The sequence below is a fragment of the Oncorhynchus keta genome, chromosome 34, assembly GCF_023373465.1.
Source record: "Oncorhynchus keta strain PuntledgeMale-10-30-2019 chromosome 34, Oket_V2, whole genome shotgun sequence".
NCBI classification, from domain to species: Eukaryota; Metazoa; Chordata; class Actinopteri; order Salmoniformes; family Salmonidae; genus Oncorhynchus; species Oncorhynchus keta.
Genome location: NC_068454.1, coordinates 7,377,665 through 7,449,753, shown reverse-complemented (window position 1 = coordinate 7,449,753; position 72,089 = coordinate 7,377,665). Strand labels below are relative to the sequence as shown.

General features: G+C 43.5%; 1 protein-coding gene across 1 annotated transcript; it reads right to left on the bottom strand.

Annotated features, from left to right (window-relative positions):
* Positions 1–61,293: 61,293 nt before the first annotated feature.
* Positions 61,294–65,979, bottom strand: LOC118366692 (E3 ubiquitin-protein ligase TRIM11-like). Its single transcript, XM_052492602.1, has 7 exons — positions 65,305–65,979; positions 65,085–65,180; positions 64,237–64,470; positions 63,854–63,986; positions 63,055–63,719; positions 62,648–63,017; positions 61,294–62,538 (listed from the first exon to the last, which is right to left on the bottom strand). The coding sequence occupies exons 1-5, from the start codon at positions 65,977–65,979 to the stop codon at positions 63,607–63,609; spliced, it is 1,251 nt and encodes a 416-aa protein (XP_052348562.1). The 3' UTR covers positions 61,294–62,538; positions 62,648–63,017; positions 63,055–63,606.
* Between the last annotated feature and the right edge of the window lie 6,110 nt (positions 65,980–72,089).

The window sequence follows — 72,089 nt, the reverse complement described above, 5'->3', positions numbered from 1 at the left end:
CACACATAGTTAGTAAGTAATGTCCATCTTGTACAGCCAGGTCCAGTCCGTAGTGTGCACTTACGTGCCTCCTTAAATTGAACTACAGTAGACTCCAAACATAGCACGGATGTGCCATTATTTAAAGAGTCACCCAGCTGAGTGCTATTATCAGAAACACCAGAGGCATCCAGACAGGGCAATGGGAGCATAATGTGATTGGGAAGTTTCAGCCTGGCCTTGAAGCTCCTCCTGTGATGATTGTAGGGCTGTCAGAGGGGCTCTCTTACCTCTCTAGGATCAGCAAGTGATCGAATCACACACTTCCTCAGTCAGCACATTACACTGGATATGCTTACCCTGGACATTTCTAGTGCTTTGGTTTGAACTCAGCAAACTATATACTTTGGGATTGTTGACAACATTTACTTTGATTTTGGCAGTTTTCACAGCAGTTCATGAGAAGTTTTCTGTAACATTTTAAGAAAGGTCCACTGGTTAGATGACCGTTATGTCATCCATTATCGTAATTAAATCGATCTGCCCTCAGGACAGAGTTCGCTTTCGTTGTCGACAACATCTCTATCACTGTCACATTTCTCTCTGCCTGAAAATAACTATTCTCACTGCGTTGATAGTACATTTATGATCTATATGAATTGGATGATATCTGCTCTGTACTGCACAACAATCTGTGTCCTCACATATTATGAGGGGGCACAGATGTTTCTCTGTCGTTGGCACTGGCACCCTACCATCTGTGCCATTCGTGGCTTGATTGACAGGCCAAAGACAATGCAGAGAAGACCCCTTATATCTTCTGCTTTGTAGGAGAGAGAGAGAGAACTGTCTCCCTCAGAAAGCCATCACGTCTATTCAATACCAATCCAATGCTGCAACCAGAGTAGTCAGTGGTTCCCAATCTTTTTCGGTTACTCTACCACCAACTGAATTTTGCTCTTCCCGGAGTACCCCTGAAGTACCCCCTCATGTGCATTTTACCAGTACCCCCTATGGATAGACCCTATGGACAGGTCCTAGTACCCCTGAAGTACCCCCTCATGTGCATTTTACCAGTAGGCCTATGGATAGACCAGGTACGCCCTATGGACAGGTCCTAGTACCCCTGGTTGGGAACCACTGCTCTACTCCATCCCAGCACAACAGGGGACAGGGCACTGTAGCCTTTACATTCACTTGGGTAACAATTAGTGTTGTTACTGCCATTTTAATGGAGACGAAGTGAGTCCTGGAGCACCTCGACACTGTAGACTGGGGAACACGTGCTCCACGTTCACCTGGCTGCAACAGGGAATTCCCACTGTCTCAGTGTCACCAGCTAGCAGGCAGCAATGGGATAATGGAAATGATCAGCCAGCTGTTTATTTAAGTTTATTTATTTATTTTATTTTATTTCACCTTTATTTAACCAGGTAAGCCAGTTGAGAACAAGTTGTCATTTACAACTGCGACGTGGCCAAGATAAAGCAGAGCAGTGCGACAAAAAGCAACAACGCAGAGTTACACATGGGATAAACAAACGTAAAGTCAATAACAATAGAAAAATCTATATACAGTGTGGGCATATGAAGTAAGATTAGGGAGGTAAGGCAATAAATAGGCCAATAGTAGCGAAGTAATTACAGTTTAGCAAATTAACATTGGAGTGATAGAAGTGCAGATGATGATGTGCAAGTAGAAATACCGGTGTGCAAAAGAGCAAAAAAAAGTATAAATACAATATGGGGATGAGGTAGGTGGATTGGGCTATTTACAGATGGGCTATGTATGACTGTAAGTCGCTTTGGATAAAAGCGTCTGCTAAATGGCATATATTATTATTATTATTACAGCTGCAGCGATCGGTAAGCTGCTCAGAAGCTGATGCTTAAAGTTAGTGAGGGAAATATAAGTCTCCAGCTTCAGTGATTTTTGCAAATCGTTCCAGTCATTGGCTGCAGAGAACTGAAAGGAGAGGTGGCCAAAAGAGGTGTTGGGGGCTTTGGGTATGACCAGTGAGATATACCTGCTGGAGCGAGTGCTATGGGTGGGTGTTGTTATGGATATGTTGCAGGAATGAAATTCCTCTGTTTAATACCCAATTAAAATTAATCACTCTGTCAATTCATAAGGATTTGTATGACCCTTATTTTATAAAAATGGACAGAGCCCAGTCTTAAAGTCAAACAACAGCTTTTATTCACGAGAGTACTGCTCCTTACACATTTTACCACAGGTTATAAACTGAAAATGACGTCAGCGTTTTCTAAATGTTCCGTCTCTACTTGACACTGGTAGAAAGGCTCTATAGTTCTCAAGCCTTCCCTCCTCGCCTAGAGCCAAGGTCAGCCAGTGTAGATAAGCATTCTAGCCAGTCTGGCGATATAGTTCATTCATTTCTACCAAGGAACAGACAGTCATTGTTCTAATTCTTGATTATATTTACACACATTATATTCAGTACTAGGATTAAAAAGAAAATTCATACATTTACAGTAACATAATAGTATTCTGATTAGTACATATACAGTCACATAATAGTATTCTGATTAGTACATATACAGTAACATAATAGTATTCTGATTAGTCAGTCCTGATTGAAATGTATATATAATTAGTAATTATTGATTAAAAAAATCCTTAACAGGTGACCAGTGAGCTGAGATAAGGCGGGTCTTTACCTAGCAAAGACTTATAGATGACCTGGAGCCAGTGGGTCTGGCAATGAATATGTAGCGAGGTCCAGCCAACGAGAGCGTACAGGTCGCAGTGGTGGGTGGTATATAGCGCTTTGGTGAGAAAATGGATGGCACTGTGATAGACTGCATCCCGTTTGCTGAGTAGAGTGTTGGAGGCTATTTTGTAAATGACATCGCCGAAGTCGAGTATCGGTAGGATGGTCAGTTTTACGAGGGTATGTTTGGCAACGTGAGTGAAGGAGGCTTTGTTGCGAAGTAGGAAGCCGATTCTAGATTTAATTTTGGATTGGAGATGCTTGATATGAGTCTGGAAGGAGAGTTTACAGTCTAGCCAGACAACAGGTATTTGTAGTTGTCCACATATTCTAAGTCAAAATCGTCCAGAGTAGTGATGCTGGTCGGGCGGGCAGGTGCGGGCAGCAATTGGTAGAAGAGCATGCATTTAGTTTTACTAGCGTTTAAGAGCAGTTGGAGGACACGGAAGGAGTGTTGTATGGCATTGAAGCTCGTTTGGAGGTTTGTTAACACAGTGTCCAAAGAAGGGCCAGATGTATACAGAATGGTGTCGTCTGTGTAGAGGTGGATCAAGGAATCACCCGCAGCAAGAGCGACATCACTGATATATACAGAGAAAAGGTCGGCCCGAGAATTGAACCCCGTGGTATCCCCATAGAGACTGCCAGAGGTCCGGACAACAGGCCCTCAGATTTGACACACTGAACCCTATCTGAGAAGTAGTTGGTGAACCAGGCAAGGCAATCATTTGAGAAACCAAGGCTGTTGAGTCTGCCGATAAGATTACGGCGATTGACAGAGTCGAAAGCCTTGGCCAGAAAGATGAAGACGGCTGCACAGTACTGTCTTTTATCGATGGCAGTTATGATATCGTTTGGGACCTTGAGCGTGGCTGAGGTGCACCCATGACCAGCTCGGAAACTGGATTGCACAGCGGAGAAGGAAGAGTGGGATTCGAAATGGTCAGTGATCTGTTTGTTAACTTTGCTTTCGAAGACTTTGGAAAGGCAGGGCAGGATGGATATAGGTCTGTAACAGTTTGGGTCTAGAATTTCACCCCCTTTGAAGAGGGGGATGACATCGGCAGCTTTCCAATCTTTAGGAATCTCTGACAATACGAAAGAGAGATTGAACAGACTAGTAATAGGGGTTGCAACAATGGCGGCGGATAATTTTAGAAAGAGAGGGTCCAGATTGTCTAGCCCAGTTGATTTGTACGGGTCCAGGTTGAAGGAGAAGCTGGGGAAGCTTGGGCAAGTAGCTGCGGGGGGTGCGGAGCTGCTGGCCGTGGGTTGGGGTAGCTAGGAGGAAAGCATGGCCAGCCGAAGAGAAATGCTTATTGAAATTCTCGATTATCGTGGATTTATCTGTGGTGACATTGTAGCATCAGTGCAGTGGGCAGCTTGGAGGAGGTGCTCTTATTCTCTCTTTTTTTTTGTTGAATTTTTACCCCTTTTTCTCCCCAATTTCATGGTATCCAATTGTTTTTAGTAGCTACTATCTTGTCTCATCACTACAACTCCCGTACGGGCTCGGGAGAGACGAAGGTTGAAAGTCATGCGTCCTCCGATACACAACTCAACCAAGCCGCACTGCTTCTTAACACAGCGCGCATCCAACCCGGAAGCCAGACGCACCAATGTGTCGGAGGAAACACCGTGCACCTGGCAAATTTCTGTTTGAAAAAGCTAGCCTTTGCTTTCCTAACTGACTGTGTGTATTAGTTCCTGACTTCCTTGAAAAGTTGCATATCGCCGGGACTGTTCAATGCTAGTTCAGTACGCCACAGGATGCTATCCCTTTATAGTGCACTAATTCTGATCAGAGCCCTATATAGTGCACTAATTCTGATCAGAGCCCTATATAGTGCACTAATTCTGATCAGAGCCCTATATAGTGCACTAATTCTGATCAGAGCCCTATGGAGTCCTAACAAGATTAAGTCAGTTACATCACAAATAAAACATTTCATCATACATCACATTATTACACCACTACTCTACCACTATATCTACAATACAACACATTATTACACCACTACTCTACCACTATATATCTACAACACATTATTACACCACTACTCTACCACTATATATCTACAATACATTATTACATCACTACTCTACCACTATATATCTACAATACAACACATTATTACACCACTACTCTACCACTATATATCTACAATACATTATTACACCACTACTCTACCACTATATATCTACAATACAACACATTATTACACCACTACTCTACCACTATATATCTACAATACATTATTACACCACTACTCTACCACTATATATCTACAATACAATACATTTTTACACCACTATATATCTACAATACAACACATTATTACATTACTCTACCACTACATATCTACAATACAATACATTATTACACCACTACTCTACCACTATATATCCACAATACAACACATTATTACACCACTACTCTACCACTATATATCTACAATACAATACATTTTTACACCACTATATATCTACAATACAACACATTATTACACTACTCTACCACAACATATCTACAATACAACACATTATTACACCACTACTCTACCACTATATATCTACAATACATTACTACACCACTACTCTACCACTATATATCTACAATACAACACATTATTACACCACTACTCTACCACTATATATCTACAATACAACACATTATTACACCACTACTCTACCACTATATATCTATAATACAATACATTATTACACCACTACTCTACCACTATATATCTATAATACAATACATTACACCACTACTCTACCACTATATATCTACAATACATTATTACACCACTACTCTACCACTATATATCTACAATACAACACATTATTACACCACTACTCTACCACTATATATCTACAATACATTATTACACCACTACTCTGCCACTATATATCTACAATACAATACATTATTACACCACAACTCTACCACTATATATCTACAACACATTATTACACCACTACTCTACCACTATATATCTACAATACAACACATTATTACACCACTACTCTACCACTATATATCTACAATACAATACATTATTACACCACAACTCTACCACTATATATCTACAACACATTATTACACCACAACTCTACCACTATATATCTACAATACAACACATTATTACACCACTACTCTACCACTATATATCTACAATACAACACATTATTACACCACTATATATCTACAATACAACACATTATTACACCACTACTCTACCACTATATATCTACAATACAACACATTACACCACTACTCTACCACTATATATCTACAATACAATACATTACACCACTACTCTACCACTATATATCTACAATACATTATTACACCACTACTCTACCACTATATATCTACAATACAATACATTACACCACTACTCTACCACTATATATCTATAATACAACACATTATTACACCACTACTCTACCACTATATATCTACAATACATTATTACACCACTATATATCTACAATACAATACATTACACCACTACTCTACCACTATATATCTACAATACATTATTACACCACTACTCTACCACTATATATCTACAATACAATACATTACACCACTACTCTACCACTATATATCTACAATACATTATTACACCACTACTCTACCACTATATATCTACAATACAATACATTATTAAACCACTACTCTACCACTATATATCTACAATACAATACATTATTACACCACTACTCTACCACTATATATCTACAATACAATACATTATTACACCACTACTCTACCACTATATATCTACAATACATTATTACACCACTATATATCTACAAGACAACACATTATTAGATGTGGAATAGAAGCGGAATAGATCATAGATAATTATATATAATATATAATATAGCAATAGAATAGTATTTCCAGGCAGATTGAAGGATAATGCTTCCATCCAAAGCTTAATTGAAAACCATTTTTTTGTTTGTTTTTACAGCAGACAGTTGGAGCTGTTATAAGACACTTGTTAATGATCAGTGCCTGTTTGACCCCTCTGTTTGACCCCTCTGTTTGACCCCTCTGTTTGACCCCTCTGTTTGACCCCTCTGTTTGACCCCTCTGTTTGACCCCAATCCTCATTATCTTCTCAACCGAAATGGAAACGCTGCTGGCTTTGTTTGTTATTTTTCCTTTTTAACATAGTTTCTGTCTGTAATCCACCCCAGAACATCAAAAGCCTCATTTCTTCTCTTCTTCCTGCTTCCTTTCCTCCCTTCTTCACAGACAGCGTGCGATACAGCAGGGTATGGCAATACAGCACGGTGTGGCGATACAGCACGGTGTGGCAATACAGCACGGTGTGGCGATACAGCACGGTGTGGCAATACAGCACGGTGTGGCAATACAGCACGGTGTGGCAATACAGCACGGTGTGGCAATACAGCACGGTGTGGCAATACAGCACGGTGTGGCGATACAGCACGGTGTGGCAATACAGCACGGTGTGGCGATACAGCACGGTGTGGCGATACAGCACGGTGTGGCAATACAGCACGGTGTGGCGATACAGCACGGTATGGCTATACAGCACGGTATGGCTATACAGCACGGTATGGCTATACAGCACGGTGTGGCGATACAGCACGGTGTGGCTATACAGCACGTTGTGGCGATACAGCACGGTGTGGCGATACAGCACGGTGTGGCGATACAGCACGGTGTGGCGATACAGCACGGTATGGCTATACAGCACGGTGTGGCGATACAGCACGGTGTGGCTATACAGCACGGTGTGGCGATACAGCACGGTGTGGCTATACAGCACGGTGTGGCGATACAGCACGGTGTGGCTATACAGCACGGTGTGGCGATACAGCACGGTGTGGCGATACAGCACGGTATGGCTATACAGCACGGTGTGGCGATACAGCACGGTATGGCTATACAGCACGGTGTGGCGATACAGCACGGTGTGGCTATACAGCACGGTATGGCTATACAGCACGGTGTGGCGATACAGCACGGTGTGGCGATACAGCACGGTATGGCTATACAGCACGGTATGGCTATACAGCACGGTGTGGCGATACGCGATACAGCACGGTATGGCTATACAGCACGGTGTGGCGATACAGCACGGTATGGCTATACAGCACGGTGTGGCGATACAGCACGGTATGGCTATACAGCACGGTGTGGCGATACAGCACGGTATGGCTATACAGCACGTTGTGGCGATACAGCACAGTGTGGCGATACAGCACAGTGTGGCGATACAGCACGGTGTGGCGATACAGCACGGTATGGCTATACAGCACAGTGTGGCGATACAGCACAGTGTGGCGATACAGCACAGTGTGGCGATACAGCACGGTGTGGCGATACAGCACGGTATGGCTATACAGCACGGTGTGGCGATACAGCACGGTGTGGCGATACAGCACGGTGTGGCTATACAGCACGGTGTGGCTATACAGCACGGTGTGGCGATACAGCACGGTGTGGCGATACAGCACGGTGTGGCGATACAGCACGGTATGGCTATACAGCACGGTGTGGCGATACAGCACGGTGTGGCGATACAGCACGGTGTGGCGATACAGCACGGTGTGGCGATACAGCACGGTGTGGCGATACAGCACGGTGTGGCGATACAGCACGGTGTGGCGATACAGCACGGTGTGGCGATACAGCACGGTGTGGCGATACAGTACGGTGTGGCTGTACAGCACGGTGTGGCGATACAGCACGGTATGGCGATACAGCACGGTGTGGCGATACAACACGGTGTGGCGATACAGCACGGTGTGGCAATACAGCACGGTATGGCGATACGCGATACAGCACGGTGTGGCGATACAGCACGGTGTGGCAATACAGCACGGTGTGGCGATACAGCACGGTGTGGCGATACAGTACGGTGTGGCTGTACAGCACGGTGTGGCGATACAGCACGGTATGGCGATACAGCACGGTGTGGCGATACAGCACGGTGTGGCAATACAGCACGGTATGGCGATACGCGATACAGCACGGTGTGGCGATACAGCACGGTGTGGCGATACAGCACGGTGTGGCGATACAGCACGGTGTGGCGATACAGCACGGTGTGGCGATACAGCACGGTGTGGCGTTACGCGATACAGCACGGTGTGGCGATACAGCACGGTGTGGCGATACAGCACGGTGTGGCGATACAGCACGGTGTGGTGATACAGCACGGTATGGCTATACAGCACGTTGTGGCGATACAGCACGGTGTGGCGATACGCGATACAGCACGGTGTGGCGATACAGCACGGTGTGGCGATACAGCACGGTGTGGCGATACAGCACGGTGTGGCGATACAGCACGGTGTGGCGATACAGCACGGTGTAGCGATACAGCACGGTGTAGCGATACAGCACGGTGTGGCGATACAGCACGGTACATTAGCACGATACATTAGCAGTATGTCATTAGCAGTCATTTCTTCTATTCCACAGTCTCAGCATAAAAACCCAGCTGCAAAACAACACTAGCATTTTAGCTAATTAGCTACGTTGCTATTTAGCTACGTTGCAGCTACTCACTCCTTTTTTTTTAGCAACTTTGCTGGGGCGGGCAGCGTAGCCTAGTGGTTAGAGCGTTGGACTAGTAACCGGAAGGTTGCGAGTTCAAACCCCCGAGCTGACAAGGTACAAATCTGTCGTTCTGCCCCTGAACAGGCAGTTAACCCACTGTTCCCAGGCCGTCATTGAAAATAAGAATATGTTCTTAACTGACTTGTCTGGTTAAATAAAGGTAAAAAATTAAAAATGTTAGCTAACCCTAACCCTGACCTTAACCCTTTAACCTAACTCCTTAACCTTGACCTTAATAACTCCTAACCTTAATGCCTTTAACCTAAATCCTAACCGTAACCTTAACCCCTGACCTTAATGCCTTTAACCTAAATCCTAATCCTAACTTTAACCCCTAAACTTAACCCTATCCCCTAGCCTAGATAACGTTAGCCAGACATTTCTGTTTTATGTTTGCTAGGCTTACAATACAATTGAATTTAGCCAACCATTGTTACTCTGGTCTGAGTGGGTGCGATGTGTACAGTGCATATGAATGTTGGCAGGGCTCACGAGGTAGAAGTTCTGTTGTTGTGTGTAATGGGAGCGCGTGCTTCAGTACGCATACAAATTGGCTCCGTTTCCTGTGCTCCACGCTTTGGAGTCAGAATGTTGAATAAGACAAAAAGGATTGTTCCATGTATGCACGGTGTTGAAATTTCATGAATAATCATTAAGTCTGATTTAAGAGGAATCTACTGTACCAATGTAACAGTGGGTGTGGAAATGGTTTTTTTACAATATAGAACCAGTTTTATTGGTTGTTATTGCCAATATGGTAATTATATGGTACTGGTAGCCAAGTGCTTATATTATACGGGCTCACTTATTTGAGCACCCATTGGACAGGTTCCGTTTGGTTTCTCAAGGGGAGGCTGTATACAGTCTCGCCCTCTACCTGTGTCCGTTCAGATAGGACAGGTCAGATAGGACAGGTCAGATAGGACAGGTCAGATAGGACATATAGGACATGTCAGATAGGACAGGTCAGATAGGACAGGTCAGATAAGACAGGTCAGATAGGACAGGTCAGATAGGACAGGTCAGATAGGACATATAGGACAGGTCAGATAGAACAGGTCTGATAGGACAGGTCTGATAGGACAGGTCAGATAGGACATATAGGACAGGTCAGATAGGACAGGTCAGATAGGACAGATCAGATAGGACAGGTCAGATAAGACAGGTCAGATAGGACAGGTCAGATAGGACAGGTCAGATAGGACATATAGGACAGGTCAGATAGAACAGGTCAGATAAGACAGGTCAGATAAGACAGGTCAGATAGGACAGGTCAGATAGGACAGGTCAGATAGGACAGGTCAGGTAAGACAGGTCGGATAAGACAGGTCGGATAAGACAGGTCAGATAAGACAGGTCAGATAAGACAGGTCAGATAAGACAGGTCAGATAAGACAGGTCAGATAGAACAGGTCAGATAGGACATATAGGACAGGTCAGATAAGACAGGTCAGATAAGACAGGTCAGATAGGACAGGTCAGATAGGACAGGTCAGATAGGACAGGTCAGATAAGACAGGTCAGATAAGACAGGTCAGATAGGACAGGTCAGATAGAACAGGTCAGATAAGACAGGTCAGATAGGACAGGTCAGATAGGACAGGTCAGGTAAGACAGGTCAGATAAGACAGGTCAGATAGGACAGGTCAGATAAGACAGGTCAGATAGGACAGGTCAGATAGGACAGGTCAGATAAGACAGGTCAGATAGGACAGGTCAGATAGGACAGGTCAGATAAGACAGGTCAGATAGGACATATAGGACAGGTCAGATAGGACAGGTCAGATAAGACAGGTCAGATAAGACAGGTCAGATAGGACATATAGGACAGGTCATATAGGACAGGTCAGATAGGACATATAGGACAGGTCAGATAGGACAGGTCAGATAAGACAGGTCAGATAAGACAGGTCAGATAGGACAGATAGGACATATAGGACAGGTCAGATAGGACATATAGGACAGGTCAGATAAGACAGGTCAGATAAGACAGGTCAGATAGGACAGGTCAGATAGGACAGGTCAAGCCTGAAACAGAGGCTATTTCCAGTGGGATACTGCCCGTGTATATTTGGTAAATCTACTTGTATAATATGACGCTTTCACCGTTGCATCCCCAAGTCCTGTAAATAAATGTACACTCTGAGCACGTCAATCTGCCTTGCCTTCTGCTGATGTTGTGGTCTTAGCACTGCTACCGAGGGTCATATTTTACAGTCACATAGGCTAATCAAAATGTGTTGTAGACAAAATAATGAAAACGGCTGTGTTGGTAGCCTCAATAAACAAACAAAAAGGAATAGTGGTTGAACAAGTGCTTGCATGTATAGATTATTATTTTTATTTTTTTACTTGACCTGAGATTTAACTTGAAAAATTGTGACTCGACTCGACTTGACTTGCTGTTAGAATGCACGACTTGGGCAGTGGTTAAGGGCGCTGTACTGCAGCTCCAGCTGTGCCATCAGAGTCCCTGGGTTCGCGCCCAGGCTCTGTCGTAACCGGCCGCGACCGGGAGGTCCGTGGGGCGACGCACAATTGGCCTAGCGTTGCCCGGGTTAGGGAGGGCTTGTCTCATCGCGCACCAGCGACTCCTGTGGCGGGCTGGGCGCAGTGTGCGCTAGCCAAGGTGGCCAGGTCACGGTGTTTCCTCCGGCGCATTGGTGCGGCTGGCTTCCGGGTTGGATGCGCACTGTGTTAAGAAGCAGTGCGGCTTGGTTGGGTTGTGTATCGGAGGACACATGACTTTCAACCTTCGTCTCTCCCGAGCCCGTACGGGAGTTGTAGCGATGAGACAAGATATTAAGAGCGATGAGACAAGATACTAATACAATAATTGGATACCACGAAAAAAAGAAAAAAAAAAAGAAAAAAAAAGAATGCACGACTTGGATTTGACTTGAGTCTTGACCCGCTCTACTTGGGACTCGAACTTGAGACTCAGGACCTTGTGACTTGAGACTTGCTTTGTGACTCAGGCCCTTGAGACTTGCTTTGTGACTCAGGACATTGAGACTTGCTTTGTGACTCAGGACATTGAGACTTGCTTTGTGACTCAGGACATTGAGACTTGCTTTGTGACTCAGGACATTGAGACTTGCTTTGTGACTCAAATAATAGTGACTTGGACCACCTCTGTTCATTATAGGTGCCGACAGTCATCACTGAGTTGGTGCATGAGGAACCCATGAGAGATTCAGTCATAGTTTCACACTGTTCTCAAAGGCTTGTCCAGTGGCAACCTGTGAAGCTCTGGTGAACTCCATGCCCAAGAGGGTTAAGGCAGTGCAGGAAAATGATGGTGGCCACACAAAATATTGACACTTTGGGCCCAATTTGGACATTTTCACTTCGTGGTGTACTCACTTTTGTTGCCAGCGGTTTAGACATTAATGGCTGTGTGTTGAGTTATTTTGAGAGGACAGCAAATTTACACTGTTATACAAGCTGTACACTCACTACTTTACATTGTAGCAAAGTGTAATTTCTTCAGTGTTGTCACATGAAAAGATATACTCAAATATTTACAAAAATGTGAGGGGTGTACTCATTTTTGTGATATACTGTATGAGATTGCTTGGATACTTGCGAGAAACAACAAGTCCTTCACAGATGCAGAGATTGTCAAATAATGTTTTTATGGCCAAAATATTATATGCTGATTTCACATACAAGGAAGCTATTTTAAAGCCAATTAAGGGACCGCAACTCTCAGCCCCGACCATAACATGACGCATAGAAGACATCGGCGAGGACATCATTAGCAACTGATTACTGACATATCCGTGGTGCCGTGGTTCAGTATTGCGCTTGACGAAAGCACTGATGTAACTGACATTGCCCAATTATGTGTTTGGGTCCGCTTCCCTGAAAACGGGTCGTTCAGAGAGGAACTTTTATGTTTACTTCCTCTTCAGGGACAGACAAGAGGAGAAGATATTATGAGAACCCTGGTTACATTTTTTGCTGATAATAATATTGACTGGTCAAATCTGGAATCTGTGTGCACTGACGGCAACCCCAAACATACGAGGGAAGGAGAAAGGACTCATAGGTGGCAGGTAGCCGAGTGGTTAGAGCATTGGACTAATAACCGGAAAGGTTGTAAGATCGAATCCCCGAGCTGACAAGGTAAAAATCTGTCATTCTGCCCCTGAACAAGGCAGTTGCAACACACTGTTCCTAGGCCGTCATTGGAAATAAGAATTAGTTCTTAACTGACTTGCCTAGTTAGATAAACAACAAATTAAATAGGCCTGATGAAAGAGGATATTCCTGAATTTGTTATATTTCATTGTGTCATTCATCAGGAAGCACTTGTGGCTAAACTCAAAGCCGTTGACTTACAGAACGTGATGCAGCAAGTCTTGAACATGATGCAGCAAGTCTTGAACGTGACGCAGCAAGTCTTGAACGTGACGCAGCAAGTCTTGAACGTGACGCAGCAAGTCTTGAATGTGATGCAGCAAGTCTTGAATGTGACGCAGCAAGTCTTGAATGTGACGCAGCAAGTCTTGAATGTGATGCAGCAAGTCTTGAATGTGACGCAGCAAGTCTTGAATGTGATGCAGCAAGTCTTGAACGTGACGCAGCAAGTCTTGAATGTGACGCAGCAAGTCTTGAATGTGACGCAGCAAGTCTTGAACGTGACGCAGCAAGTCTTGAATGTGACGCAGCAAGTCTTGAACGTGATGCAGCAAGTCTTGAATGTGATGCAGCAAGTCTTGAACGTGACGCAGCAAGTCTTGAATGTGACGCAGCAAGTCTTGAATGTGATGCAGCAAGTCTTGAACGTGACGCAGCAAGTCTTGAATGTGACGCAGCAAGTCTTGAACGTGACGCAGCAAGTCTTGAACGTGACGCAGCAAGTCTTGAATGTGATGCAGCAAGTCTTGAACGTGACACAGCAAGTCTTGAATGTGACGCAGCAAGTCTTGAATGTGATGCAGCAAGTCTTGAACGTGACGCAGCAAGTCTTGAATGTGACGCAGCAAGTCTTGAATGTGACGCAGCAAGTCTTGAACGTGATGCAGCAAGTCTTGAATGTGATGCAGCAAGTCTTGAACGTGACAGCAGCAAGTCTTGAATGTGAATGTGATGCAGCAAGTCTTGAATGTGATGCAGCAAGTCTTGAATGTGATGCAGCAAGTCTTGAATGTGATGCAGCAAGTCTTGAATGTGATGCAGCAAGTCTTGAATGTGACGCAGCAAGTCTTGAATGTGATGCAGCAAGTCTTGAATGTGATGCAGCAAGTCTTGAATGTGACGCAGCAAGTCTTGAACGTGACGCAGCAAGTCTTGAATGTGACGCAGCAAGTCTTGAATGTGACGCAGCAAGTCTTGAATGTGATGCAGCAAGTCTTGAATGTGATGCAGCAAGTCTTGAATGTGATGCAGCAAGTCTTGAATGTGACGCAGCAAGTCTTGAATGTGACGCAGCAAGTCTTGAACGTGATGCAGCAAGTCTTGAATGTGATGCAGCAAGTCTTGAATGTGATGCAGCAAGTCTTGAATGTGACGCAGCAAGTCTTGAATGTGACGCAGCAAGTCTTGAATGTGATGCAGCAAGTCTTGAATGTGACGCAGCAAGTCTTGAATGTGATGCAGCAAGTCTTGAATGTGATGCAGCAAGTCTTGAACGTGACGCAGCAAGTCTTGAACGTGACGCAGCAAGTCTTGAATGTGACGCAGCAAGTCTTGAACGTGACGCAGCAAGTCTTGAACGTGACGCAGCAAGTCTTGAATGTGATGCAGCAAGTCTTGAACATGATGCAGCAAGTCTTGAATGTGATGCAGCAAGTCTTGAACATGATGCAGCAAGTCTTGAACATGATGCAGCAAGTCTTGAATATGATGCAGCAAGTCTTGAATGTGATGCAGCAAGTCTTGAACGTGACGCAGCAAGTCTTGAACGTGACGCAGCAAGTCTTGCGAGTGGTGAACATTATTATTGCGAGGGCACTGAATCACAGACAATTCTGCGAGTTGCTGGAGGAAATACCAGACAGAATACGAAGGCTTGATATTTTTCAATGAGGTGAGATGTTTGTCTCGTGGCTTTGAGTTTTGGAAAACGTTCTCTCTCTCTCCTCCCTCAAATCCGTGAACTGGTTGCAAGCCAGGGGAGAGAGGAGCCAGAACTGGATGATCCACAATGGATATTAAAGCTGGCTGTTTAACTGACATCTCCTGCCACCTGAACACGGTGAATCTCCAGCTCTAAGGGAAAGATAAAACTCTGGGCAAAATGCTGCGTGTAGTCACAGCATTTCAAAAATAAAAACACCACCCTGTTTTTACCTGACAGAGAGTTTGTTCATTTCCCAAAACTCGGAACAGTCATCACATCCAACTCAGACATACTGCAACATTTTTAGCTATGATGCATTTGTGCTTGTGAAGCTGTGTTGGCTCTTAGACAGTCAACATACAAAGGAACACGACATGCTTCTATTCTAGTTCCAGTAGACTTATTCCAGCCTACAAGACACAACCTGGCACCAACTACAGCCTTGTTGATTGGAGGGGGCGGGAGGGGGGGGACAGTACAGTTGGTGTTTTTGCCCAGAGAAGACATCACTGACCTCCAGCCCTCTTTGTTCTTCCAGGTCACACCACCAGCCGACCGAGTATGACCCCAGCGGAGGGCAGCGGGGCTGGGGTCAACGTGGGGGGTCTGAAGTCTGTCCTGGAGGACACCGTGTCCCCAGCTTTCGGCGCCACCATCATCATCATCATCACTGTCATTGTGTCCGGGAGCGCCTACCTCTGTTTCCTCAAGTACGTCTGTGCAGGCTGCTGCAAACCCACACAGGTGGCCCCGGTTACACACCTGGACCCAAACAAGACTGAAGAGCAGGTGTAGCGGAGTTTGTGTGAGTGTGTGTGCGTGTGCATGCACGGGAAACAGCTGTCTCTGTGTGTGTGTGTGTGTGTGTGTGTGTGTGTGTGCGTGCTCACATCATAAACAGACCTTCATCCAAAACAGCTTTTTCCCAGTTTATTAACACTTGATGGATTCCTGATGTTAATCTCTCGTGTTTAATTACTGTGAACCAGAGTGACTCATTGAAGAGCTGTGTGTTTAATTACCGAGACTACCAGCTGTGGGGTGGGCCAACCACGACTTCCCATGGAAGGGAATCGCAGAGAGATGGAGGGATGGATGGAATATTAAATGAAAGGCTGCAGCAGTCCAACACACAGCGGGAAATTCAGCTGCTCAACTAAGCCTGACATGGATTGGGTAAACGGTGTGTGTGTGTGTGTTTTTTATTTGTGAAGGGGAGACCTGCCCACTTGCTGTCGTGAAGAAGTGAGAACACACACCTCTCTCTGGATTCAGACCCTCTTTCTCCTCCATTTTCTTCTCATTTTTCCTCCAGAAGGGTGAGCGGAGTGATTGCCGGGGTCTCATGTTTAAAAACATCCTCTCCCCCTCCTCCTCCTCTCTTCATCCTCCTCTTGTCATCCTCTACCCCTCCTCCTCCTCCTCTACCCCTCCTCCTCTTCTCCTTCTCCTCCTCCTCCTGTTCCCCTCCTCTCTGCCTCCCAGCCTAGAGTGTCTCTTATAAGAGTTCAGTGATACTAAATAACATCTTCTCTGAGGTACAGAGGATGTTCGAAGAAGCCCTGGTTTATTTACAACTGCGGCCAACAATAGACATTTTCAATAATGCATATAGTATCAGAGCTTCATGAAGAGCAATCTATTTCCTCCCAAACACATAAAATATACTTTGTATAAAACAAATTATTCTTAAATTACAGAGGTGTTTTCATCTCTCTATAGTGTTGTGTATAAATTGAACTGTTGTATGGTTTGAAGTATTATTTCACAATGCCTGTTATCCTAAATGTGTTTTCATCTTGCGTAGCACCCCGTATCATCGGCATATTCAACCGTGTTTAAGAAATATATGACCTTCAACGGTGTCATCTTGTGATAAAGCCATCAATGTTTTGTGCTTATTGGTGTCGTAAAAATGTTAACTTACCGGGTTAGCAATTAGCATGTTTGACATTTCAGTGGAAATACTATCAATCAAATTTCAATCAAATGTATTTATAAAGCCCTTTTTTACATCAGCCGATGTCCTAGGAAGAAACCTAGAGAGGAACCAGGCTCTGAGGGGTGGCCAGTCCTCTTCTGGCTGTGCCGGGTGGAGATTATAACAGAACATGTTATACATGTTAATAAGAAATTCAAACGTTCATAGATGACCAGCAGGGTCAGATAATAATAATCACAGTGGTTATAGAGGGTGTAACAGGTCAGCACCTCAGGAGTACATTTTTTATAGCCGATCATCAAGAGTTAGAGACAGCAGGTGCGGTTGAGAGAGTCCAAAACAGCAGGTCTGGTACAGGTAGCACATCCGGTGAACAGGTCAGGGTTCCATAGCTGCAGGAAGAACAGTAGAAACTGGAGCAGCAGCATGACCTGGTGGACTGGGGACAGCAAGGAGCCATCAGGCCAGATAGTCCTGAGGCATGGTCCTAGGGCTCAGGTCCTCCGAGAGAGAGAGCGAGAGATAGAGAATTAGAGAGAGCATACTTAAATTCACACAGGACACCTGATTTGACATGAGAAATACTCCAGATATAACAGACTGACCCTAGCCCCCCGACACATAAACTATTGCAGCATAAATACTGGAGGCTGAGACAGGAGGGATCGGGAGACACTGTGGCACCGTCTGACACTACCCCTGGACAGGGCCAATCAGGCAGGATATAACGCCACCCACTTTGCCAAAGCCCAGCCCCCACACCACTAGACGGATATCTACTACTATCAGCTTTGTGGTTTAGCAACAAAAGAAAACATGTCCCGTATTATCGGGCATATGGTTCCCAGTTATTGATTACTAGTTTAGTTTATTGATTATTGAGTTATTGATGACTATTTTTGGTTGTTGATTATGTTTTTTTTTTTAAAAGAGACAGCAACCTCGCATCCGAAACTGTTTGCTAGATAGTTGACTACCGGTAGTTGGATAGCGTTTACTGTGAATGTACATTGCCTTTAAATGTCAATCACGTTGGAATGCTGAACTTCCGCCACACAGATGGAATAGAACCTTTATTGAGCTGTGTTTACACAAGCAGTCCAATTATTATTATTCTTTTTTTTTTTGACCAATCAGATTTTTTCAAAATAATTGTGTTTTTTTGACCAATCAGATCAGTTTTTTTGGGGGGGCCAGTAACTGTGCAAAAGATCAGAATTGGGCATTTTCTGCATAGTAACCATCTCCAAGTGTAAGATCTCCAAGTGATGCGGCTTCGTGTCAAGGTAAATGTCAAAGTGCTTTCTTGTTTAAAATGGGTGACAGTGACAGTATATAATCGTCTCATCACACACAATGTCCACTGACATCTCAATGTGCTGCACACTATAACTATACCTTGTCCAATTCACATTGATTTTGCTCACCCCCCCCATCGAGGCTACAGAGACCAGAGTTAAAGACACTATACAGTACATCAGAGATCAGAGCAAGCTTTCATCTACTTCAGTCGGGGCAAAATAGTTTCCTTTACAGAGCAGGCTTCTCTCTTCTATAATTATTCTGTTTCATCTGCCTACTTAATGCAGTTCATTCAGTGAACTATTATGCCATTTAGTTATTGACTCAGACAAAAGTGAATCATTGAAAAAAGTGTGTGTGTGTGTACCTGGGAGCCTGTTACTGCTTCAAACTCTGACTGCTGGGTCTCAACATTCAGGATAAGACCAGTATAAACCACCCAGTTAAGACCAGTATAAACCACCCAGTTAAGACCAGTATTTTATTTTATCTTTATTTAACTAGGCAAGTCAGTTAAGAACAAATTCTTATTTTCAATGACAGCCTAGGAACAGTGGGTTAACTGCCTTGTTCAGGGGTAGAACGACAAATTTGTACCTTGTCAGCTCAGGGATTTGAACTTGCAACCTTCCGGTTACTAGTCCAATGCTCTAACCACTAGGCTACCCTGCCGTATAAACGATCCAGTTAAGACCAGTATAAACCACCCAGTTAAGACCAGTATAAACAACCCAGTTAAGACCAGTATAAACAACCCAGTTAAGACCAGTATAAACGACCCAGTTAAGACCAGTATAAACCACCCAGTTAAGTCCAGTATAAACCACCCAGTATAAACCACCCAGTTAAGACCAGTATAAACCACCCAGTATAAACCACCCAGTTAAGACCAGAATAAATGATATAGTTAAGACCAGTATAAACGACCCAGTATAAACCACCCAGTTAAGACCAGTATAAACGACCCAGTTAAGACCAGTATAAACGACCCAGTTAAGACCAGTATAAATGACCCAGTTAAGACCAGTATAAACGACCCAGTTAAGACCGGTATAAACCCAGTTAAGACCGGTATAAACGACCAGTATAAACGACCCAGTTAAGACCAGTATAAACGACCCAGTTAAGACCAGTATAAACCACCCAGTTAAGACCGGTATAAATGACCCAGTTAAGACCAGTATAAATGACCCAGTTAAGACCAGTATAAACGACCCAGTTAAGACCAGTATAAATGACCCAGTTAAGACCAGTATAAACCACCCCTTAAGACCAGGGCAAACGACCCAGTTAAGACCAGTATAAATGACCCAGTTAAGACCAGTATAAACCACCCAGTTAAGACCAGTATAAACCACCCAGTTAAGACCAGTATAAACGACCCAGTTAAGACCAGTATAAATGACCCAGTTAAGACCAGTATAAACAACCCAGTTAAGACCAGTATAAACGACCCAGTTAAGACCAGTATAAACCACCCAGTTAAGTCCAGTATAAACCACCCAGTATAAACCACCCAGTATAAACCACCCAGTTAAGACCAGTATAAACCACCCAGTTAAGACCAGAATAAATGATATAGTTAAGACCAGTATAAACGACCCAGTATAAACCACCCAGTTAAGACCAGTATAAACGACCCAGTTAAGACCAGTATAAACGACCCAGTTAAGACCAGTATAAATGACCCAGTTAAGACCAGTATAAACGACCCAGTTAAGACCGGTATAAACGACCCAGTTAAGACCGGTATAAACGACCCAGTATAAACGACCCAGTTAAGACCAGTATAAACGACCCAGTTAAGACCAGTATAAACGACCCAGTTAAGACCGGTATAAACGACCCAGTTAAGACCGGTATAAACGACCCAGTTAAGACCAGTATAAATGACCCAGTTAAGACCAGTATAAACGACCCAGTTAAGACCAGTATAAATAACACAGTATAAGACCAGTATAAACGACCCAGTTAAGACCAGTATAAACAACCCAGTATAAAGGACCCAGTTAAGACCAGTATAAACGACCCAGTTAAGACCAGTATAAACGACCCAGTATAAATGACCCAGTTAAGACCAGTATAAACGACCCAGTATAAATGACCCAGTTAAGACCAGTATAAACGACCCAGTTAAGACCAGTATAAACGACCCAGTTAAGACCAGTATAAACGACCCAGTTAAGACCAGTATAAACGACCCAGTTAAGACCAGTATAAACGACCCAGTATAAATGACCCAGTGAAGACCAGTATAAACGACCCAGTTAAGACCAGTATAAACGACCCAGTATAAATGACCCAGTTAAGACCAGTATAAACGACCCAGTATAAACGACCCAGTTAAGACCAGTATAAACGACCCAGTTAAGACCAGTATAAACGACCCAGTTAAGACCAGTATAAACGACCCAGTTAAGACCAGTATAAACGACCCAGTATAAATGACCCAGTGAAGACCAGTATAAACGACCCAGTTAAGACCAGTATAAACGACCCAGTTAAGACCAGTATAAACGACCCAGTATAAATGACCCAGTTAAGACCAGTATAAACGACCCAGTATAAATGACCCAGTTAAGACCAGTATAAATGACCCAGTTAAGACCGGTATAAACGACCCATTTGGAATCTGCTGAAGAAAGCAGTAGTCAGTACACGTCATTCTTTTTAAAAGGTCTTGTTTATCACACAGCACCTCCAGAAAGGAGTCACACCCCTTGACGTTTTCCACATTCGTTGTGTCACAGCCTGAATTTAAAATGGATTAAATGTATATTTTTAGTAACTGGCCTATATACATACATACAGCCCATGATGTCAAAGTGTAATTATGTTTTTATAAAAATATTTACATATGTATTAAAAATGAAAAAGCTGAAATGTCTTCAGTCAATTAGTATTCTATTCCTTTGGTTATAGCAAGTCTAAATACGTTCAGGAGTAAAGTCACATAATAACACTATAGTGTTTAACAGGAGTTTTTTTTTAACGACTGCCTCATCTTTGTACCCCACAAATACAATTATCTGTAATGTATCTCAGTTGAGCAGTAACTTTTCAAAAGCAGACACAACCACAAAGGTCACCTACTGTTAGATGGAAGAAAAAAGAAGAAGCAGACATTGAATATCCCGTTGAGCTTGGTGAAGTTATTCATGGTGTATCAATACACCCAGTCACTACAAAGATACAGACGTTCTTCCTAACTCAGTTGCTGGAGAGAAAGGAAACCGCTCAGGGATTGTCACCAGGAGGCCAATGGTGACTTTAAAACAGTTACAGAGTTTAATGGCTGTGACAGGAGAAAACTGAGAATGAGTCAACAATATTGTAGTTACACCACACTACTTACATACGTTACAGAGTGAAAAGAAGGAATACTTATACTTATTCAAATGAGATATTTCTGCATTTCATTTTTAATAAATTTGCAAACTTTTCTAGAAGAGTAGCATACAGAGATGGAAGACAGGAACAGAAACAATTACACCTGGGAAAGAACCAATGGGAGGGGCAGTTACAGGGAAGGTAATCAGGAATGTACAGGTGAGTCTGATGAGGCGTGGTGCGCGTAACTATGGTGACAGGTGTGCGTAACGATGGTGACAGGTGCACGTAACGATGGTGACAGGTGCGCGTAACGATGGTGACAGGTGCGCGTAACGATGGTGACAGGTGTGCGTAACGATGGTGACAGGTGTGCGTAACGATGGTGACAGGTGCGCGTAACGATGGTGACAGGTGTGCGTAACGATGGTGACAGGTGCGCGTAACGATGGTGACAGGTGCGCGTAACGATGGTGACAGGTGCGCGTAACGATGGTGACAGGTGCGCGTAACGATGGTGACAGGTGTGCGTAACGATGGTGACAGGTGGGCGTAACGATGGTGACAGGTGTGCGTAACGATGGTGACAGGTGCGCGTAACGATGGTGACAGGTGTGCGTAACGATGGTGACAGGTGCCCGTAACGATGGTGACAGGTGCCCGTAACGATGGTGACAGGTGCCCGTAACGATGGTGACAGGTGCCCGTAACGATGGTGACAGGTGCCCGTAACGATGGTGACAGGTGTGCGTAACGATGGTGACAGGTGCCCGTAACGATGGTGACAGGTGTACGTAACGATGGTGACAGGTGTACGTAACGATGGTGACAGGTGCCCGTAACGATGGTGACAGGTGCCCGTAACGATGGTGACAGGTGCCCGTAACGATGGTGACAGGTGCCCGTAACGATGGTGACAGGTGCGCGTAACGATGGTGACAGGTGCCCGTAACGATGGTGACAGGTGTGCGTAACGATGGTGACAGGTGTGCGTAACGATGGTGACAGGTGCGCGTAACGATGGTGACAGGTGCCCGTAACGATGGTGACAGGTGTGCGTAACGATGGTGACAGGTGTGCGTAACGATGGTGACAGGTGTGCGTAACGATGGTGACAGGTGTGCGTAACGATGGTGACAGGTGTGCGTAACGATGGTGACAGGTGTGCGTAACGATGGTGACAGGTGTACGTAACGATGGTGACAGGTGCGCGTAACGATGGTGACAGGTGTGCGTAACGATGGTGACAGGTGTGCGTAACGATGGTGACAGGTGCCCGTAACGATGGTGACAGGTGCCCGTAACGATGGTGATAGGTGCCCGTAACGATGGTGACAGGTGCCCGTAACGATGGTGACAGGTACGCGTAACGATGGTGACAGGTGCCCGTAACGATGGTGACAGGTGTGCGTAACGATGGTGACAGGTGTACGTAACGATGGTGACAGGTGCGCGTAACGATGGTGACAGGTGCCCGTAACGATGGTGACAGGGTGCGAACGATGGTGACAGGTGTGCGTAACGATGGTGACAGGTGTGCGTAACGATGGTGACAGGTGTGCGTAACGATGGTGACAGGTGTGCGTAACGATGGTGACAGGTGTGCGTAACGATGGTGACAGGTGTGCGTAGCGATGGTGACAGGAGAGGCGTAACGATGGTGACAGGTGTCCGTAACGATGGTGACAGGTGTCCGTAACGATGGTGACAGGTGTCCGTAACGATGGTGACAGGTGTCCGTAACGATGGTGACAGGTGTCCGTAACGATGGTGACAGGTGCGCGTAACGATGGTGACAGGTGCCCGTAACGATGGTGACAGGTGCGCGTAACGATGGTGACAGGTGCCCGTAACGATGGTGACAGGTGTGCGTAACGATGGTGACAGGTGAGGGGCGAGAACGATGGTGACAGGGAGGCGTAACGATGGTGACAGGTGTGAGATGGTGACAGGTGCCCGTAACGATGGTGACAGGTGTGCGTAACGATGGTGACAGGTGTGCGTAACGATGGTGACAGGTGTGCGTAACGATGGTGACAGGTGCGCGTAACGATGGTGACAGGTGCGTAACGATGGTGACAGGTGTGCGTAACGATGGTGACAGGTGTGCGTAACGATGGTGACAGGTGTACGTAACGATGGTGACAGGTGCCCGTAACGATGGTGACAGGTGAGGGCGTAACGATGGTGACAGGTGTCCGTAACGATGGTGACAGGTGTCCGTAACGATGGTGACAGGTGTCCGTAACGATGGTGACAGGTGCCCGTAACGATGGTGACAGGTGTCCGTAACGATGGTGACAGGTGCCCGTAACGATGGTGGAGGGGGACAGGTGTGCGTAACGATGGTGACAGGTGTCCGTAACGATGGTGACAGGTGTCCGTAACGATGGTGACAGGTGTCCGTAACGATGGTGATAGGTGCCCGTAACGATGGTGACAGGTGTCCGTAACGATGGTGACAGGTGTCCGTAACGATGGTGACAGGTGCCCGTAACGATGGTGACAGGTGCCCGTAACGATGGTGACAGGTGCGCGTAACGATGGTGACAGGTGTCCGTAACGATGGTGACAGGTGCCCGTAACGATGGTGACAGGTGCCCGTAACGATGGTGACAGGTGCCCGTAACGATGGTGACAGGTGCGCGTAACGATGGTGACAGGTGCGCGAAGATGGTGACAGGTGCGCGTTAAAGTAAGCAGACTCAGCTGCACTTCCTAACCTCCTGCCCAATGTATAACCATATTAGAGACACATATCTCCCTCAGATTACACAGATCCACAAAGAATTGAAAACAAATCCAATTTTGATAAACTCCCATATCTACTGGGTGAAATTTCACAGTGTGAAATCACAGCAGCAAGATTGGTGACCTGCTGCCACAAGAAAAGGGCAACCAGTGAAGCGGGTGTGGTGTGTGTGTGTGTGTGTGTGTGTGTGTGTGTGTGTGTGTGTGTGTGTGTGTGTGTGTCCATGTGACATGCAGAGTGATTGTATTGGTACAGTTTAGATGAGATGGATTCATTCCCTTATTGTCAGTGCCTATGACTGCCTATGACTGTTTACGGGTAGGACCGACAGGGCATGTTTGCAGTCTGTTTGTCTTTGTGCACGTTTCATTCCTGCCCAATCTCTTCACATTTCCAGACCTGCAGCAGGAGAAGAGATTATCAAAGGAGTGGAGGGGTTAAATATCTCCTCTGTCTGATCTACTTAGACAGCATCCAGGATAACGTGAGAACACACAAACATGCTCTCACACACACACGCACACGCACACACACAGACATTGCATGTCTGCCCCCCTCTCAACCCCACCTTCCTGCATGTCTGCTCCCCTCTCAACCCCCACCTTCCTGCACATCTGCTCCACTCTCAACCCCCACCTTCCTGCACATCTGCTCCCCTCTCAACCCCACCTTCCTGCACATCTGCTCCCCTCTCAACCCCACCTTCCTGCACGTCTGCTCCCCTCTCAACCCCACCTTCCTGCATGTCTGCTCCCCTCTCAACCCCCACCTTCCTGCACATCTGCTCCCCTCTCAACCCCACCTTCCTGCACGTCTGCTCCCCTCTCAACCCCCACCTTCCTGCACATCTGCTCCCCTCTCAACTCCACCTTCCTGCACGTCTGCTCCCCTCTCAACCCCACCTTCCTACACATCTGCTCCCCTCTCAACCCCCACCTTCCTACACATCTGCTCCCCTCTCAACCCCCACCTTCCTGCACGTCTGCTCCCCTCTGAACCCCACCTTCCTGCACGTCTGCTCCCCTCTCAACTCCACCTTCCTGCACATCTGCTCCCCTCTCAACCCCACCTTCCTGCATGTCTGCTCCCCTCTCAACTCCACCTTCCTGCACATCTGCTCCCCTCTCAACCCCACCTTCCTGCACATCTGCTCCCCTCTCAACCCCACCTTCCTGCATGTCTGCTCCCCTCTCAACCCCACCTTCCTGCACGTCTGCTCCCCTCTCAACCCCACCTTCCTGCACATCTGCTCCCCTCTCAACTCCACATCTGCTCCCGTCTCAACCTCTCAACCTCCATCTGCAAGAACCCCGCTTGAGATATACCTCTTCACCTCTCCTTCATGAGATTGATTTAGCACCTCATCTCTTCTCCCTCGGGCGTTACAATCTAAAGGATTATTTCGTTTCCTGTGGGGCCTGTGGTGCTCACAGCTAGGAGGGGAGATGGAGGAGGATGAGGAAGGATCAGGGAGGATTCAAGGGCAGATAGAGGAGGATGAGGTAGGATCAGGGGGAGGTAGAGGAGGATGAGGGAGGCTCGGGAAGGATCAGGGGGAGATAGAGGAAGATGAGGGAGGGTCAGGGGGAGGTAGAGGAGGATGAGGGAGGCTCAGGAAGGATCAGGGGGAGATAAAGGAAGATGAGGGAGGATCGGGGAGGTAGAAGAGGATGAGGGAGGATGAGGTAGGATCAGGGGAAGGTAGAGGTGGATGAGGGAGGATCGGGGAGGTAGAGGAGGATGAGGGAGGATGAGGGAATCTCAGGGAGAGATAGAGGAGGATGAGGGAGGATGAGGGGGAGGGAGAGAAGGATGAGGGAGGATGAGGGAGGATCAGAGGAAGATAGATGAGGGAGGATGAGGAGATAAGGGGGAAATAGAGGGGGATGAGGCGATTAGGGGAAGATAGCAGAGGATGAGGGGATTAGGGGGAGATAGAGGAAGATGAGGGGAAAAGGGGGAGATAGAGGAAGATGAGGGGATTAGGGGGAGATAGAGGAGGATGAGGGGATTAGGGGGAGATAGCGGAGGATGAGGGGATTAGGGGAGATAGTTGAGGATGAGGGGATTAGGGGGAGATAGTTGAGGATGAGGGGATTAGGGGGAGATAGAGGAGGATGAGGGGATTAGGGGGAGATAGCAGAGGTTGAGGGGATTGAGGAAGAGCAGAGGATGGGATTAGGGGAAATAGCAGATAATGAGGGGATTAGGGGAGATAGTGGAGGATGAGGGGATTAGGGGGAGATAGTTGAGGATGAGGGGATTAGGGGGAGATAGAGGAAGGTGGGGGGAAAGGGGGAGATAGAGGAGGATGAGGGGATTAGGGGGAGATAGAGGAAGATGAGGATGAGGGGAAGAAGTGGAAGCATGTGACAGAGGTTCTTGGAGATTTTAACAAATGAAAGGCTCCACTGAGAGGTTACCCAGACCATAATCAGTGGTCCTCTCACACAGAGCCAACCTGGTGGACTTCAGTTCACATGTTGGATCTTAATTTGATCACTTTTTTGTTGTGAGAATTTTCAGGTAATGCAAATGAGCACGATTTATATAAATTAATTTAAAACTCGCAGAAACACACAATTATATTAACAGTATTGCACTTTTAATGTAGTTTAATTATTGAAAGCTAATAGCCTAACCGCAGACCAAGCAACAATATGGACTAAACACTCATATCCTGTTGCTGTAGCATTATTTTGCTTTGGCAATACTGGTCAAATTAAGATCCGACATCCGTCCCCACTGGTTCTGTCCTCTCCCAGCAGAGATCCCCAGGCGGAGAGAACAACCGATCTGAAGGTCATCTTTCGTGGACAGACTACATAGCACGTTTTATTTGGTTTCCGTGTTGCCTGAGATTAATCTGAAGGCCACAAATTCAATATTGCGCTTTGTCTCAAAACAGAGGAGGATGTGTTACATGAGGCTTTGTCGTCTCCCTGGTACCTTTCTATTAGGCTGTCTAACTGAAGGGGCATGCTATCATTTATCAACCCACACCATATCATGCTATTCATAGGACTGCCTTTCCCCTGAGTATGCAACTGGTGAAGAATGGTGTGCGTGAAAAGAGAGCGAGATAGTAAGAGAGATAGTGAGAGAGATAGTGAGAGAGATAGTGAGAGAGATAGTGAGAGAGAGAGTGAGAGATAGTGAGAGAGAGTGAGAGAGATAGCGAGAGATAGTGAGACAGATAGTGAGATAGTGAGAGAGATAGTGAGAGAGAGTGAGAGATAGTGAGATAGTGAGAGAGAGTGAGAGAGATAGTGAGATAGTGAGAGAGAGTGAGAGAGATAGTGAGAGAGAATGAGAGAGGATTAATCTTTGTAAGTTCAAAACATTTCAATCAAACAAAAAGCCTCATGTATTATATAAACTGCGCAGCGCTGTGCTGTGTGCTGCTCTATGATTAAAAGTATGGAAGACACTCTGGGGAGAAGAGTGATTATAGGGTAGCAGGTAGCCTAGCGATTAGAGCGTTGGGCCAATAATCAAAAAAGGTTGCTGGTTCGAATCCTAAAACCAATGAAACGTCTGCTGATGCGCCCATGAGCAAGGCACTTAACCCTTATTGCTCCAGGATCGCTGTGACCCTGTGACCCCTGAATCTCAGAGGGTGTCTCAGGTTGGGATATGCAATAAACATATTTCCAATTCACATGTGTATTAATACACACTTGGACATGTGTGAAATAGGCCAACATAAGCAGCCACCAAATTATTATTGAATTGTTTAAATTGAGAATTCACATTCTGACATAAACTCAGCAAAAAAAGAAACGTCCTCTCACTGTCAACTGCGTGTATTTTCAGCAAAGTTAATAACCTCTTTAGGCTAGGGGGCAGTATTTTGATGTTTGGATGAAAAATGTTCCCAAAGTAAACTGCCTATTTCTCAGGTCCAGAAGCTAGAATATGCATATAATTGGCAGATTAGGATATAAAACACTCTAAAGTTTCAAAAACTGTCAAAATATTGTCTGTGAGTATCACAGAACTGATATAGCAGGCGTAAACCTGAGGAGCGCCTGGAGCGAGACCTTTTCTCCTGTTCTCTATCCAGCCATCTCTCTAACATCATCCGCCAGACCAACACTCTCTCCTGTTCTCTATCCAGCCATCTCTCTAACATCATCCACCAGACCAACACTCTCTCCTGTTCTCTATCCAGCCATCTCTCTAACATCATCCGCCAGACCAACACTCTCTCCTGTTCTCTATCCAGCCATCTCTATAACATCATCCACCAGAGCCACACTCCGCTACCTTCAGGCCTGGTTTGTTCTTCTGCATATCCTCCTCCTTCCACGCTGCACAGAAAGAAGGGAAAACCCCAGAAGGCTGACATTATACAGAGGTTATAAACGGGTGATCGTTTCTTTGGAGGGGAGGGGATTTTCTTAGACAAACAAACGCAATTAAAAGAACATTTGAAAACAAATGTTCCCATAACCCTGCACACAGACACACACGCACACACACTCCTCCAGGCCTCCTCCTGTCCTCCTGTCCTCCTCCAGGCCTCCTCCTGTCCTCCTCCAGGCCTCCTCCTGTCCTCGTCCAGGTCTCCTCCTGTCCTCGTCCAGGTCTCCTCCTGTCCTCGTCCAGGTCTCCTCCTGTCCTCCTCCAGGCCTCCTGTCCTCCTCCAGGCCTCCTCCTGTCCTCCTCCAGGCCTCCTCCTGTCCTCCTCCTGTCCTCCTCCAGGCCTCCTCCAGGCCTCCTCCTGTCCTCCTCCTGTCCTCCTCCAGGCCTCCTCCTGTCCTCCTCCTGTCCTCCTCCAGGTCTTCTCCAGGCCTCCTCCAGGAACTGCAGACCTCCTCCAGGACCTCCAGGCTTCTTTCAGGACCTCCAGGCCTCCTCTTGTCCCAGCCCAGCTCATCCTTGGCATGGCTACAGTGGGCTTCTCTCACTGCAAGCCCGGATGCTCCGCACCACATACCTGCAGGCTGGAGAAAGAACACTGTCCAATGAATGAACTGTTCTTATGGGAGAGTGCTCAGTTCGGCAATTCTGGAAGGTATGGAAGACAAAGAGAGATAGATAGAACGAAACACACTTAAGAGGAGAGGTGGGAACAATAAGTCCACATGTTGGATATGTTTTTCAGCCCACAGTATTTCCTTCGACAGCAGCCCCAGGCACAGTGAGGTAAAGTAACCTTTAGTGTCGGTGTAAATAACCAGGGTTTATTTATTCATACCTCTGTATAGATTAAAACACTCAAGGGCTCAGGAAGCCAGTGTATTCCTTATTGCGCCTACTTGTTGAATAGCTAGTCCTTACCAAGCCAGATCCATGGGAGAAAAATCCTCGAGGAGATGTTATGAGATAGAATCTATACAAGATTAGGCTATATGAATTGAAGATGTTATGAAACAGTATATCCCTGAAGGATAAAAGCCTGCTGTCCGCTCTTGGTAAGACAGGATTGATCCAACTATCATCACTGGAGCTCACTCTGAATAATTGATTAATTGTATTGAATAATTCACTAAAATAACCCGCTGCGGGCACACGACGTCATTTCAACATGAAAATGTTGGGTAATATGTGGTAGAGAGGTCGATCAATGATATTTCAACCTTTATTCTTTAGTCAGACAGAGGTTTGTTGAATTCCCAATGTGTTGTCACTAGGTTTTCAACCGTCTAAAAGCACAACCAAATTCCAATGCAAAAACAATGTCAGATTTTTGGTTTCGTTGTCATCTAAATGTGTTATAACTTTCAACCATCTGAAAGCACAAACAAGTTCAAATGGGAATATGTATTTATACAACGACTTAATGTGAAAAACTTTTGTGCTACCGGGTGGCACTGCGGTCTAAGGCGCTGCATCTCAGTGCAGGAGCTGTCACTACAGACACCCTGGTTCGAATCCAGGCTGTATCACATCCGGCAATGGTTGGGAGTCCCATAGGGTGGCGCACAATTGGCCCAGCGTCGTCTGTATTTGGCCGGTGTAGGCTGTCATCATAAAATAGGAATTTGTTTTTAACTGACTGGCCTAGTTAAGTTACACATGTGTTATCACTGTGCTTCAGGGTAATTTCAGGGTAACAGAATTACACTTTGACTCATATTTTTCAATTTAAAATGTATACCAAACAAAAAACATTACATTTCAAAGTTTAACAACATACAACTCTATACACAAGGACTACCTTGAACAATTTACACAGAACTTCACAAAATTTCACAAAAACACAATTGATACAATTGCAAATTTTGCCAAGTTTGGTAACGGAATTACGGTTAAATCTCCCTACATTTTTTATGCGACCACATTCTCCTAGAACTCTGTTCATAAATATCTGCTCAGAAGTAAGATTCAAAGATGTCTACAGAGAGAACGGGGTGTCATCTATGACACAACACCTTGAGTTTGAAAGCATTTATTTTGGTTATTCAACTACAGTAAATGAAGTGTATTTACATCCGGTAATGGAATTATGGTAACGGAATATAATCGCGGATCCCTGATCTGTACTATACTGAAATGTAGAATTATGGATTTGAGTATCATTCTCTTCATGGTGGTGTATCCTGAATAGGTACACAAAGGTAGAAATATGCAATATCCTTATTTTGCATATTTGGGTTTTATTCTACACACTATGTTCAGTAGAGTCCAGTACAGTAGATATGTTCAGTACAGTAGATATGTTCAGTAGAGTACAGTAGATATGTTCAGTACAGTAGATATGTTCAGTACAGTAGATATGTCCAGTACAGTAGATATGTTCAGTAGAGTAGATATGTCCAGTACAGTAGATATGTTCAGTACAGTAGATATGTCCAGTACAGTAGATATGTCCAGTACAGTAGATATGTTCAGTAGAGTAGATATGTTCAGTACAGTAGATATGTTCAGTAGAGTAGATATGTTCAGTACAGTAGATATGTTCAGTAGAGTAGATATGTTCAGTACAGTAGATATGTTCAGTACAGTAGATATGTTCAGTACAGTAGAGTTCAGTACAGTAGATATGTCCAGTACAGTAGATATGTCCAGTACAGTAGATATGTTCAGTACAGTAGATATGTTCAGTACAGTAGAGTTCAGTACAGTAGAGTGCAGTACAGTAGAGTACAGTACAGTAGATTAAAGTTATACTGTATTCTACTCTAGTGCAGTGGTTCCCAATCTTTTTCGGTTACTCGAACACCAACTAAATGTTGCTCTTCCCGGAGTACCCCTGAAGTACCCCCTCATGTGCATTTTACCAGTAGGCCTATGGTCTCATGAGTCTTCTCAAGTACCCCCTATGGATAGACTAGATATCCCCTATGGACAGGCCCTAGTACCCCTGGTTGGGAACCACAGCTCTAGTGTGCGCTACTGTACTCTAATCTATTGTACAGTACTGTACTTAGATGTTGTCTAAGACCCCTCCCACTGGGCACGCCCTGGTTGATTCAATGTTGTTTCCATATCATGTCAATGAAATTACGTTGAACCAACGTGGAATAGATGTTGAATTGACGTCTGTGCCTCAGGGGGCTTTTCCACCTGACCAGAAATGAAAACTTTATATAACTCCTTACTTTCTTAAAAATATAGACTCCTATAGCTTTCAATTTGACATGCTCCTATGAAAACTGCTCAATGTTGGTGCTCATGGATTCTTCTAGATGAAAATGCCCTTCCTCTAATAGCAGAACCAAATGACCTGGATTGCAGTTGAGCTTTACATTATAATGTACATAGTGCAAGTAATCAATGCTGTTTGAGATTCTGCACAGATTATCATAGCAATTATAAAGATCTCCAGTGACCTACGACCTTTGAATGTTCTTTTAGAACATGCTCCTTTTTTTCTATAATTACATAAGAAGACATTTATAGTTCCAGTAGAATAACTTCAAAATGTGGCCGTGGACGTGTTACTCATTTGAAGGTTGAATAAATACTGTTACATTAGTTTGTAGGCTAGCGTCAAGTGAGATGCAGCCTACAGCCTACTACCGTGAGATGCTGCCTACAGCCTACAGCCTACTGCAGTGAGATGCGGCCTACAGCCTAATACAGTGAGATGCAGCCTACAGCCTACAGCCTACCACAGTGAGATGCAGCCTGCGGCCTACAGCCTATGACAGCACGGTCGGCATTGCGGAGAGAGGCCCAGAGAATTGTTGCAGGATATCAAATGTGTGGTTATCAGTGGTTTGACTCTATCGAGTTCAATGCTCCCTCAGTGGTTTGACTCTGAGTCCACTGTCCCCCTCAGAGTCCACTGTCCCCCTCAGTGGTTTGACTCTATCGAGTCCACTGTCCCCCTCAGAGTCCACTGTCCCCCTCAGTGGTTTGACTCTATCGAGTCCAATGTCCCTCAGTGGTTTGACTCAGAGTCCAATGCCCCCTCAGTGGTTTGACTCTATCGAGTCCACTGTCCCCCTCAGTGGTTTGACTCTATCGAGTCCACTGTCCCCCTCAGAGTCCACTGTCCCCCTCAGTGGTTTGACTCTATCGAGTCCAATGTCCCTCAGTGGTTTGACTCAGAGTCCAATGCCCCCTCAGTGGTTTGACTCTATCGAGTCCACTGTCCCCCTCAGTGGTTTGACTCAGAGTCCACTGTCCCCCTCAGAGTCCACTGTCCCCCTCAGTGGTTTGACTCAGAGTCCAATGTCCCCCTCAGAGTCCAATGCCCCCTCAGTGGTTTGACTCTATCGAGTCCACTGTCCCCCTCCCTTCTTGACTCTATCGAGTCCACTGTCCCCCTCCCTTCTTGACTCTATCGAGTCCACTGTCCCCCTCCCTTCTTGACTCTGTCGAGTCCACTGTCCCCCTCCCTTCTTGACTCTATCGAGTCCACTGTCCCCCTCCCTTCTTGACTCTGTCGAGTCCACTGTCCCCCTCCCTTCTTGACTCTATCGTGTCCACTGTCCCCTCCCTTCTGAATCGAGTCCACTGTCCCCCTCCCTTCTTGACTCTATCGAGTCCACTGTCCCCCTCCCTTCTTGACTCTATCGAGTCCACTGTCCCCCTCAGTGGTTTGAAATAAGGAACTCGATTAAGTCCACAATCGCCGACAAAATACAGCTGCTCATCATTAACAAGTGTTGACACCGATGTTCCCAAATAGCACTTCGAAGTCATTTTTCTTTCCACAGAGCAGTGCATTACAAATGTCCTTTACTTGACACATGAGGGGCGGCAGGTAGCCTCGTGGTTAGATTACTTTGGGCCAGTAATCGTAAGGTTTGCTTGCTCAAATCCCTGAGCTGACATGGTAAAAATCTGTCGTTCTGCCCCTGAACAAGGCAGTTAACCCACTGTCATTGTAAATAAGACTTTGTTCTTAACTGACTTGTTATATTTAAAAAAATAAAATAAAAATGCCTGGCCAATTATTTGTTACTATTAATAGCATTCTTACAGTTAGAATACTCAGCTTGCGTGAAGGCCTTGTCTGAAGTTGCATTGCACCCAAACACAGAACTTTAGACATGGGAAACAAAATGCAGTCACCAAGTATTCCAGCAACTCTGTTCCTATAAACCAGCAGCTATTAGATGAAGTGGTTTTTTTTTACAGAAAATCTGTGGCTAGGGTAGGATTGTAGGCTAACCTGGGTTGGCTTCTCTGTTCCAAGATCATCAGGAGCAGTCGGAGGAGGAGGTGGCGGCTGTGAAACGGTGGGTTGGCTCTTTATGCTGAGCTAGCTGGAGCTCGGCAGCATCATCGCTGCTGGGTTTTGGCGGTCGCCCTCTGTGGTTTGATGCTGCTTCTCATCACTCTCCTCCTTCGTATGCATAGTTTGGCAAACGCCAGTTTCTGATATCCGTCGTGGCTGATTAGCTGGTTCGAGTTAGCTAAATAGGCTAATAACACTTTTTACAGCTAAAGGTGAATCAGCTTCAACTGCAAACTTGACTCCGCCTTCAGAAATCAAAATCAAATATTACAGGCGGAGGCGTGTCACGTTATTGACTTGAGATGAGAAGTGGGTTTTTTTCTCCACATTTTTTTATGGAAACTCACAAGGAGTCACACCGCCCAGTGGCATTCCATAGCCTTCCTGCTGCAACCTAGTCTCAGCGCATTAATTTCAGAATGTCCGTCATCCATTTTTGTATGATATGGTACGAATTACCATTTGTATAATATGTAACAAATTTGCAAAGCACACAATATGTTTTTGCCTTAATGCTGCAATATGTAAATTTTTGTGCGAGCCAACCAAATAGAAACGTTGAGTTATAGATCTGTCATTCTCAGTGAAAAGCAAGTGTAAGAGGCAGTAGATCTGTTCTATTTCTATGAATTGTTGTTTTTGTAAACCAGCTTCAAACAGCTGAAAATACAATACTTTTGGTTATGGAAAATATATTTCTGTCACGTCCTGACCTTAGAGAACCTTTTTATGCCTCTATTTTGGTTTGGTCAGGGGGTGATTTGGGTGGGCATTCTATGTTCTGATTTCTATAGTTTTGTATTTCTATGTTTTGGCCGGGAATGGTTCTCAATTAGGGACAGCTGTCTATCGTTGTCTCTGATTGGGAATCATACTTAGGCAGCCTTTTTCCCCTTTTGTCAGTGTGGGAAGTTGTCTTTGTTAGGGGCACTATTGCCGTTGGAAGCGGTATGGTCGTTTTTTGTTAATGACATTTTTACAAATTAAGAAAATGTACGCTCACAGCACTGCGCTTTGGTCCACTTCTTCTTCTGACGGTCCTGACAATTTCACAGCGGTTTAGACCGTATAATGATTCTCTACACAATGACTGCTTGTTTTGTTACACAAACTAAAATTAGTCTTAGCCACCAGGAAATGGAGGAGCGATTTCTGCATATTGCACCTTTAAGTAACCTTCTGTCTTATGTAACCATACCAAATGTAACATATCATACTAATTTGATTGTCCTGGATTTACATGTACTATGTTATGTCTAGTTTATGAGACCAGGCTGTCTACACACCACCACAGCACGCCCTGCTCTGTCCATTGTGCTGACACAGTGCAGAGGATATACTGACTTGAATTATTTTTGCTATTTTCATATAGAAACATAAAATTAATACTGGTAGGGCTGGAGTTTGATCTGAGTGGGCTAAGCCCATTTTAGCTCCCTCTAGGTTCCGGGCTCGAGTAGGGATGTGACAATACCACTATTGCAATTTTTTTTTTTTTTTATGGCAAAAATGAAAACACCAAGCAGACCTAAATTCTTTGGTCCTTAGAAAAACTGATGTATGTCAAATATTGTGTGCTGTAGCTTGGAAAATGAATACATGTGACTCTGGATGACAACATAATGATGTCTGTTTCCAACATTAGGGAGGTTTTCCTAATTAAGGTTAAATCCGCTTTGTGTTTTGTTTCCTTGCCACGATACTAATGAATGATGCTGGTATCATCCCGGTCCTAAAGCCTTGCAAAAGTACTCAGACCCCTTGGATTTTTCACATTTTATTTGTGTTACAAAGAAGGGATTAAAATGGATTTAGTTGTCACTCTGAAATGTCAATGTGGAAGAAAAATGATATATATATATTTTAAAGCTAAAATAGTCACTGCATACAGTAAATATTCAGCCCCTTTGTTTTCAGCAAGCCTAAATTAGTTCAGGAGTAAAATGTGGCTTAATCACATAATAAGTTACAGTGCCTTCAGAAAGTGTCACACCCTGACCATAGTTTGCTTTGTATGTTTTGTTTGGTCAGGGTGTGATCTGAGTGGGCATTCTATGTTACATGTCTAGTTTGTCTATTTCTGTGTTTGGCCTGATATGATTCTCAATCAGAGGCAGGTGTTAGTCATTGTCTCTGATTGGCAACCATATTTAGGTAGCCTGTTTGGTGTCGGGTTTTGTGGGTGATTTTCTCCTGTGTCAGTTCCACACGGGACTGTTTCGGGTTCACACATTTGTTGTTTTTGTAATTTATTCATGTATAGTTTTCTTATTAAAAACAAACATGAATTTCAACCACGCTGCATTTTGGTCCTCCTCTCCTTCCCAGGAAGAATCCCGTTACAGAAAGTATTCACATCCCTTTTGTCTTTTTCCATGTTTTGTTGTGTCACAGCCTGAATTTAAAATGGATTATATTGAGATGTTTTGTCACTGACTTATATACAATACCCCATAATGACATCACAATACCCCATCATGTGAAAGTGGAATTATGTTTTTGAAATGTTTTACTAATTCATTTTTAATGAAAAGCTGAAATGTCTTGAGTCAATAAATATTCAACCCTTTGTTATGGCAAGCCTAAATACGTTCAGGAGTAATAATATGCTTAACAAGTCAGATATTAAGTTGCATGGACTCACTCTGTGTGCAATAATAGTCACTAACATGATGTTTGAATGACTACCTCATCTCTGTACCCCACACATACAATTGTCTGTAACGTCCCTCAGTCAGACAGTGAATTTCAAACACATATCAGCCACAAAGACCAGGGATGTTTTCCAATGCTTCGCAAAGAAGGGCTCCTATTGGTAGGGTACAATTTTAAAAAAAGCTGACATTGAATATCCTTTTGAGCATAGGTAAATTTATTAATTACACTTTGGATGGTGTATCAATACACCCAGTCACTACAAAGAAACAGGCGCCCTTCCTAACTCAGTTGCCGGAGAGGAAGGAAACTGCATAGGGATTTCACCATGAGGCCTATGGTGACATTAAAACAGTTACTGAGTTTCATGGCTGTCATAGGAGAAAACTGAGGATGGATCAACAACATTGTAGTTACTCCACAATACTAACCTAATTGACAGAGTGAAAAGAAGGAAGCCTGTACAGAATACAAAATATTCCAAAACTATATTTCTTGCAACAAGGGACTAAAGTAATACTGCAAAAAATGTGGCAAAGCAATGAACTTTTTGCACTGAATACAAATTGCTTTGTTTGGGGCAAATCCAATACAACATATTACTGAGTACCACTCTCCATGTTTTCAAGCATAGAGGTGGCTGCATCGTGTTATGGGTATGTGTAAGGGATTTCCTCCTCTTCTTCCGACGAGGAGAGGCGAGAAGGATCGGAGGACCAATATGCGGCGTGGTAAGTGTCCATGTTTCTTTTAATAAGAAATAGTACACATGAACAACTGAATACAAAAAACGTGGATTGAACGAAACCCAAAACAGTACCGTGTGGTGAAAAACACAGACACGGAAACAAACACCCACAAACACACAGTGAAACCCAGGCTACCTAAGTATGATTCTTAATCAGAGACAACTAATGACACCTGCCTCTGATTGAGAACCATACTAGGCCGAAACATAGAAATCCCCAAATCATAGAAAAACAAACATAGACTGCCCACCCCAACTCACGCCCTGACCATACTACATAAATACATAACAAAGTAAATAAAGGTCAGAACGTGACAGTATGCTTGATCAACAACCAATTTGACAGAGTATGAAGAATTTAAAAAATAATTTTGCACAATCCGGGTCAAATTTTGCACAATCCAGGTGTGGAAAGCTCCTCGAGTCTTACCCAAAAAGACTCACATCCGTAATCACTGCCGAAGGTGCTTCTACAAAGTACTGACTCAGGGGTGTGAACACTTACATCAATTTAATATTTCATTTTCAATTAATTTGCAGAAACTGACGGGCCGATCCACCCCGTCTTCATCTTCCTGTAAGAGAACCGCACCCACCCCTACTATACTAACTTAAAAGGTTTGTCAAAGTTGGGGGCGGCAAGCACTGGGACACTAGAAAGTAGCACTTTAGCGGACTCAAAAGCGTAGTTACAGTCCTTGGACCACTTGAATTGTACCTTGGGACTAAGCAGCGATGAAAGGGGAGCTACTACCGTTGAGAAATTCTTACAGAATGTACGATGGTACCCTACCATCCCTAGGAATCTGCGCAACTGGAGGCGAGTCGTGGGAGCAGGAAAAGCAACAATTGCTTCCACTTTGCCAGTTACTGGGCGCACTTGACCTCGTCCCACTTGTTTCCCTAAGTAAGTCACTGTAGCCTTCCCAAACTCACACTTGGCCAAATTGAGGGTTAAAGAAGCATTCTCCAACCGCTGAAACACACTTCTGAAAGTGGAGAGATGATCAGACCAAGTAGACAAATTAATCACCACATCGTCAAGGTAAGCAGTACAATTTGGCACATCTGCAAACACAATGTTAACTAGCCGCTGAAAAGTAGCAGGTGCATTACACATGCCAAAGGGCATCACAGTGTATTGTACGAAGTTATCTGGCGTAACAAAAGCCGATATGTCAGAAGCTTGAGAGGTCAGAGGCACCTGCCAATAACCTTTTAGCAAATCTAACTTACTAACGTAAGCAGCAGAGCCAATTCTATCAATACAGTCATCTAAGCGAGGTAGAAGAAAATAATCAGACTTTGTAACTGCATTTACGCGATGATAGTCCGTACATAAGCGGGATGTACCGTCAGGCTTAGGAACAAGAATACATGGGGAACTCCAGGAGATGTTACTGGGTTTTGCCATGTCATTCTGCTACCTCACTTTTCATTACCTCCCTTTTCTTAGCATTAACCCAGTACGGATGCTGACGTATAGGAACAGCGTTCCCCACATCCACGTCATGTCCCAAGATGGATGTGCGACTTGAAATGTCCTGAAACACACTGAGAAAACTGTTTATCAATAGGATAAGATCCTTAGTTTGATCGTTATCCAAATGTTCCATTTGAGAGGGTAACTTCTTCAGCATCTCTGAATTACATAGGCGTTCACCTTGCTGTAACGTATGGCGTAACTCCAACCCGTCCTCCTTATCCTCATCTAGGTCCCAGCCAGGCTTCAGCACCACCGCAGCCACACTGGAGACGGCGGGCTGGACCGGCTTACTTGAGGAGCTGTCGGGAGAATCACGCACATAATATGTTTTCAGCATGTTAACATGACACACACGGGAAGAACGCCTTCGATCTGGTGTCTTTATCACATAATTGGTGTCATTGAGTTTCTTTTCCACCAGATATGGTCCAGAAAAACGTGCCGACAGAGATGAGCCAGGGATTGGCAACAAAACTAAAACTTGATCCCCTGGTGCAAATGAACGGCCAACAGGCTTTTTGTCATAATGCAACTTAATGCGTTTTTGAGACGAGGAGAGAGACTTTTGGGCTAACGCACACGCGGCGTGCAGTCTCTCCCGCATTCTACTGACATAATCCAACACAGTTTTAGGGGCTCTACTGGGTGTAGGAGATAAGATATGCTCCTTCAAAACTTTCAGCGGACCCCGTGGGGTGTGTCCAAACACAAGGTCAGCAGGTCTGAACCCTAAGGACTCTTGTATTGTTTCCCTTATAGCAAATAGGACAAAGGGCACCCCCTCATCCCAATCAGTACCGGTATCCATACAATACTGTAGCATTGCCTTCAGCGTCTGATGCCAGCGTTCGAGAGCCCCTTGACTCTCTGGATGATACGGACTGGAGACCTGATGGGAAATACACAATGTCTTTAACACATTTGAAAACAGTTTAGACATGAAGTTGGATCCCTGATCAGTTTGGATTACTTTAGGGAGTCCAAACGTAGAGAAGAACTTCACTAGTGCCTTCACCACAGTCTTAGCCGTTATAGTCCAGAGAGGAATAGCCTCTGGGTATCGAGTAGCACTGCACATTATTGAGATGTTTCTACAACTTGATTGGAGTCCACCTGTGGTAAATTCAATTGATTGGACATGATTTAGAAAGGCACACACCTGTCTATATAAGGTCCCACAGTTGACAGTGCATGTCAGAGCACAAACCAAGACAAAAAATGTCTGCAGCGTTGAAGGTCTCTAGGAACACACTTCATTCTTAAATGGAAGTTTGGAACCAACATGACTCTTCCTAGAGCTGACCGCCTGCCCAAACTGTGCAATCGGGGGAGAAGGGCATTGGTCAGTGAGTGGCCAAGATTGAACTCTTTGGCCTGAATGCCAAGCGTCACGTCTGGAGGAAACCTGGCACCATCCCTACGGTGAAGCATGGTGGTGGCAGCATCATGCTGTGGGGATGTTTTTCAACGGCAGGGACTGGGTGTGCCAAGCTTGTAGAGTCATACCCAATAAGACTCGAGGCATCATGCTGGGGGGGGTAACTTGTAACTTGTTTACATTCTATCACATCTCATTCTATAACAACTACAGGTAACTAGTTTACATTCTATCACATCTCATTCTATAACGACTACAGGTAACTAGTTTACATTCTATCACATCTCATTCTATAATGACTACAGGTAACTAGTTTACATTCTATCACATCTTATTCTATAATGACTACAGGTAACTGCCAAAGTAAAGGAAACACCAACATGGTGTGTTAATAGGGCGTTGTGCACCACGAGACACCAGAACAGATTCAATGCACCGTAACATCGATTCTACAAGTGTCTGAAACTCTATTGGAGGGAGCAATTCCATAATTTAGTGTTTTGTTGATGGTGGTGGAAAAACACTGTCTCGGGCACCACTCAGGCAATACAATCTCCCATAAATGTTCTACTAGGTTGGGATCTGGTGACTGAGACAGACGCACGCACAACACACACAGATCTACTACTCACTGGGATCCTCTCAGGCTCCTTTCCCCTTGACCCATCCTCCTCTACTTTCTTCACTGCCTCAGCATACGACACCTTCTGCACTGCTCAGACTCTGGCCACTTCAACCTGCATCTCTCCCACCGGACACTTCCGATCCCCAGAAACACGGACACCCCTACAGCTGACACACACAACTTTAAGGGATTGGATCTCTTAACCTTTAACCATTCATAAAAACATTCACTGACAGTTCTGTTAAAGTTCAAGGTGAACCTATTTTTAATCTTGAAGTTGATATAAACTTGGTGTTTGTGTCTTTGGGCCATTGCATCTATCCATGAGCCACTGAATGCAATAAGCACTATCATCAAATCAAATCAAATGTTATTGGTCACATACAGTCGTATGAAAAACTTTGGGCACCCCTGCATAATAATTTACTCTGTCGTCACAGAAAATGATCACAGTGGCATGCTATTCATTTTCTAATAAAAGCTGAGTACTGGGGTGCATTGTCCAGACAAAGATTTTTAGTGTAGCAATATTAAGTTGTATGAAATTAAATCAGATGTGAAAAATATGCAAAAATGTGGGCACCCTTGTCATTCTGTTGATTTGAATACCTGTAACTACTTAGCACTGATTAATTGGAACACTGATTAATTGGTTTTTGTGAGCTCATTAAGCCTTCAACTTCATAGACAAGTGCATCCAATCATGAGAAAAGGTATTTAAGGCCAATTGCAAGTTGTTGTTCTCTTTGATTCTCCTCTGAAGAGAGGCAACATGGGGGCCTCAAAACAACTCTCAAATGACCTGAAAACAAAGATTGTTCAACATTATGGTTTAGAGGAAGGCTACAAAAAGCTATTGCAGAGATTTAAGCTGTCAGTGTCCACCGTGAGGAACATAGTGAGGAAATGGAAGACCACAGGCACAGCTCTTGTTGAGGCCAGAAGTGGCAGGCCAAGTAAAATATCAGAGAGGCAAGGGATGGTGAGAACGGCCATCCCAGTCCCCAGACCTGAATATCATTGAGAATCTGTGGGATGATTTTGAAGCGGGCTGTCCATGCTCGGCAACCATCAAACCTAACTGAACTGGAGATGTTTAGTAAGGAGGAATGGTCCAAAATACCTTCATCCAGAATCCAGACACTCATTAGAGGCTTATGGGAAGCATCTAGAGGCTGTTATTTTGGCAAAAGGAGGCTCTACTAAATATCGATGTGATTTTTCTATTGGGGTGCCCAAATTTATGCACCTGTCTAATTTTGTTTTGATGCATATTGCACATTTTCTGTTAATCCAATAAACCTCATTTCACTACTGAAATATTACTGTGTCCATCAGTTATTTGATAGATCAAAATGAAATTGCTGATCCAAACACACAATTATCTATACATGGAAATCCTGAAAATTGTCAGGGGTGTCCAAACTTTTTCACACGACTGTACATGGGTTTAGCTACATCAATCCAGCAGAAGGGTCTCTACCAAATGTAACCCCATCTAGGACACATCTAGGACACATCTAGGACACATCTAGGCCACATCTAGGCCACATCTAGGACACATCTAGGACACATCTAGGACACATCTAGGCCACATCTAGGGCACATCTAGGCCACATCTAGGCCACATCTAGGACACATCTAGGACACATCTAGGCCACAACTAGGACACATCTAGGCCACATCTAGGCCACATCTAGGACACATCTAGGACACATCTAGGCCACATCTAGGACACATCTAGGCCACATCTAGGACACATCTAGGCCACATCTAGGACACATCTAGGCCACAATTAGGACATTTCTTCAAACGAGTTTCAAAGACAATTTCCCCAAATAAGGCCAAATTTCAATACACCTACTGTATAGGAAAACACCAGAATAAAAAGTTTGACATTTAAATAAATATAATACATTAACCTTTTTGAATATTCACAACAATATTTATTAAAGACAAAATTTAAATGTAATCTAAATCTAAATGTAATCTAAATTTAAAGGTAATCTAAATCTAAATGTAATCTAAATCTAAATGTAATCTAAATCTAAATGTAATCTAAATCTAAATGTAATCTAAATCTAAATGTAATCTAAATCTGGTTACAGATCTGTAGCAGCTGTCCCTAATGTTGAACACAGTGAGGTCTGTTTAGCAGAGTCTCCTCCTAAGTCAGTCTGAGAGTTCACAACTGTACCAGTGTGTTGAGGTTTACATGGTTTTAGGCCTGGATTCAATCTGGACCACTGAAGATCTGCATTAGTGGAAATTAAATGCATCGTTCCTGCATTCACGATAAACTATTTACTGTAGGGCCTTTCAAATACTTTCCAAAACATTTGTGAGAAAATATTAGGATTTTTTTTATTTGAATAAAGAAGTACTTTAAAATTGTAATGTATTTTTTTAAATACTCCCATGATTTAGAACTTCTACAGTAGAGCATTTCCAGATACATTATTTACCATTATTCTACTGTAGACGTTCTAATGCTTTTCTAATAGCTGGCTATTAATAAGAAAATATTTGAAAAACATGCAAATACTTCCAATTAGAAGAGGTAGATTTCGTTGGGATACAGTACACCGATATGTCCAATTTATGGACCTGTATATAAAGAAATGTCCCATCAGTCTGCCTCTAGATTGTCTGGTGCCCGGCTACACCTGTCCAAAAGCTCTGTCTCAACATTGCCATTTCTTTGTTGGTTATTTCCTTCAACTTTTATGGTTCCACCGCTGGCTCCACAACCTAGATCAACATGGATCAGTGTTATATTCATATTTAACCACATAGTTCAGTGTTTTAGTCATAATTAACAATGCACATCTAGCTACAGAATAAAATGTATGTAGGGCCATCTGATTTTCACATACTGGTCACTCCTCAAATGTGAAATAATATAGTGTTTGGATGTACATGGAAATAAAATCTTTAGATGTGGCACTGGCAGAGTAATTACAGACTGAGACAACTTTATACAGTACTGAATCTCATTTCATTACAAGAAGTAAAACATCGGAAATTGTAACTTACGTTTTTTGCACACAAAATAACCCCCGATGGAAAACAGAATCAATACTGGAATGATCAGTACTGTGATAATGATGGGAGTAAAGTCTTCCTGAACATCACCTGTGAGCAAAAGACAAGATGAGTGCTTCAGTTTTCAGTTGATGAATATTAGGCAGTGAGTGGTGGTGTTACGTCCTGTCACATGCACCTGCAGGGTCTGTGTTAATGCTGGGGCTGACGATGGTTGTGTTGCTCACAGTCTCTCTCAGAACGGGGTTGAAGATATGGCAGGTCACCGTCTGATGTTCTGTTATATTCACTTGGCTCCAGACGCTGTACAGTCCACTTTCAGAATCCAGGGTAATATTGGTCTGTATTTCCCACGGGTCCAGAGTGAGGTTCCCACGGTCCTGGATGGTCCATGTGACCACTGGTTGTGGGTATCCCCTCTGGGTTGAACACGCGGCATTCATATTTGTCTTGTTCACAGTCACACTGGGTGTCGGGAACCGTGCTGAAAGAGAACCAAATAAATAGAACAAGATGTTAGAAAGGTGCCATAGTAATGTTTGATGATTTCCTACAATGACCGTATTAATGCTGTGAATGATTCACACAGGTGGACATGGTATCAAACACATCCAATACATGGTTCCCATGTGGTTGATGCTATTCCATTCCAGACATTATTATGAGCTAGCCTCCCCTCAGAAGCCTCCTGTGTTATTAACTCAACCATACCTGCCACAAGTAGGGTAGTGGGACACGTGTGGATATGCTTATCATTCTCGCCAAACAGTGTAGCGAAAGCACTGTAGACATTCCGGTTGTCTTCAAGTGTTACTTGGCTGAGTTTGATAGAGATCTTCCCAGAACTCATCTCAGACCGAAAGGCTTTAGTTCTGTTTGTGTAAAAGCTATCCTGATGTTGATTCTCTTCTCCTTTGTTGAACGAGTACAACACTCTTTCGGACTCGTCTTGCCAATGGAACCGGAGTCTTGCTGTGTCGATGGCTGTGGATGATTTCAGGTCACAGGACAGGAGAACAGACTCTCCTATAATCCCAGTGACTTCATTCTCAGATGCAGCTGGTGCTGAAACGTACCAATATGTCAAAGTTACAAACTAAGCTCAGAATTCAATGATACATCCACATGTAAATCACAACCACATGCTAACAATGCTTAAACTGCATGTAAATCACAACCGCATGTAAATCACAACCACATGTAAATCACAACCACATGCTAACAATGCTTAAACCGCATGTAAATCACAACCGCATGTAAATCACAACCACATGTAAATCACAACCACATGCTAACAATGCTTAAACCGCATGTAAATCACAACCGCATGTAAATCACAACCACATGTAAATCACAACCACATGCTAACAATGCTTAAACCGCATGTAAATCACAACCGCATGTAAATCACAACCACATGTAAATCACAACCACATGCTAACAATGCTACAACCGCATGAATATCACAACCACATGTAAATCACAACCACATGCTAACAATGCTACAACCGCATGAATATCACAACCACATGTAAATCACAACCACATGCTAACAATGCTACAACCGCATGCAAATCACAACCGCATGTAAATCACAACCACATGTAAATCACAACCACATGCTAACAATGCTACAACCACATGTAAAATCACAACTACATTCTTTATCTGATATATATGATTAATTTATTAATTTATCAGAGCCATGAGTTTCTGTGTGAAAGTATGTGTGTAATGTGTGTGTACAAGCCGGGAGACTGAAAGAATGATTTGATGGCCTCGAGGTGACCACGAGGAGACAATTTCCTGTTTAGACAAGCGAACAACCACGCCCTATCCAAATAGCCATTACTTGCCGCACATCGTGATCTAAATAAATAAATCATAAAATGTGCCGTTGGTTGTATGTTGTATCTGTGAGTAAAGGCATGTGGATAAAATGCCCAGGTACAGATGAGGAAGCCACGAGGGACACAAACCACAGTGACACGATATAGAATATAAAACTTACCAGGCAACAACAATATACTGATTAATATCAGGATGGCCATTGGACTCTGCAGGATACTGATGGAAAACAGGGTGGAAAACAGGATGGAAAGCAGGATGGAAAACAGGATGGAAAATGAAACAACAAAGTAGCTTGACTGTACACTGTGTAAAATGCTCCTGAGCGAAGAGAAAAAGTAAATGAGGTGTCCGACAAGAGAAACAGTTTTCCTTATAACAGTATTATATCCGGTTCCGGGGTCATTCCGTCACATCCGTATTTACAAAATCCTAACAAACACGTTCAACACAACGCTAGTATCAGTATTTCACCATAACGTGTTGGTCATCTTCTTCGTCAGTCACTGTCTGAGATGCATGACTCACTGTGTCGTGTGTCTGCGGTGTCAAAGCTTTCTGTTTCTAATACAGTCTACTCCCCTCATCTCAAACATCTCCCTCTCTGGGTCACCTGATGCTGGAACCCCCTTATGGAACCTCCTCATCCCCTCAAATAACAGGTGACCTAAGGTCAATTTCAACTGACTAATGACAAATATAAGATCTCTCTCTCTCCCCTCCACAAGTGAAACAGTGAGGCTAAGTAGCAAAAACCCTGAACCTAAATCAGATATGTGGATGAGATGACTTACTTCCTGTGTTTGTTGACGCTGACGTTGTAGAACCGGTTTAGTTACTGCAGTACCATCATAGAGGAGTACTTGAAGATGCCATGAATTAACATAGTATATAACTTAACAAATGTAATAGTTTATGAAGAGAAAACACACTTTAGTAGAAAACATATAAAACAATATATAATTATACATCATGTGCAACAACAGGATCATGATCCTACATTTAATTTCTAGTCAAGCTACCACACCATACGCATCATGACTCATCTGGGTCAGGTGATAGGAGCCGAATAGCAAGTTAACCAGTCAGGTTCAGGCACGATGTCCCTGACAATATGTCACTGTAAATACTGTTGAATGCTTCTCTTTTAACCTGCTGAGGTTACGGTGAAAACATTCCATGTTGTGTATTTTATTCCCATTAAATAAATCATTACAATCTTGATAAACACAGACATAGGAGGAATATCTGTACCAAACTGTATTTTCAAGAGTTTGTCTGCCCCCTGGTTGAGTAGTATAGAGAGAAATATGGTGTCTCCTATTGCCCTGGAAGAGGTGTTGAGTAGTATAGAGAGAAATATGGTGTTTCCTATTGGAAGAGGTGTTGAGTAGTATAGAGAGAAATATGGTGTCTCCTATTGCCCTGGAAGAGGTGTTGAGTAGAGAGCAATATGGTGTCTCCTATTGGAAGAGGTGTTGAGTACAGAGAGAAATATGGTGTCTCCTATTGGAAGAGGTGTTGAGTACAGAGGGAAATATGTTGTCTCCTATTGGAAGAGGTGTTGAGTACAGAGAGAAATATGGTGTCTCCTATTGGAAGAGGTGTTGAGTACAGAGAGAAATATGGTGTCTCCTATTGGAAGAGGTGTTGAGTACAGAGAGCAATATGGTGTCTCCTATTGGAAGAGGTGTTGAGTAGAGAGAAATATGGTGTCTCCTATTGGAAGAGGTGTTGAGTACAGAGAGAAATATGGTGTCTCCTATTGGAAGAGGTGTTGAGTAGAGAGAGCAATATGGTGTCTCCTATTGGAAGAGGTGTTGCGTACAGAGAGAAATATGGTGTCTCCTATTGGAAGAGGTGTTGAGTACAGAGAGAAATATGGTGTCTCCTATTGTCCTGGAAGAGGTGTTGAGCATAGAGAGAAATATGGTGTCTCCTATTGGAAGAGGTGTTGAGCACAGAGAGAAATATGGTGTCTCCTATTGCCCTGGAAGAGGTGTTGAGTAGAGAGAGAAATATGGTGTCTCCTATTGTCCTGGAAGAGGTGTTGAGTAGAGAGAGCAATATGGTGTCTCCTATTGTCCTGAAAGAGGTGTTGAGTAGAGAGAGCAATATGGTGTCTCCTATTGGAAGAGGTGTTGCGTACAGAGAGAAATATGGTGTCTCCTATTGGAAGAGGTGTTGAGTACAGAGAGAAATATGGTGTCTCCTATTGTCCTGGAAGAGGTGTTGAGCATAGAGAGAAATATGGTGTCTCCTATTGGAAGAGGTGTTGAGCACAGAGAGAAATATGGTGTCTCCTATTGCCCTGGAAGAGGTGTTGAGTAGAGAGAGAAATATGGTGTCTCCTATTGTCCTGGAAGAGGTGTTGAGTAGAGAGAGCAATATGGTGTCTCCTATTGTCCTGAAAGAGGTGTTGAGTAGAGAGAGCAATATGGTGTCTCCTATTGTCCTGGAAGAGGTGTTGAGTAGAGAGAGCAATATGGTGTCTCCTATTGTCCTGAAAGAGGTGTTGAGTAGAGAGAGCAATATGGTGTCTCCTATTGTCCTGAAAGAGGTGTTGAGTAGAGAGAGCAATATGGTGTCTCCTATTGTCCTGGAAGAGGTGTTGAGTAGAGAGAGCAATATGGTGTCTCCTATTGCCCTGGATGAGGTGTTGAGTAGAGAGAGCAATATGGTGTCTCCTATTGCCCTGGATGAGGTGTTGAGTAGAGAGAGCAATATGGTGTCTCTTGTTGCCCAAGAAGAGGAGGTCTTCACTGATTTTAGGTTAGAAGATAAGTTTAATAGTCAAGAGCTCCTGTTTGTACCATACAACTGTGATAATATGTAGAACCAGACAACATAGTTTAAATGAAGAGTATCTTAAATCTAGAGTATCTCATGATAGGCGTTAGACCACACTATTTACGAAGAGAGTTTTCATCTATATTCTTTGTAGCTTTTTATTTACTACCACAAACCGATGCTGGCACTAAGACCGCACTCAATGAGCTGTTTATTATTATTATTATATATTATGTCGTGGAGAATCGTAACAAAATGTAACACTTACAAGAACTTGTGAATTCAATATAGGCTTTTAATACAAACATATCAGAAGCCTAGATGGTCTGCGGAACACACCCTTTTCCAGAGCACTGGCTCTGTATTTATACACACACAACATGTGAGTCCATCCCACATGCAAATGAAGTTACTTCCCTCAGTCCATCTGCCACCATTATATCCCAATCTGTGCATCCTGCTTGCTCAGCTCGATAATGCCCATATCTGCTTTCAGTTAAGTTATAATAGTGGCAGGACGTCTTCGTGTCCCAAAAATAATACATGCCCATCTTAGTGATACCTCTTAGCCATTGAGTTAGCAACAGCAGCTGCAAATGTGGGCTAGGAAAGAACAGACAGAGTATCCCGTCTACCACACAATGACATTACTACAACATATCTCGGTTACCACCAGAGACATTCTTCAAAGGACAAAGGACTCGGTTGGGCAACACGGCCTTCCATCTACCACCAACCTACCGAAGCGCAGCTCAGAGTAAATATTCATTGCATTTTTCTTTTCCAAATGGGCGGTAATTTTTCCTCAGTCTTCCCGTGCTTTCACTCAAACCCAGCCCCTTTTCTTTTGTGTAACCAGCTGTCATATCTGTTCCGCCTGTTAGGGACGTTTTCCTTTATGACGTAATTTGTCATCAATGCTGTGTATATGTAATTATGTGTGATTAGTTAGGTATTTAGTAAATAAATAATTAAACCCAATTTTGTATTGCTGATTCAACTTGTTAGCCAGGGTTCGAAGATAACTAAGAATTTACAACTTTCAGATGAGACTGAATTAAGGTGACGATTAATATTGACTGCTATTGATGTAAAATATTACTAGGTCTTTAAGAGTTTATTCGGAAGATAACAGCTCTATAAATAATATTTTGTGGTGCCCCGACTCTCTAGTTAATTACATTTACATGATTAGCTCAATCAGGTCATATTAATTACGGATAAATTATTTTATAGAATAGCATGTCAAATCACTTAATCCGGCATAGCCAAAGACACGACATATTGGTGCCCCCCGTGTGAGGAATAGAATGACGCTTTCATTTTGATTCAGCCTGTATAAAATTGAAAAGCAGATTACATAATATACCAAGTTTATTATACACATTATGGGTGTTAAAGACAAGCATTATTGGGTGTGTGTGTGCTGAGCATTCCCCGCCTCAGTGTTGTTCTCTGACGTAGTCAGTGGGTACCGTAAGCGAATACATTTCTGTATGAGGGCTGATTAAAGCTAATTATAGAAATCTGAGAAATAGAGCCTTTGGCCAAACTCAGGGCTATTTCAAACGCGAGTAGGCTCGGTCATTATTAATTCTCGAGCGAGAACAAAGAGCCAGCCGATTGAAATTCAGGAGATATAAACTTGACCAGCGATAATTATCTCTGTCTCTCGTGTTTCTACGTGAGTAGACCAAGGTGCATTCGTTGTTTGCCGCGTGTTCCGGTTAAAACATCGTCAAAAAAAACGCCGAAAATGGTTTGAACATAATGCGTTATAAGTAGAACCTTTCTCTTGCCAAGGGAATCCTATGTGCTGCATTTTACAGGCACAAAGTAGGGTTTAGCTTGCATGCTAAAGCTAACAAGGGAAAATAGCTATTTCTGTTTTCTTGTGCCAAGTTGAAATTCCTCCGCCTTGCGGAACAGAAGTCCCGCCCCTGGTACTTCCGTTTGATTTCAGAAAGTGTGCAATCATCTGACCGCTGAAGTGTCCCCTAGAAAATGATTTAATGAAGAATGATTCAGGTCACACTCAAGTCATTACTTATGATATCCAGACGGATATCAATGTCTTATTCAAATTGAACTAATAAGTGAAATTGCCAGACTTATATTCAAATAGATCTTTTAAATAATTTCCAAATTGAGGAGTTTTCTAAATAAGACATTGTACATTTTTTTCCACACTAACCTCGATGAAGCAACTTCTCAGGTTAATTAAAGTTTAATTCCCAAATAGCCTATACAGGTCTGATTTATCATTAAATAGATCAAATCAGTAAAGTTTGTTTTTTTGCAAAAACCATTCAGTAATCCAGTACTGACAGAAGCCCCGCCCCAGCGGGAATCCCATGTGTGCATTGGCCTTAAGGAGAAGTGCACCAGTGTTGAATGTTCCCAACATTTGATCTACTGTTTACACTTATGATATCCAATCAATGGAGATTGGATGGATTATCGTCTCATTCAATTTAATAAGTTAAATTGTTGAACATAACTTAATGTTCTTCCAATCAAATGAGACACTTTGAAACTTCTTCATATTAACCTGGATGAAGAAACCTCTCAGGTTAATTAAAGTTTAATACCCAGATAGCCTACCCAGGTAGGATTAATCATTGGCATTGATTAATTCATTTAATTTGCTTTTGCAAATTCATTCACGTCCAACTTCCACATTACTGGTACGGTACTGATCGTTCGTCAACATCTATCTAAATGACTTAAATGTAATGTAATGTATAAATAGATTCAACTTGTCTTTGCAGCTTCCAATGAATTCCAAACCCAAACATAGAAAGAAATAGGAAACGTTTACCTCTAAATGTTTTTAATAATGTGCAAGCTATCAAAGGAGGTGGTCACCACTCCTCCGCTAATTAGTGAACCTCCACCCATAAAAGGATTGATCTCTGACCTCAGCAGTGATACCAACCCTAATTATGCCATTTGCGAAAAAACAGCCGAAATTGGGAACGCTCTCCAAAATCAACCATCAAACACAAAAACACAAAGCGCTTTGACGGTTCTCCCCACTTTTGCACTGATGTATCGCCATAAAAATGTGGCATCGGTCCAATACCACAGTGCACAGCTGAAGCACGTGCCAGACATGGCTAACATGAGGGGACAGGTGGAGAGAACTGAGCAACTATTGACAAAAGCAGGAAACGAAAACATTCTGCTAGTCGAGGAACGGCGTTTGAAATATGAACAATTAAAAGTAATTGCAAATACTTATGACGATGAATGAGCACAAACTCTCCAACAAAATCGTTGTCTCCAGGAACAACTCGATTTAGCCAAAACTAAATACGATGTAGTCCAGTCCAAACTAGATAAATCTGTTGAGTTATCTACAAACAGGAGCGTGCAATTTGATAACATGCAGGCAGTTTTGTTGAACGTTACACAAGGAAACAATGTCCTACTCCAAATGCTGCAGACCAAAGACAACCAATTAGTGAACACAATGACTAAGTTGGATGACAAATCAGCAGAACTCATTGAACTCACTGACCAAATGAATGATGAGAGAACTTGGGTGATGAAGATGGAAATCTTGATTTCTTAGCAAGCGGAAGAAATCTCATCACTGAATCTCTCGCTCTGTACTCAAGACCTCTATTTGCAAACCATGACAGATAAGTTTGAGACCGAAAGGAGCAAGTGCTACACTCACATGTCCAAAATCAGTACTCTAAGCGCTCAAGTGGACTCTGCAATGCAGCAGAATACCACCCTTAGGTACCATCTGGAAGAAATCCAGATTGGCCACGCTCCACAGCGTGACTACCGATCCATGAAGCTGGAGCCCTGTACTCAAAGGAGTGAAGACGATAGGTTTCAGACATTGCCTCCATTAAGTGTCCTTCAGTCTTCTCCTCTTGGCCATTCGGCACTGAGTAATATGGCACCTCTTGGCCAACAAAGCCAAAGCTTGGCTTCTCCTCTTGGCCTTTCGGCCCCACATTCCCCACAGGATGAAGCCGCCCGCTTGACGCGGAATACCTTGACAAACTCGTCAAGAATTTCCCCACCTTTGACCCCGTTCCAGGTCAGCCAAACGATACTGAGACATTCCTAGCTGACATAGAGGACGCGTTGGATGGCTACCCAAACGCTACGGGTTCTGACTCCAGTTAGAGGAGCATTATCAGGTATTGGAGTGTTGAGAGATGACGCACAACAACCGTTTCTACCACGAAACCATGATTCCAATAACCTCCGCGGTCTAAATAACTGTAAAGTACGTCGCCACCAAAACGACTACCGCTACAATCGACCTGTTCACTACGTTCCTGCACCCAACCCACACAAAGTGTCAGAGCACAAGGGTAACAAAGGGTTGAAGGACGATCAAAACGTAGACCAATGTTCTCCAGAAGTTTCACTACGCGAAGAAGTAAAGCGAGAAACATTTGAGAAAAGGGTAAAAGATAAGTCACAAGGACTAGACGGGGAATTACCGGACAACAGGTCCGCAGGAATTAACACCCATAGCAAGGACTAGACGGGGAATTACCGGACACCAGGTCCGCAGGAATTAACACCCATAGCAAGGACTAGACGGGGAATTACCGGTCACCAGGTCCGCAGGAATTAACACCCATAGCAAGGACTAGACGGGGAATTACCGGTCACCAGGTCCGCAGGAATTAACACCCATAGCAAGGACTAGACGGGGAATTACCGGTCACCAGGTCCGCAGGAATTAACACCCATAGCAAGGACTAGACGGGGAATTACCGGACACCAGGTCCGCAGGAATTAACATCCATAGCAAGGACGTTAAAATTCAAATCTCTCCTGCTCTCATTCGAGACCCTATCCAGGGCCCGCTTGATCAAAAAACAAGCCCATGGGCTTTGTCTATAGACTCTGATACAAAGGTTGCGAAGAAAAAGGTCAAACGCTTTGTTAAATCCAAGCCCACTTAAAATCGGAAAACTCAATACGCTTCCACCTTGAACAGAATTGACACATCACGTTGATGCGAACGAGCCCTCCACTTCGTGGGGAATATGTCCACTAAACACGAATCAAAACGACCATACCTGGAAACAGTCCTGGAGGACTGCTTAACTTGTCATGCGCTAATTGTTTCGGGTGCAACAATATCACTCATCTCTCAAACATTGTTTGATGATCTAAAAAAGGGCTTTGAAGCCAACTAGACGTTGGTTAAAAGTGGAACGATGCAACACTACACTTCGAGGTGTCACTCAGACTACCTCGCCTCTCAGATTGAGAGTCATGCTGAAACTACACTTCAAGGACGTATCGCTCGTCCACCCTGTGTATGTTACCAGCCTCTAAACTGTACCCCTGCTACTTGGAGCAGACTTGATGGATCGGTTACTCCCATTGATGGATTGGAAAACCAACCAGGTATGGTCACAGGCCACCGTGCCTTCTCCACTGACCACAGTGCCTTCTCCACTGACCACAGTGCCTTCTCCACCGACCACACTGTCGTCCCCTAACGCTAGCTGCAACGCAGTCATTCACGAGGGGTATCTGTCGAAAGCACCCTTTGGGAAAAAGATGTTTCGAAAACACTTCGTGCAGAATCTGATCCAAGGAGATATTACGACATCTCCACACATTCCGTCAGCCAATCGGATTGACAATTATTGTCATGATTTCGAGCCAGCTGTCTCTGTGAATGAGCAACTTCCCTCCTCCTTGCAGTCATGCAATACGGTAGTTGAGATGACTGTAAGTCGCTTTGGATAAAAGCGTCTGCTAAATGGCATATATTATTATTATTATATATTATGAACTTCTCTTGCCCTTCGGACACTTCCGCAAGCACTGCAGCCGTCTCAGCAAGAAAAATATTGATGCGCAGAGTATACTCTGCTTCCGATGACATACCTTCCGCTTTGTGGGGGACTGTCAACCCTTACAATGACACTAATGGCGTCAGTCCAGCAACTGACCCGATGACTCCCACTGGTGAAACACTTTGTGATATCACAGACCGATATCCTCGTCTCAGTTCGCAGGTACTGAAGAGGTTGCCACAGGCGGACGCTGTGGTGACTGACAGACCTCGACAGCCACTGAGGGTGTTGAAGCACAAACACCAGGAGATTTGGTTGAAAGGTTACAGCCACTCTCACAATAACGCGGCCATTGACAACTCGTAAATAGGGTCCGAACTTTCCGTTTGCGCCTCGGATACCAACACCACATGCTGGTGGGGGGGTCCCGAGACACAAAGGGGGGGAATAGTGATTATGAGCCCTATCGAGGCCGTTGGGGGGGTCGAGACTACGGACAACACCATAGGAGGCCGCCAGAGCATAAATCAAATCTAGTTGTAAACTCCCCTATGAGAACAGTGAGGAGCAGACAGGCCCCTAGACAGGTATTATCTTAACACATCTAAGATAGTACTGAGGTGTACCACACTGGAAGTACCACACTGGAAGTACCACACTGGTCGTACCACACTGGAAGTACCACACTGGTCGTACCACACTGAGGTGTACCACACTGGTCGTAAAGGAAGTCCAGTGGACTTGTCCACCTCCAAAATAAATGGCAACAATAATCATTCCTGGCCATGTGTAGTAGCCACTACAAGACAACTAGTAAAATGCTCTAATCATGTATTCCTGTAGGATAACACTTCAGAATAAAATCGGTAGGACAACTGGACCCCTTGAGTACCAGTACCAATACCACAGTCAGTCCAGTAACACTCAGTAAGAGGATTAGTAACCTCACAAGTTAAATTGCTATTGATAATAACAACATAGGAGTCACTCAGAGTGCAACACAGGGAAGGGAATCTCCATTGCACTCTTCCAATGGTTAACACACACGCCACTAATAAATAGAACCCTTCGGTCAGGAGTTATTCGAAGTCATGAACCATGATCACACCACGTGTGACTGGTCCAATACTTAGAGTACTTCTGTCATGAGGTTAGCTCCTCCGTGGATAACATAGCTATGAAGTAGACTTCTTCATACCTACCGCCACTACAACAGTGGAAGACAGTGACTGGTAGTAAAACCACTACGGACTCCCTCGACACCAATTCTGACTGACCTCCAGGCACTGACCTGAAAATTACCTGACTACGTCAGACTCCTTCTGAACAAGTTGTAATCTGCCAGGATTACTTGGTCTCCTTCCCTTGACATGTGCGCTTGCGTAAGCATAACGGAACATCAAATTAGGATTTATGCGAGGATCACTTAAGAGTCAGAGCAGAATACCAGCCTTAGTAAAGTTGAACATTTATTTTGAGGCCTTTAACTCTACAGCTACAGTACTCACCAGTTTTCTTCTCAGAAGTCCATAGGTTATCCCTGTAGACTGCACAACACTAGTGCCTTATAACTAGACTTATCATATAGTTATCAACTTAAGATAGTACCCTAAGGAACACCCCGCAATTTAGGAAAGCCTTAGATATGACATTAGACAATATATATTAGACAGCATATAGCCTCCACATTGACTCTCCCTGTATAAAGTCTCGTTATTGTTATTTTATCGCTGCTGTTGAATTATTTGTAACTTTTATTTTTTACTTAACACAATTTTTCTTACAATTGCATTATTGGTTAAGGGTTTGTAAGTTAGCGTTTCACTGTAAGGTTGTGTTCTGTTGTATTCGGCGCATGTGACAAATACAATTTGATTTGATTTGAGAAGACAAGATGAGGAAAAGACAAAAATCAACTTGGAGATGAGAGCAACACACATCTGAAGGATATCCAGGGAAGCACAGCAAAAAGGCTCACCACAACAAACTAACTGTTACAATCTGTTGTTAAACATTTTTTGATTAGATTAGTAGATTTGTTAGAAAGGAAAGTAGAATATATTCTGTCAGATATGGCGTGTGTCTTGTTTGTTGCTCGCGTCTCAAATTGCATTCTGTCATTACACCACACTATCACAAGGGGGCACAAATTGACGTAAATTAACGGAGGTGTTTTCAGTCTGAGTCTCTTTTCTCTATTATATCTACACTATTTACCACAGTATGCTGCAGTAGAGGATAAGATCATTAGAGTTAACTGTCTCACAGGAGGACCACCACAGGATGGGAAGACTAAGAGTTACCTCTGCTGCAGTAGAGGATAAGATCATTAGAGTTAACTGGCTCTCAGGAGGACCGCTACAGGAAAGTAAGACTAAGAGTTACCTATGCTGCAGTAGAGGATAAGATCATTAGAGTTAACTGTCTCTCAGGAGGACCACCACAGGTTGGGAAGACCCAGAGTTACCTCTGCTGCAGTAGAGGATAAGATCATTAGATTTACCAGCCTCAGAAATTGCTTCAGAGTTCAAGTAACAGGCACATCTCAACATCAACTGTTCAGAGGAGACTGCGTGAATCAGGCCTTCATGGTCGAATTGCTACAGAAGAAACCACTACTAAAGGAAACTAATAATAAGAAGAGACTTGCTTGGGCCAAAAAAACACGAGTAATAGACATTAGACCGGTGGAAATTTGTTCTTTGGTCTGGAGTCCAAATTGGAGATTTTTCGTTCCAACCGCCGTGTCTTCGTGAGACGTTGTGTGGGTGAACGGATGATCTCCGTATGTGTATTTCACACCGTGAAGCATGGAGGAGGAGGTGTGATGGTGTGGGGTTGCTTTTCTGTTGACACTGTCTGTGATTTATTTAGAATTTAAGGCACACTTAACCAGCATGGCTACCACAGCATTCTGCAGCGATATGCCATCCCATCTGATTTGGGCTTTGTGGGACTATCATTTGTTTTTCAAATTGACAATGACCCAACACACCTCCAGGCTGTGTAAGGACTATTTTACCAATAAGGAGAGTGATGGAGTGTTGCATCAGATGACCTGGCCTCCACAAACCCCTGACCTCAACCAAATTGAGATGGTTTGGGATGAGTTGAACCGCAGAGTGAAGGAAAAGTAGTCAACAAGTGCTCAGCATATGTGGGAACTCATTCAAGACTGTTGGAAAAGCATTCCAGGTGAAGCTGGTTGAGAGAATGCCAAGAGTGTGCAAAGCTGTCAAGGCAAAGGGTGGCTATTTGAAGAATCTTAAATATATTTTGATTCGTTTAACACTTTTTTGGTTACTACATGATTCCATATGTGTTATTTTATAGTTTTGATGTCTTCACTATTATTTTACAATGTAGAAAACAGTGCAATTAACAATAAACCCCTGAATGAGTAGTTGTGTCCAAACGTTTGACTGGTACTGTAAAAACAGGATGTTTCATGGGGAAATAGTAAAAATAAAGAAAAACTCTTGAAAGAGTTTTAAAACTTTTGACTGGTAGTGTATATATGAGATGAGTAATGCAAGATATGTAAACATTAAGTGAATGAGATACCGTAGAATAGTATAGAACACAGTATATACATGAGATGAGTAATGCCAGGTATGTAAACATTATTAAAGTGACTAGTTTCCATTCCTTAAAGTGGCCAGTGATTTCTAGTCTATGCCTATGGCTGTTTAACAGTCTGATGGCCTTGAGATAGAAGCTGTTTTTCAGTCTCTCGGTCCCAGCTTTGATGCACCGATATCGACCTCGCCTTCTGGATGATAACGGGGTGAACACGCAGTGGCTTGGGTGGTTGATGTCCTTGATGATATCTTTGGCCTTCCTGTGACATTGGGTGCTGTAGGTGTCCTGGAGGGCAGGTAGTTTGCCCCAGGTAATGCGTTGGGCAGACCGCACCACCCTCTAGAGAGCCTTGCAGTTGAGGGTGGTGCACTTGCCGTACCAGGCGGTGATACAGCCCGACAGGATGCTTTCAATGGTGCATCTGTAAAAGTTTGTGAGGGTTTCAGGTGACAAGCCAAATTTCTTTAGCCTCCTGAAGTTGAAGAGGCTCTGTTGCACCTTCTTCACCACACTGTCTGTTTGGATGGTCCATTTCAGTTTGTCAATGATGTGTACGCCAAGGAACTTGAAGCTTTCCACCTTCTCGACTGCGGTCCCATCGATGTGGATAGGGGGGCGCACCCTCCGCTGTTCCTGAAGTCCACGATCACCTCCTTTGTTTTGTTGACGGTGAGTGAGAGGTTTTTTTCCAGGCACCACACTCAAACTTGATGATTGAGTTGGAGGCGTGCTTAGGCCATGCAGTCATGGGTGAACAGGGAGTACAGGAGGGGGCTGAGCACGCACCCTTGTGGGGCCCCATTGTTGAGGATCAGCGGAGTGGAAGTGATGTTTCCTACGTTCACCACCTGGGGGCGGCCCATCAGGAAGTCCAGGACCCAGTTGCACAGGGCGGGGTCCAGACCCACGGCCTCGAACTTAATAATGAGATTGGAGGGTACTATGGTGTTGAATGCTGAGCTATAGTCAATAAAAGCCATTCTTACGTAGGTATTCCTCTTGTACAGATGGGATAGGGCAGTGTGATGGCGATTGCATTGTCTGTGGACCTATTGGGGGGCGGGTAAGCAAATTGAAGTGGGTCTAGGGTTGCAGGTAAGGTAGAGGTGATATGATCCTTGACTAGTCTCTCAAAGTACTTCATGATGACAGAGGCGAGTGCTAGTGTGATAGTCATTAAGTTCAGTTACCTTTGCCTTCTTGGGTACAGGAACATTGGTGGCCATCTTGAAGCATGTGAGGACAGCAGACTAGGATAGGGAGAGATTGAATATGCCCGTAAACACGTTCCGCTACCCGGAACATCCCAGTCCACATGATCAAAACAATCCTGAAGCATGGATTCCGATTGGTCAGGCCAGCATTGAATAGTACGAACCACGGTTACTTCCGGTTTGAGTTTCTGCCTATAGGATGGGAGGAGCAAGATGGAGTCGTGGTCAGATTTGCCGAAAGGAGGGCGGGGGCCTTGTAATGCCTTGTAAGCATTCTTGAAGTTTGAATAGCAATGGTCGAGAGTCTTAGTAGCGCGAGTAGTACAGTCAATATGTTGATAGAACTTGGGCAGTTCTCAGATTTGCTTTGTTAAAAATCCCCGGCTACAATAACCGCATCCTCAGGATATGTGGTTTCAGGTTTGCATAAAGTCCAGTGAAGTTCTTTGAGTGCCGTCGAGATATCAGCTTGAGGTGGGATGTAAAATGGTCGTGGAGATGACGGAGAATTATCTTGGGAGATAATATGGTCGCCATTTAAATTGTGAGATATTCTACGTCAGGTCAACAAAAGGACTTGAGTTCCTGTATGTTCCTAGAATTACACCGTGAGTCGTTAATCATGAACCCCCCTCCCTTCTGCTTCCCGGGGAGATATTTATTCCTGTCTGCGTTATGTACCGAGAGCTGGGCTGGGATCTGGTGACTGTGTGTGTGTGTGTGTGTGCACACGTGTCTCTCACACACACACACACACACACTTTAAACCCCCTATGCTCCTTTGAGGCCCCTCTTTCAAAGACACTGAGATGTCTGTTTGCAAACATAATGGTCAACTGGGTATTTTTATACATGACTAAGCATGATGGGATGGAATCACCTTCTTTCTAAGTACTTTTGTTTCCCTCATTTACTTCAGTGTTTCCATTATGTTGACTTGTATTTCTATACAGAGGAAAGAATATGCACCAGTTTGAAAGTCATGGTAACCTTGGTAACGTGTAATACCACAGCAGTATGTAACCTAGGTAACCCAGAACTCTAAAGTGAAAATACTTCACATCAACAGTTCACATTGAGAGGGGAGGGGGGCACGTAGCCTCGAGGACAGAGTGTTGGGCCGAAAGGTTGCTGGTTTGAATACTGGTTAAAAAAAAAAAATCATAATCTGTCGATGTTTGCTCCAGGGGAGCTGTACAAGCAGGAAGGAATAGATACACGAAACTACCAGCAGAGGGCACTGCTGTAACACACTATATATCTCATTTAACCAGGCAAGTCAGTTATGAACAAATTCTTATTCAGTGACGGCCTACCGGGGAACGGTGGGTTAACTGCCTTGTTCAGGGGCAGAACGACTGGTTTATTACCTTGTCAGATCGGGGATTCGATCCAGGAAACTTCCGGTTACTGGCCCAACGCTCTAACCACTAGGCTACCTGCCCCCCCCCCGCCCGAAAAAAAAGAGAGCACTCTTGAAATATACATTTAACTAGGCAAGTCAGTTAAGAACAAATGCTTTTTTGCAAAGACGTCCTACCCCGACCAACCCCGGACCAATTGTGCGCCGCCATAAGGGACTGTGCCTCTAACACTGAGATGCAGTGCCTTTAGACCGCTGCGCCACTCGGGAGCACTCTTCAGGATGAGGTTTACATTTGAAACACACCTTTCAGAGATGTAGCTTAATATTTCAATAAATATACTCAGTATAAAACACTTTGAATATGTGTTAGTAAAAGACAAGAGGGTTAAAGAACGAAAATAATTGTTGTTACATTGCATTTTTATTGATATTTCAATCCATCAATTTCATCAAGTGCACATTTTTGGGTGTTTAAAAAAAAAAAACTCATCCACCCTCATCTGCCGTCACAACAAGCATCATGTTTAATAAATACACAACTATCAATCGTGCCGTTTGACTTTTTCTTTTAACAGTGTACAAAAAAAAGAGATTGCATTCCAAATAAACAATTTAGATTATGTAACCGTTCCATGACTATAAATCTACCGATGGGTATATTCATCATTTGGGTCCCCTAATTTAACTTAATATCTGCCCCTTTAGGGATTACAAACATGGGGTACAGAGGTTCACTGAATTTGGTGTGGAAAGAGTAAACACGATTTACTGCATTAACTGAGTTACTTTGACCGTACACAGCAAGGATTCCAGAGTCACAGTCTAAATACACATGAATGCCGCGAAGAGAGTTGTTACCATTGGTTATGGTATAAACTGCCTCATCTGAATTTGCCTCAGCATATGGCGTAGACTGAGAGGTGGAAAACCGTATGCGCCAACTCTTCTTCATTTTGCCAGCGTTTTCCTTGTACATCACCCCAACCTCACAACACGAGCCCTCCTGTGAACCACTGGGAAGATTCTTAAAGTGCACTTGCCAGTAGTGACAGCCTCTACTGAAGCCTTGTGCGCCCCTCACCAGTTCGCGCTGTTTGAGCCGCTCTGGGTGGAGGGTGTGGGGCTGGATGTATGGGTATGTGTTCCTAGCACTGGTCATGTCCAGAGATAGCCAGATATGTCTTCCGACAGAATTGGGATCCAAGGTGATGGTCTTTTCATCTGTTGATTCAGTCAAGAATACTTAAAAACAGTCATCGTTAATGGTAATATTGACTATGCTGTGGTAAAACACTACTTAGAAGGCAAACACGGCCTCTTTATGCTTTTGTGGGTCTAGAACAGGTCACACCTATCAGAGGGGGTAACCTCCCAAAAAAGCTCTCACAATGAGATGGTATTTAATCTATCAATACAAAAAACATGGATCCTTGAGGTCCAAGTGATGATTTCTCATTCAGACTTTTGTTTATAGATGATATGTCTGCACTGTACTGGACCTTTGTTTATAGATGATATGTCTGCACTGTACTGAACCTTTGTTTAAAGATGATATGTCTGCACTGTACTGAACCTTTGTTTATAGATGATATGTCTGCACTGTACTGAACCTTTGTTTATAGATGATATGTCTGCACTGTACTGAACCTTTGTTTATAGATGATATGGCTGCACTGTACTGAACCTTTGTTTATAGATGATATGTCTGCACTGTACTGAACCTTTGTTTATAGATGATGTCTGCACTGTACTGAACCTTTGTTTATAGATGATATGTCTGCACTGTACTGAACCTTTGTTTATAGATGATATGTCTGCACTGTACTGAACCTTTGTTTATAGATGATATGTCTGCACTGTACTGAACCTTTGTTTATAGATGATATGTCTGCACTGTACTGAACCTTTGTTTATAGATGATATGTCTGCACTGTACTGAACCTTTGTTTATAGATGATATGTCTGCACTGTACTGAACCTTTGTTTATAGATGATATGTCTGCACTGTACTGAACCTTTGTTTATAGATGATATGTCTGCACTGTACTGAACCTTTGTTTATAGATGATATGTCTGCACTGTACTGAACCTTTGTTTATAGATGATATGTCTGCACTGTACTGAACCTTTGTTTATAGATGATATGGCTGCACTGTACTGAACCTTTGTTTATAGATGATATGTCTGCACTGTACTGAACCTTTGTTTATAGATGATGTCTGCACTGTACTGAACCTTTGTTTATAGATGATATGTCTGCACTGTATTTTTAATGCTTATACAATATGTATCATTTCCTACATTCAATCACAATCTTTCTATCCAGATGTTTATTTTTCTATTCCCCAAAACATCTATTTTTTTTAATGCTTTACTGTGCAAAAGGAAGTAACTAAATGCACCACAATTCTAAAATGTGTGAGATATATATATACATATATTGTAACAATAATTAGTTCACTAATGTTTTTATTACCACGATGTACCACCCTCATACAGGTGAGGCAATTGTAATTATCACCTAGGCAACTGCATAAAAAAAATACTATTGATCTATTGTGGAGTGTTTACCCACTCCAACAGTTTGATTAGTGTTGTGTTTCAACTGTACACAATAGGCTCTGATATCAGATATTGTGTATGTCTAGTACTGAACCATTAGACTACATGGAAGTATTGCTCAATACCAGAGACTTTCACAAAGTGAATATAACGTCATGTTAAAATCAAATCAGATTCATTGTACTTACATTGTTTCAGTGTTGACAGTGGACACCAAAAGGCTGTGGGATCTACACGTAAAGCTGTCCTAGCGTCACAACCTTGGTCTGTGGATAGAATAAATAGTCATGGAACACAATGTTTTTATGAATAGCTGCAGTTTCTCCTCCTGAATTACTGTAAATAGTGTAATTACACGGGAATTAGACTATTTATTAGACTATTAAATTAATGTACTGACCCTTCCAGATCCTGTCAACCTCCTTGTGGAGCATCTCTTTGAGTTCTCCTGCCTGAACAAGTCTCTCCTCTGGGTCCAGACTGACAAGGTATGGAGATGCATCAACTGGGCCTTTCTGCAGGGCATTGTAATCCTGAAAACAGGAGGATATTTGGCCACTCTTGGAGGACAATGGAAGTTCATCCTAGAACTGCTATGTTGTCATTAAAAACCAACATGTTTCAGGTTGTAGCCTTCATCAGGGTTTTACAGACAACCCTGAAAATAATAATAAATATATATATATATAAATAACACCAGTAAGGCAGACGTCAGCTCAAAGTCCACTTTGACCTTTTGGGCTCGAGTTGGTAAATATTTGTTGAAACAAAGTGTAAATTCACCTGAAGCAACCTCCCAGGTTCTTCACCCTGCAATGCGAGCTCAATCCCAGTGACCTCATCCTCCAAGCTCTTGAATCTCTTCTCCATCTTCTGAATCTCACTCTCTGTTTTCAGCAACATCTCTTTCTCTTTCTCCTCCATTGAGGCCATCAGTTGTTTCTGCTCCTCTGTGATGGCTGAGATCAGCATGATGAAATTGGTCTGCTGTTCTTGTTTCTGTAGCCTGGCAGAGATCTGACAGGAAGAGGTGTCGGAACAAAAAGACATGACACAGTGGATGTTTTCTAGTGTTTGTTTTCTTGCTCTTGTTTTAGTTCATCTTCCTCCCAATAACCAGTTGTATATGTTACAAAGTCTTCCTATTACATATGAAATGGCCTCGTAATCATATTCTAGAATAGAATCAGATGGTTTGTAGATGGAAAGAACTATGTAACCATGACATTTAACTGTGGCTGTATTCAACTCATCCACAGTGTTTTTCATATAAATACATTAAACAGTAGCTCGGTTTCCATCCAATTGGCGACACATTCTCATCTTTGCCGACGAGTCGTAGTGGGAAAACCACACAACACGTCATCGCTTGACTCCAAGTTTACTTCGATATTAAGGTTATTATATCAATATTTGCGCATATAAAAAAAAAAAGTTTCCACCGATATTTTCTAGCATAATTAATTTTACCGACACAAAAATATCCCACCTTGTCTGAAGCATTTAGTTTTGTCGACATTTGGAAAGTTTACCACAAAAAACGGTTTCCATCAGGCCTGTCATTAAAACATTTTATCCAACATGTACTTTACTCACCAAAAGGTTGTATGGAAACCTGGTTAGTACCGTACCTTGAATGACTCCATGGTGTTCTTTGCTTTGAGAATATCAGTCTTCACCGTGCACACACTGTACTGTTTGGCAAGCAGCTCTTTCAGCAGTCTCTGCTGTAAATGCAGGGCATTTTATTTACACGCACAAAGTTGCAGAGATACTGCCGTTTAAAGTTACAGTAGACATTATACTCTAGAGTAATTATTGGTCATTATTCATACTGATTTCTCTCCTTACCTTGATTTGGGGGATCTGTTCCTCTGCAGGTGTGGTTTTGTGGGTCTTATGACCCAGAGAGTCACATTGAGCGCAGATCAGAGCCTTATCATCCAGGCAGAACAGAGACAGAGGTTGACCATGTTCACCACATAACGTGTTCACGTCCCTTGGCTGGGCCAGGTCTTCAACTATAGCTGTACACTTCCCTGCCATTTTCCTGGGAGGAATGGAGATTTTTGCTGGTTCACGATGTGGCTCCGCCAATCTGAGAGTGTTGGACAGGGCGTCTAGAACATGGTTCATGGCCAGCTCAGGTCTCTCAGCGAACTTTCTCATACACAGAGGGCAGCTGCACTCCCCTTTGTTCCAGTAGGACTGTATGCATCCCTGGCAGAAGTTGTGTCCACAGGGAATCGTGACGGGGTTGGAGAAGACATCGAGACAGACAGAGCAGATAAAATGCTCCCGAGATAAACCACCCGTCGCCATTTTGTTTCGACGCAGGAAGAATGAGTGGCAAGTCTGTACAGGATGCGTGGATTTGGTAATAGGGTGTTGCCCGGATTCTTTCAACATATCAGTGAAATATCTACCAGGCCCTGGAAAGCCTCTTTTTTTTTGCAGGGTGGAGTCCATGGACCTGTCATGGGATTGGATCTCTTCTTCTTCCTTGGTATTATGACGTTCGCACATGTTGTTTGTGCGCGTCGCAGCGTTAGTGCGTGTTCAATCACATTACATTTGTGATACAAAAATTAAAAAGGGATAAAAAAATAATAATAATTGCACCAACAACCAACCCTACTCCAATATAACACTATTACAACCAAAACAAGGTTTATGAAATGGTATATACAGCGCATTCGGAAAGTACTCGAACCCCTTGACTTTTTCCACATTTTGTTACATTACAGCCTTATTCTAAAATGGATTTTTTTTCTTTAATCCTCATAAATCTACACACAATACCACATAATGACAAAGCAAAAACAGGTTTTTAGAAATGTTTGCAAATTTATAAATAATAATAATTACTATCAGGAAGGGATGCTTTCTGAATGCCCTGTAGCTGCTTTATTTTTTGCTGGACCCCAGGAAGAATAGCTGCTGTCTGGGCAGAAACCAATGGAGATCGATAATAAATGCACATACAAATGAGTCAAGGGGGTATGAATACTTTTCTGACCTCACTCTGTATGAAATAATAGGGGTTGAAATTATTTTTGTAATGACTACCCCTTCTTCTGTCTGTCATACATACAACATCTGTAAGGTTCCTCAGTCAAGTATTGAATTTCAAGCACAGGTTCAACCACAAAGACAAGGGAGCTTTTCGAAAGCCTCATAATGAAGGGCAGGGATTGGTAGATGGGCAACAATAACAAATCAGACATTGAATATATCTTTAAGCATGGTCAAGTTAATAATTATGTTGCGGATTATGTATTAAACCGCTCAGACACATCAAAGATACAGTCATCCTTCAGAACTGAGTTGCAGGACAGGAAGGAAACTGCTCAGGGATGTTAGCATGAGGCCATTGGGGATTTTAAAACGGCTACAGAGTTCAATGGCTGTGATAGAAGAAAACTGTGAATGGATGAACATTGCAGTGACTGCAATAAAAAATATACACCTTTCAGCAGGACAATAACCTACAACATAAGGCCAAATCTACGTTGGAGTTGCTTACCGATGTTCCAAGAAGACAGTCGATGTTCCAAGAAGACAGTCAACGTTCCAAGAAGTCAGTCGATGTTCCGAGAGAACAGTCGATGTTCCGAGAAGACAGTTGATGTCCCAAGAAGACAGTCGATGTCCCGAGAAGACAGTCAACGTTCCAAGAAGACAGTCGATGTTCCGAGAGAACAGTCGATGTTCCGAGAAGACAGTTGATGTCCCAAGAAGACAGTCGATGTTCCAAGAAGAAAGTCGATGTCCCGAGAAGACAGTCGATGTTCCGAGAAAACAGTAGAGTTTTGACTTAAATCTACTTGGACATCAAATCAAAATTCAAATCCAATTTTATTAGTCACATGCAATGAATACAACAGACCTTAGAGTGAAATGCTTACTTACGAGCCCCTAACCAACAGTGCAGTTAAAAAAAAACACGGATAAGAATAAGAGATAAAATTAACAAGTAATTAAAAAATAACAATATATACAGGGGGGTACCAGTTAGTTGAGGTAGTATCTAGGTCGAGTTGTGTCCCCAATCACTGCCCTGAGGGATTGGGATATTTTTTTTTTGACCAGAGGAAAGAGTGCCTCCTACTGGCCCTCCAACACCACTTCCAGCAGTATCTGGTCTCCCATCCAGGAACTGACCAGGACCAACCCTGCTTAGCTTCAGAAGCAAGCCAGCAGTGGTATGCAGGGTGGTATGCAGGGTGGTATGCTGGGTGGTATGCTGGCTGGTATGCAGGGTGGTATGCTGGCTGGTATACAGGGTGGTATGCTGGCTGGTATGCAGGGTGGTATGCAGGGTGGTATGCTGGCTGGTATGCTGGGTGGTATGCTGCTGGCAATGTCACCATGTAGCTAATAGAACAGTAAAAACAAATTATCCTTCGTCGAATTCGTGTTCATGAGAGGATCACTTGAAGCCATTGCTTCTGGTCAGTACTTTCAATTTTGCCCGAAGGTTTGTGTTGTTAGTGTCTGCCTCCTTTTAAAAAAAAGCCCGCCTTGGGGGACAGATGGGGGGGCAGAACGCGAAGCATCACCGAACACAAGTTATAGTCTTTCAGAGACCGGATTCTTTTTTTTGTAATGAATCCGCCAATAGGAACATTGCTGAAAGACATCCGACGGAACAAGGACAACCATATCTACACTCACAAACACCTACGGTGCAATCAGTATAACGCAAAGCCTTCTGCGAAATGCTACAAAGCAGGACCGCCCCCCCACCGGAAGCTGTCATAGGGTGTATCATTCAGCGCGTGAAGTCCAGACCTGCCTTCCTCTTGGGCAATTATGTATGAAACATCTCACTGTCCTAGAAATGCCCTGGTTCAACGTAACTTAATGTAAATGACGTGGAAACAACGTTGATTCTCAACCAGTGTGTGCCCAGTGGGCATTTATAGTGTTCCTTCTGGTCTCTCTCCTGCACTGTGAACTAATTGTGGCTTCTCTCTGTCAACACTTTTTTTTTAACCCCTCCCCTGACACATCCCCCAATGTCATGATGACTCCTCATGGGGAGGAGTGGTGTCACTGCAAAGCACACAAAGGCCTCAATTCATCAAATCAAATCAATTTATACTACACCTGTTGTATTCAGCATTTCACTGTAAGGTCTACTACACCTGTTGTATTCAGCATTTCACTGTAAGGTCTACTACACCTGTTGTATTCAGCATTTCACTGTAAGGTCTACGACACCTGTTGTATTCAGCATTTCACTGTAAGGTCTACTACACCTGTTGTATTCAGCATTTCACTGTGAGGTCTACTACACCTGTTGTATTCAGCATTTCACTGTGAGGTCTACTACACCTGTTGTATTCAGCATTTCACTGTACGGTCTACTACACCTGTTGTATTCAGCATTTCACCGTAAGGTCTACCTACACCTGTTGTATTCAGCATTTCACCGTAAGGTCTACTACACCTGTTGTATTCAAATCAAATCAAATCAATTTATATCGCCCTTCGTACATCAGCTGATATCTCAAAGTGCTGTACAGACACCCAGCCTAAAACCCCAAACAGCAAGCAATGCAGATGTAGAAGCACGGTGGCTAGGAAAAAACTCCCTGGAAAGGCCAAAACCTAGGAAGAAACCTAGAGAGGAACCAGGCTATGAGGGGTGGCCAGTCCTCTTCTGGCTGTGCCGGGTGGAGATTATAACAGAACATGGCCAAGATGTTCAAATGTTCATAAATGACCAGCATGGTCAAATAATAATCACAGTAGTTGTCGAGAGTGCAGCAAGTCAGCACCTCAGGAGTAAATGTCAGTTGGCTTTTCATAGCTGATCATTAGGAGTATCTCTACTGCTCCTGCTGTCTCTAGAGAGTTGAAAACAGCAGGTCTGGGACAGGTAGTCAGGGTTCCATAGCCGCAGGCTGAACAGTTGAAACTGGAGCAGCAGCACGGCCAGGTGGACTGGGGACAGCAAGAGATAAAATAAGAAAACACAACACCGGTTCATGTCCCAACTGTTCAGCTGCAGAAACTACAGACCCCCCCCCCATCCCGTTATTCTTATCCATATTTTTTTGGGAAACTGTATTTCTGGTTAGAGGCTCGTAAGTAACCATTTCACTGTAAAATGTGATTTGTATTGGTAGTAACATGTCTATTTATACAACAAAGAGCAGCTATTGGAAAGTCTGATTTTGAAAGCAAAGCAAATCCTCCACTTAGTTTACATGTCATTTGAGACAGTGTTATTTTCTTTTTTGACAAGCCACTGTACATTACTTGATATCTATAGTCACTTTTCTATAAGCAAAGAGTGATTGATTGCCTTGCTGTGATTGGTAAGCACGCCTCCTTGGTACAATGTAGCGACGTTGTTGTAGCGTTGCTAAATGGAAACTGATAACTTTACCATTGAGGTGAGCAAAATGAAACATTTCTACGAGTCATTCAGTTCATTCAAAACATTTATGCCCTGTTGTTGCCATAAAGCACCTGGCTGTTGAATAGATGAAGCAGAGACACTGCATCAGCGCTAGCTACGTAACACTAGCTAGCTAGAATTCTAATTTCGGCTAGCTAACTAGATGAACAGCAGAATTAGCATTCTTACATAGGTATTCATCTTGTCCAGATGGGATAGGGCAGTATACAGTGCGATAGCAATTCTGTAGCCCATGGATCTGTTCAATCACACACATGGGTATATGCTCCTAAAAACCAATGAGGAGATGGGAGAGGCGGGACTTGCAAGAACATTAAGCGTCACAAATGTGTGGGTGCAATGATTGAATAACAAGTATGTGTCAATTTATTTTGCAACACTCGTGCACCCGCAAGCGACGCGAGCTGTGTGGTCAGCATGTTAGCTAACTAACAGTAGCAATCTTAGCGAGTCAAGTAGGCAACTGATAGCGGCAAACATCTATAGCTAGCTCACATTAGCTGGCGCCTATAGGCTACTTTGTAGTTATCATTTAATCAAAAAAGTTTTTGGGGAGCGTTTCCATCTACCAGAAGATGGTTGTCATTACATTAGCATCGTCGCTGAAGGCTCCACAAAGTGGTCGAAAAATGCGCACACCCGCATTCGTGAGCAGTTGCCTTTTCAGAAAGTTGAAAGTTGACGACTCAATTTGCCCCCTTCAACAATATACCGTGATTAATTTTCCCCACTCTAAAGCACCAGGCTGCTACTGGCTTGCTGTGTCTTTGCATCACACAGTGCTACTCATTTCCTCTTTTTATGATTGGATCCCCCCCGCCGCTAATTATGCTTTTGGTTTGGCCCAGTCCTCAGTAGCTGCGGTTTGCAAAGGGGAAAAAGGTTGAGCAAGGCTTGTAAGGAGAACTGAGATGCACAATATCCCCTCTCTTTCCTCTTCTTAATAACAATACCTAAAATTTGTGAGTTAACTTGGAACTTCCAGAACCAACGTTTAGTTTTTATTTCAATTTGAGAATAGTAATTGACTTCATTGCAATGTGACATTGCACAGCTGCTTTATTTCTCCTTTCTTATTCAGTCTTCTTGGTTTCAATATGGATCCAGGTGTTTTTACTGTTTCTTGATGAGTAATTAACTACAATGCCTTCAGAAAGTATTCACACCCCTTGACTGTTTCCAGATATTGTTGTTGCAGCCTGAATTTAAAATGGATGAAATTTGGATTTTGTGTCACTGCTCTACTACACAATAGCCCATAATGTCAAAGTGGAATTATGTTTTTAGAAATGTTTATAAATCAATTAAAAGTGAAAAGCTCAAATGTCTTGAGTCAATAAGTTTTCAACTGTTTTGTTATGGCAAGCCTAAATAAGTTTGGGAGTAAACATGTGCATGGATACGCTCCGTGTGCAATAATAGTGTTTACAATGACTTTTCTTAAACGACTACTACATCTCTGGGTTACTACATGATTCCATATGTTTTATTTCATAGTTTTGATGTCTTCACTATTATTCTACAATGTAGAAAATAGTACAAATAAAGAAAATCCCTTGAATGAGTAGGTGTGTCCAAACTTTTGACTGGTACAGTATATTGTATAACTCCCAGTAATTAATTGGGTAAAACACCAATGTTTGGGCATCACTGTTCTTTCTTCAGGGTTACAACACTTAACCTTAACCTCCCACATTCACCATAATAATGTTCCCCTCCACAGTTGGCAAATCTTTTCTTTCATTTACACTGAACAGCTACTGTCACGTTCTGACCATAGTTCTTGTGTGTTTTCCTTGCTTTAGTGTTGGTCAGGACGTGAGCTGGGTGGGCATTCTATGTTGTGTGTCTAGTTTGTCTGTTTCTGTGTTTGGCCTGATATGGTTCTCAATCAGAGGCAGGTGTTAGTCATTGTCTCTGATTGGGAACCATATTTAGGTAGCCTGTTTGGTGTTGGGTTTTGTGGGTGATTATTTCCGTGTCTGTTTCACCACACAGGACTAGTTCGGTTTTCACATTTATTGTTTTGTATATTTGTAGTGTTTCTCGGTATTCGTCTTTATTAAAGATGTTTAACCCTAACCACGCTGCGTTTTGGTCTGCCTCTCCTTCCCAGGAAGAAAACCGTTACAGCTACATGTCTCATTCTTTGATATCTAAAACACTGCAATGGGTATGGGACAAATAGGATTCCTTATTGATT

What these genes read in the sequence shown, in the direction of transcription:
- LOC118366692 (XM_052492602.1), bottom strand. Translation starts at nt 65,979, where the DNA reads ATGTGCGAACGTCATAATACCAAGGAAGAAGAAGAGATCCAATCCCAT. An exon ending in AACAGATCCCCCAAATCAAG is followed by an intron (nt 65,181 to 65,304) that starts GTAAGGAGAGAA and finishes CTGCATTTACAG; the next exon opens with CAGAGACTGCTGAAAGAGCT. An exon ending in ACACCATGGAGTCATTCAAG is followed by an intron (nt 64,471 to 65,084) that starts GTACGGTACTAA and finishes TCTTCCTGTCAG; the next exon opens with ATCTCTGCCAGGCTACAGAA.